Source organism: Salvelinus namaycush, chromosome 7, assembly GCF_016432855.1.
Source record: "Salvelinus namaycush isolate Seneca chromosome 7, SaNama_1.0, whole genome shotgun sequence".
Classification (NCBI taxonomy): Eukaryota; Metazoa; Chordata; class Actinopteri; order Salmoniformes; family Salmonidae; genus Salvelinus; species Salvelinus namaycush.
Window position 1 is genome coordinate 1666273 of NC_052313.1, and position 72089 is coordinate 1738361.

The 72089-nt window shown below is 44.2% G+C and overlaps 1 protein-coding gene across 1 annotated transcript; it reads left to right on the forward strand.

Annotated features, from left to right (window-relative positions):
- The first annotated feature begins 24328 nt into the window (after window positions 1–24328).
- Window positions 24329–33730, forward strand: LOC120050283 (noelin-3-like). Its single transcript, XM_038996859.1, has 5 exons — window positions 24329–24466; window positions 26227–26382; window positions 28603–28822; window positions 30396–30502; window positions 33053–33730. Exons 2-5 carry the CDS (start codon window positions 26236–26238, stop codon window positions 33728–33730), a joined length of 1152 nt encoding a protein of 383 aa, XP_038852787.1. The 5' UTR covers window positions 24329–24466; window positions 26227–26235.
- The last annotated feature ends 38359 nt before the right edge of the window (window positions 33731–72089 follow it).

The window sequence follows — 72089 nt, forward strand, 5'->3', positions numbered from 1 at the left end:
TATTGGATGCATTTGCTGTTTGTTTTGGTTGTGTTTCAGATTATTGTGTGACCAATAGAAATGAATGGTAAATCAGGTATTGTGTCATTTTAGAGTTACTTTTCTTGTAAATAAGAATAGAACACATTTAGATGAATGTGGATACTACCATGATTACGGAGGGTCCCGAATTAATCGTGAACAATGATGAGTGACAAAGTTAGACGTACACAAAAAAATATCTTGGGGATATGATATTTGTGCATCTGTAACGTTCTCTCTCATCATTATTCACGATTCATTCAGGACTATCCGTAATAATGTTAGCCACAATACATGATTTACCATTCATTTCTATTGGTCACACGATAATCTGAAACACAACCAAAACAAACAGCAAATGCATCCAATAAGTCAATAAGTCACAAGCTTGATGTAATCATTGTGTTCTAGGAAGATGGGATCAGATGCTAAATTTGCGACTACTTTCATCTCTAAAAGTCTGTGGGGGGGGGGGGGGGGGGGGGTGCTACAAAGATAACATATGGAGTTGTTTAAAGATGGTCATACCATGGATCATTTAGCTGTTTACCCCCTTTAGGTATACATTTATTTTATTTTATTATTTGAACAAAATATTGAATTTGGCCTTTACTGCGATAGCTCATAGAAACACATTGAATAACACGGTCATAAATGGCAAAAAAAGAAAAAAAAGAATAAGGTTTTGAATTGTCTCACCTACATCTAGGAGGCATAAGAATGCTCAGAAAATAGTTAGTTTTATGAACACATATTTAACCCCTTATTGTTTGGTTGTTCCATTCCGTTTGTAGGGGTTAACCTTCAGAACACCGCTGTGTGTGTGAGAGTCTCCCCTTTGACCACTGAGTGATCATATGAGTTTTACAGGCCATATCGTTCGGACGATACAGATGTTTTTGTGAGAAGACCGGGTTTTCGGGATGTCTCGTGTTCTGACTAACATCGTTGTAGCTTTGCCACCTTCCACCACAGAGGCGAAAGGCCGACAAAGGAGGACGCAGTGGATTGAGACAGCGGATTTTGAAGGGGATTTTTTACTAAGTTACTTAAATTGATGCACGGGTGCGGCAATAGACTCTTAGGATTTAATACACACAAAAGTGAATTTGTCCCGATACTTTTGGTCCCCTAAAATAGAGGGACTATGTACAAAAAATTGCTGTCATTTCTAAACGGTTCACCCGATATGGATGAAAATACCCTCAAATTAAAGCTGACAGTCGGCACTTTAACCTCATAGTCATTGTATCATTTCAAATCCAAAGTGCTGGAGTACAGAGCCAAAACAACAACAACATGTCCCAATACTTTTCGAGCTCACTGTACACTGAGTATACAAAACATTAAGGACACTTGCTCTCTCCATGACACAGACTGACCAGGTGAATCCAGGTGAAAGCTATGATCCCTCATTGATGTCACGTGTTAAATCTATTTCAATCAGTGTAGATGAAGGGGAGCAGACAGGTTAAATAAAGAAGTATGTTTAAGCCTTGAGACAATTGAGACATGAATTGTTTATGGGTGCCATTCAGAGGGTAAATGGGCAAGACAAAATATGCCTTTGAACGGGGTATGGTAGTAGGTGCCAGGTGCGCCGGTTTGTGTCAAGAACTGCAACGCTACTGAGTTTTCACACTCAACAGTTTCCAGTGTGTATCAAGAATGGTCCACCACCCAAAGGACATCCAGCCAACGTGACACAACTGTGGGAAGCATTGGGTTCAACATGACCCAGGATCCCTGTGGAACGCTTTAGAGACCTATTAGAGTCCATGCCCCGACGAATTGAGGCTGTTCTGAGGGCAAAAAGGGGTGGGGGGGTGCAACTCAATATAGTCACGTACACACACACACACACACACACACACACACACACACACACACACACACACACACACACACACACACACACACACACACACACACACACACACACACACACACACACACACACACACACACACACACACACACACACACACACAGCTGTCAGTGTCTCAGACACATTGTGAGCTCTCCTTATGTCTGTGTTTTCAAATGTTAATTGATCTGTAAAATGTGAGAAAATACAGCTTACAGTATGTTGGGTTAAGGCTCAATGAGATGAAAATGGTACGTTAAAGCTCTAGATAAGATCAAACCATTGTGATTTGTCCCTTGAATGTATCTCTTGGTTTCGTCTATTATACCACATTGTGAGAAAAAAACATTCTTTGATGTTGAATACGAATGTGAAACTCAAGGGACGGAGACAATTGCCAACAGCTGGTGATATTTTCCACTATAAATTGATTTTCTTCAATTCCCTCGCAGCTATTTTTGCTAATATGAAATATTAATCATTCAGTTCAGAAGATTTGGCAAATACTTTCGTTCAACCTAAATATGAGGAGACTGTCGAACAGAGGTCAGAACGTGAGAGACAAAAGTCCTTGACATAGAGATCTCTCTCTCTCTCTCTCTCATGTATCTCTCTGTCTCTCTCTCGCTCTGTCTCTCTCTCGCTCTGTCTCTCTCTCTCCCTGCTCTCTCTATCTCTCTCCCACCCCTATCTCTCTGTGAGTCAGCATGACTGTTTTACAATTCCTTGTGAATAAAAAATCACAAGCCTAATGACGTGACAACAGAAACAAAACAACAACACTGTGACGACAAAAACAACAATTTTTTATAATACATGTTGGTTTTCACTGGGTCCTTGTCGTCAAAGCTCCGGGTATTGGATCGGAAATAAACAAAATTGTGCATTATTTTGTTACAGTGGGCCCAGCAAACCAAAATTGGTTCTGTAAACGTTCCCAGAACATTCGTTAGGTCGCAGCAAATGTTATCATAACACAAAAACTATCAAGTCATGCTGATGATTATAGAATGTTTGCATAAAACATTTGCTTGATGTTGCAAGGAGGTTCCAAGAAAACATTTAATCTGTTCTTTAAAGATTCCCAAAATGTTTCATTAGGTTGTGGGAACGGTCTGGTGAGAACATTATGGGGACATCACAAAAGACATGTTACCAAAAAACTAAAACTGTTCAGTTGTGCGGATGATTCTGCAATGTTTTTTTAGGGTTCAAAAAAGCATTCAGCTGACGTTACAATAACGTTCCCAGAACACAGTTTGTCTGTTCTTTAAGGTTCCCACAATGTTTCTTTAGGTTGTGGGAACATTGTGGGTATATGACAAGAGATAGGTTCCCAAAACACAAAAACTGTCCAGTTGTGATGACATTCACACAATGTTTAAGTTAGGTTGCACAGGTTCCAATAATGTTGTAAGAATGTTGACAGAACACCTGGTCTAAGTTCTTTAAAGGTTCCCAGAACATTTAATTAAGTTATGGGAGTTGTCTGGGATGTTGCAAGACTATTCTTGTTATAAAACATTTTCCAGGACATAGACATATCTGATGTTGTCAGAAAGTTCTTGTTAATCTAACTGCACTGTCCAATTTACAGTAGCTATTACAGTGAATGAATACCATGCTAATGTTTGAGGAGAGTGCACAATTTTGAACATGAAAAGTTAAACAAATTAGGCCCATTTGGGCAGTCTTGATACAACATTTGAACAGAAATACAATGGTTCATTGGCTCAGTCTAAAACTTTGCACATACACTGCTGCCATCTAGTGTCCAAAATCTAAAATGCACCTGGGTTGGAATAAAACATTATGGTCTTTGTCTTGCATTTCAAAGATGATGGTACAAAAAAATACAAAAGAGCGTTTTTTGTTGTTGTATTATCTTCTACCAGATCTATTGTGTTATATTCTCCTACATTCCTTTCACATTTCCACAAACTTCAAAGTGTTTCCTTTCAAATGGTACCAAGAATATGCATATCCTTGCTTCAGGGCCTGAGCTACAGGCAGTTAGATTTGGGTATGTTATTTTAGGCATTTAAAAAAAAAAGGGGGCAGATTCTTAAGAGGTTTTAAAGTGACTGGTGTTTCATTATTAAAGTGGCCAATTATTTCAAGTCTATGTGTATAGGCAGCAGCCTCTAATGTGCTAGTGATGGCTATTTAACAGTCTGATGGCCTTGAAATAGAAGCTGTTTTTCAGTCTCTCGGTCTCAGCTTTGATGCACCTGTACTGACCTCGCCATCTGGATGATAGCGTGGTGAAGAGGCGACTCCGGGATGCTGGCCTTATAGGCAGAGTTACAAAGAAAAATACATATCTCAGGCTGGCCAATAAAAATAAAAGATTAAGATGGGCAAAATAACACAGACTCTGGACAGAGGAACTCTGCCTAGAATGCCAGCATCCCGGAGTCGCCTCTTCACTGTTGACATTGAGACTGGTGTTTTGTGGGTACTATTTCATGATGCTGCTAGTTGAGGACTTGTGAGGCGTCTGTTTCTCAAGCTAGACACTCTAATGTACTTGTCCTCTTGTTCAGTTGTGGACCGGGTTCTCCCACTTCTCTTTTTATTCTGGTTAGAGCCAGTTTGCAGTGTTCTGTGAAGGGAGTAGTACACAGCTCTGTACAAGATCTTCAGTTTCTTAGCAATTTGTTACCCCAAACTTTTGAACGGTAGTGTAGGTATTCCTCTTGTCCAGATGGGATAGGGTAGTGTGCAGTGCGATGGCTATTGCATTGTCTGTGGCTCTATTGGGGCTGTAAGCAAATTTAAGTGGATGTAGGGTGTCGGGTAAGGTAGAGGTGATATGATCCTTAGCTAGTCTCTCAATGCACTTCATGATGACATGAGTGAGTGCTACTAAATGACTGTGATAGTCATTTAGTTCAGTTACCTTTGCTTTCTTGGGTACAGGAACAATGGTGGCTATCTTGAAGCACCATCTTGAAGCATCCTTGGTAGCAGGCCACAACATATTCTATACACTTCCTAATAAACTCAATCACTGTATCAGTGTATTCGTCAATGTTATTGTAGGAGTCTACCCGCAACATATCCCACTCCGCGTTATTAAAACAATCTTGAAGCGTGGATTCCGATTGATCAGACCAGAGTTGAATAGTCCTTATCACGGGTACTTCCTGTTTGAGTTTCTGCCCATAGGAAGGGAGGAGCAATATGGAGTCGTGGTCAGATTTGCCGAAGGGGGGGCGGGGGAGGGCCTTGTAGGCATCCCGGAAGTTGGAGTAGCAGTGGTCGAGTGTTTTAGCAGCGCGAGTACTACGGTCTATGTGTTGATAGAACTTTGGTAGCATTTTCTTCAAATTTGCTAAATTTGCTAATTTGTTAAAATTCCCAGATACAATAAATGCAGCCTCAAGATATGTGGTTTCCAGTTTGAATAAATTCCAGTGAAGATCTTTGAGGGCTGACGTGGTATCGGCTTAGGGGGAAATATACACGGCTGTGACTATAACCGAAGAGAATTCTCTTGGGAGGTAATACGGTCTGCATTTGATTGTGAGATATTCTAGGTCGGGTGAACAAAAGGACTTGAGTTCCTGTATGTTTTCACAATCACACCATGAGTAGTTAATCATGAAACATACACACCCACTTTTCTTCTTCACGGAGAGATATTTATCCATGTCTGCGCGATGTACTGAGAACCCAACTGGTTGTACGGACTCAGACAGTATTTCCCGAGAGAGCCATGTTTCCGTGAAACAGAGTATGTTACAATCCCTGATGTCTCTCTGGAAGGAAATCCTCGCCCTGAGCCCGTCGACTTTATTCTCCAGAGACTAGTAATATACTAGCTCTTCTTCGCCGGCGATGTTTTGAATCTGCCTCTGGAATCAGTTCAATTTTCCTGGGGGGTACGAACAAATGATCCCGATTCGGGAAATTCGTATTCCTGTTCGTAAGGCTGGTAATTCTGGTGAGTTATTGCCGCTTTGATATCCAAAAGTTCTTCCCGGCTGTATGTAATAACACCAAAAAAATTATGGACTAGTAATGTAAGAAATGACACATAAAAAGGGGCTGAACCATGGCTGCCCTCTCTATCGGCGCCATTTTCCACTCAACTGTTCTGAGTTTACACAAATATTAAGGTCGTAGTTCTTATTAAAGGACTTTGACACCACTGTGAAATGACACCAATGTGAAATGACACCACTGTGAAATGACACCACTGTGAAATGACACCAATGTGAAATGACACCACTGTGAAATGACACCACTGTGAAATGACACCAATGTGAAATGACACCAATGTGAAATGACACCACTGTGAAATGACACCACTGTGAAATGACACCACTGGTAAATGACACCACTGTGAAATGACACCACTGTGAAATGACAACACTGTGAAATGACACCACTGTGAAATGACACCACTGTGAAATGACACCACTGGTAAATGACACCACTGTGAAATGACACCACTGTGAAATGACAACACTGTGAAATGACACCACTGTGAAATGACACCAATGTGAAATGACACCACTGTGAAATGACACCACTGTGAAATGACACCAATGTGGAATGACACCACTGTGAAATGACACCACTGGGAAATGACACCACTGGGAAGTGACACCACTGGGAAATGACACCACTGTTAAATGACACCACTGGGAAATGACACCACTGGGAAATGACACCACTGTGAAATGACACCACTGGGAAATGACACCACTGGGAAATGACACCACTGTGAAATGACACCACTGGTAAATGACACACTGCTAAATGACACCACTGTGAAATGACACCACTGTGAACTGACACCACTGTGAAATGACACCACTGTGAAATGACACCACTGTGAAATGAGCCACATTGTCTCACCAGTCAATAGGTGATTTCCCACACTTTTCCTAGTTGTGTTCTGTGGGTGTCACTGAGTAGGCTGATACGCCACATCATGGACCCACGTTCCATAGGTAAGGCTGTACATTGCAATATGAATGTCCAGTGCGCACAATGGACTGCCGGGGGAGGTGATTTCCCAAAAGTCAAAGTCCTGCAATAAAAGCTACGATGCTAATATGTGTGTAAACTCTTTACAGTTGTGTTCTATGGGTGTCACTGAATAGGCTGATACCCCATTTGAATTGATCCACAATCCATAGGATAGACTGTACAGTGCATACAGTGCATGCCTCCAATGCAATTATGAAGTGTATTACATCCACATTGCGATTTCAACTAATTTGTCATTTTTTGTCAAATTAATGAATTATTGTCTTTTGTTGAATTTATATAAAAACATTGCAAACTTGTTCAGCATTATCTAGTCTAAACATGGCATGATTCCACTATTTGTAACCATTTGCATCAGTTTCAATGCAGGACTTTTATTTTGAAGGCGAACTGCAAATTCCACTAATGTGTCTAAACGTTATTGTGGCTAGTTTGACATAAGTGACTTTGGGCGTGCTGGCCGCTGCTGAAAACAACGAATATTCAGATTATCAGCTTTTCAGTGTGGTGACATGCGTCTAAAATTGGATCAGCTAGCTGCTACAAGGGAACATATGTGATCAAATATATTTGCTAGCTATTCATCTGATTAGTAAAGTTGATACAAATACCATTAACTAGCCAGCTATCTTCAAAGTGTTGGGGTAAAGCTAGCCAGCGTTCGTTCACTCCCACCATCAGAGTTCACCACTGTAGCTAGGTAATAATAATATGCATATTGTACGAGCAAGAATTGAGTACGAGGCCGTTTGAAATGGGCACCTTTTATCTGGCTACTCAATACTGCCCCTGCAGCCCAAACAGGTTAACAGCACTTGACCACAAGGCTGGACATGAATCAAGATAAGGCAAAACTAGATCCTGCAGGACTTGCTTTGTGGAGTGTGGTGTCAAAAAAGCAGAGCATCTCTTTATTACGGACAGTCCTCTCCCCATCTTTACAACCATTGAATCTATATGTTTTGACCATGACAGTTTACAATCTAAGGTAACGCCAAGTCATTTAGTCTCCTCAACTTGTTCAACAGCCACACCATTCATTACCAGATTCAGCTGAGGTCTAGAACTTAGGGAATGATTTGTACCAAATACAATGTTCTTAGTTTTAGAGATGTTCAGGAGATCTATCTATCCCGCGATCCTCTCACCCATCCCTCCTTCCTCTTCTTAGTTACAGTAATTGTGGCCCTGAGCGGTGATGCAGACAGCCCCATAACAGACAAATATCATTCCACAGCACCCAGGGAAATGTGTTTGTGTGTGTATGATGCAGACAGTCCCCATATTAGACAAATATCATTCCACAGCACCCAGGGAAATGTGTTTGTGTGTGTATGATGCAGACAGTCCCCATATTAGACAAATATCATTCCACAGCACACAGGGAAATGTGTTTGTGTGTGTGTGATGCAGACAGTCCCCATATTAGACACACATTACTGCACAGCATGCAGGGCCCATAATAACGGAGGAGAATGGATTAGAAGTTTGGTTTAACTAGACTTCCCCTGTGCAGTTCCAACAAGCAAACTCGTTATGCGCCTATGTAACATAGACGTAGGGAGTCAGGAAGCAGGTGCAGTTAGTGAGTTTAATAATAACAAAACATGGAACGATAACAAAACGAGAGAAGCATCTGACATGGTGTCATGACTCTCCTGTGAGGATCCAAAGAACAGGTTACAATGGATCAACGTCCACCAGAGCCCTCTCACCCGCAGAAGGGAGTAGGTATGATGTGTGGGTTTTATGACACCGCACGCCAATCGTAAATTGTATGCAGCAGGGAACTATTTTTGGTCTTCAGGAGTGGTGATTGGAATGTTGCTTTGTTACAGAGACATTTTGCGACCCAAAACTCTATCGTCCAGAAGTGAACACTGGGACAATATTTCTAAACATCTGGATGTGGGGAATGATGAGGGATGGCCTATGTAACATTAATGTAACATTAATGTCATAAAAAATTGTATAAACATGTTATAGCGAAAATATTATAACTTGAAGAGCTTTCCCACTGTTTATGTCAGATTTATATCCTTTTATATCCGTTGTGTAGGAATGTGATTTTAGTTTTCTAATGAGATCATAGTTTTGATGATACGTTGCCCATTAAGTAGCAAATGAGGTCAGAGAGCTTGTCAGCGTGATGAAACCGCCCTTTTCGACCAGAGTGCTTAAAAGGACTGGGTAAGAAATAACATACCATACCAGAAGGCGTGAGACTGTGGTCCACACGTTGAAATGATTACAAACTCTGAAACTCTCAACCTCAACACTAGATGAGAAGATAACCTCACCTACAAGACCAGCGAAGCGTGGAGCGTTAGCTACATGTGGGAAATGGTTGAAACGTTGAACCAACACGGGGTGAAGAAGATAAACTCAACAGACTATACCTGAAAATGAACAGGCTGCAGCTGTCCGTATAAAAGGGGTTCAGACTCTGACTATCCACACGAGCTAAGAACAAGTTCTGAACAAAGCTCATTGGAGACCGGACAACTAAGAAGAAGGACTTCCAGATGCTGCTGGAAGTGGTGTTGGAGGGCCAGTAGGAGGCACTCTTTCCTCTGGTCTAAGAGGAATTTCAATCTGGCCCTCAAACCATCATGGTCACCTAATAATCCCCAGTTTGCAATTGGCTCATTCATCCCCCTCCTCTCCCCTGTAACTATTTCCCAGGTTGTTGCTCTAAATGAGAATGTGTTCTCAGTCAACTTACCTGGTAAGATAACAACAACAAAACCGTAGTCTGGCTTTTTTATGGCGGATTTGGAGCAGTGGCTTCTTCCTTGCTGAGCGGCCTTTCAGGTTAAGTCGATATAGGACTCGTTTTACTGTGGATATAGACACTTTTGTACCTGTTTCCTCCAGCATCTTCACAAGGTCCTTTGCTGTTGTTCTGGGATTGATTTGCACTTTTCGCACCAAAGTACGTTCATCTCTAGGAGACAGAACGCGTCTCCTTCCTGAGCGGTATGACGGCTGCGTGGTCCCATGGTGTTTATACTTGCATACTATTGTTTGCACAGATGAAAGTCGTACCTTCAGGCATTTGGAAATTGCTCCCAAGGATGAACCAGACTTGTGGAGGTCTACAATTTTTTTCTGAGGTCTTGGCTGATTTCCTTTGATTTTCCCATGATGTCAAGCAAAGAGGCACTGAGTTTGGAGGTAGGCCTTGAAATACATCCACAGGTACACCTCCAATTGACTCAAATGATGTCAGTTAGACTATCAGAAGCTTCTAAACCCATGACCTAATTTTCTGGAATTCTCCAAGCTGTTTAAAGGCACAGTCAACTTAGTGTATGTAAACTTCTGACCCACTGGAATTGTGATACAGTGAGTTATAAGTGAAATAATCTGTCTGTAAACAATTGTTGGAAAAATGACTTGGAAAAAATATTGGAGTATTCAACACAGTTGAGATGTATATATATTTATATACACACACACACTACCAGTCAAAAGTTGTGGCATTCTCTCAACAAGCTTCATGAGGTAGTCACCTGGAATGCATTTCAATTAACAGGTGTGCCTTGTTAAAAGTTAATGCGTGGAATTTATTTCCTTCGCAATGCTTTTGAGCCAATCAGTTGTGTTGTGACATGGTAGGGGTGGTATACAGAAGATAGACCTATTTGGTAAAAGACCAAGTCCATATTATGGAAAGAACGTTAGTCCATCATTACTTTAAGACATGAAAGTCAGTTAAACCATCAAGCGCTACGATGAAACTGGCTCTCATGAGGACTGCCACAGGATAGGAAGACCCAGAGTTACCTCTGCTGCAGAGGATACGGTCATTAGAGTTACCAGCCCCAGAAATTGCAGCCCAAATAAATGCTTCACAGAGTTCAAGTAACAGACACATCTCAACATCAACTGTTCAGAGGAGACTGTGGGAATCAGGCCTTCATGGTCAAATTGCTGCAAAGAAACCACTAAAGAAACCACTACTAAAGGACACCAATAAGAAGAGACTTGCTTGGGCCAGGAAACACGAGCAATTGACATTAGACCGGTGGAAATCTGTCCTTTGGTCTGATGAGTCCAAATTTGAGATTTTGGATTCCAACCACCATGTCTTTGTGAGACGCAGAGTAGGTGAACGGATGATCTCCGCATATGTGGTTCCCACCATGAGTGGAGAAGGAGGTGTGATGATTTGGGGGTGCTTTGCTGGTGACACTGTTGGTAATTTTTTAGAATTCAAGGCACACTTAACCAACATGGCTACCACAGGTGTGTCCACACTTTTGACTGCTACTGACTCTCTCATATATATATATATATATATATCATCAAAACTATAACTATAACTACTATAATCAAAACTATAACTATATATATATATATAGAGAGAGAGAGAGAGAGAGAGAGAGAGAGAGAGAGAGAGAGAGAGAGAGAGAGAGAGAGAGAGAGAGAGAGAGAGAGAGAGAGAGAGAGAGAGAGAGAGAGAGAGAGAGAGAGAGAGAGAGAGAGAGAGAGAGAGAGAGAGAGAGAGAGAGAGAGAGAGAGAGAGAGAGAGAGGAGAGATGAGAGATGAGAGATGAGAGATGAGAGATGAGAGATGAGAGAGAGCATGTGCAACACTGCTCACAAAATGAGGTGGAAACTGAGCTGCACTTCCTAACCTCCTGCCCAATGTATGACCACATTAGAGACACATATTTCCCTCAGATCACACAGATCCACAAAGAATTTGAAAACAAATCCAATTTTGATAAACTCCCATATCTACTGGTCCGTGTAAAGGAAAGAATGAATGGGGCCATGTATCGTGAGATTTTGAGTTAAAACCTCCTTCCATCAGCAAGGGTATTGAAGATGAAACGTGGCTGGGTCTTTCAGCATGACAATGATCCCAAACACACCGCCCGGGCAACGAAGGAGTGGCTTCGTAAGAAGCATTTCAAGGTCCTGGAGTGGCCTAGCCAGTCTCCAGATCTCAACCCCATAGAAAATCTTTGGAGGGAGTTGAAAGTCTGTGTTGCCCAGCAACAGCCCCAAAACATCACTGCTCTAGAGGAGATCTGCATGGAGGAATGGGCCAAAATACCAGCAACAGTGTGTGAAAACCTTGTGAAGACTTACAGAAAACGTTTGACCTCTGTCATTGCCAACAAAGGGTATATAACAAAGTATTGAGAAACTTTTGTTATATTATTTTCCACCATAATTTGCAAATAAATTCATTAAAAATCCTACAATGTGATTTTCTGGATTTTTTTTTCTCATTTTGTCTGTCATAGTTGAATGACAGACCTCTCTCATCTTTTTAAGTGGGAGAACTTGCACAATTGGTGGCTGACTAAATACTTTTTTGCCCCACTGTAATATGGCATTTGTAATGTCTTTATTGTTTTGAAACTTTACTGTTAATTTTGATTTTTGATTGTTTATTTCACTTTTGTATATTATCTACCTGTCTTGCTTTGGCAATGTTAACACATGTTTCCCATGCCAATAAAGCCCCTTGAATTGAATTGGAGAGAGAGAGAGAAATTGATTTATTTCCAGGAGTGGTACATCCCTGCCTTCTCTGACCTTGTGAATAATTCCGCAGCACACTGTCACACATTCTTCTACAGTCATCCTCTTTTTACTCCACATCACTATCTTCACTCTCCTCTCTCTCCGTCTATCTCTCTCCATCTCTGTCTATCTCTCGCTCCATCTCTGTCTATCTATCTCTGTTGTTCCCAGTGCTACGTTAGGTGCTGTTGTTATCGTTGTCGTTGTTGTTACGTTTGGAGGTCACCGCTTGTTAAGTTGAACCGCTGCTGACTAAAATGTCTGTCTCTATCTAGTTACGAAGCTCTGTGCAGGCACGCACACACACTCAAAATCACCCACTCACACACACGGCAACTGCGACTTCATCTTGTCCACCATTAGAGCAGAAATGTTAACTCGTTTAAGGAGCATGATCATCAATTCCAGGACAGACATTCCACTTCAGTTGCTCCCAGTACCTCATAGCTTTTATAGAGACCGTTTGATCATTTGATGTAATGAATAGTTATGTCCATTTCTGTTGTCTTGTTTGGTCAGCATCCTTTATTCTGACATGACTAGTTTAGACCAGGCTGACATCTTTATGTATTGATCAGTTGTCATACAGTAGTGTGTTACAGTGTGTATGTGTGTGTGTGTGTGTGTGTCTGTATTTGTATTTATTAGGGATCCCCATTAGCTGATACCATGGTTACTCTTCCGAAGGCCCTTGCATTACTAGTAAATCAAAAGATAAAACAGTACATCATATAACATTACACCACTACATATCTACAATACCAAATGTATAATACCACCATACAACAATATTACAATGTACGTGTGTGTAGAGTGCTTGTGCTAGAGCTTGTGTCTGTACATTTGTGTGTGTGTCTCTTCACAGTCCACGCTTTTCCATAAGGTGTATTTTTTACCTGTTTTTTTATCTGACTTTACTGCTTGCATCAGTTACCTGAAGTGAAATAAAGTTCAAAGTAGTCATGACTCTATGTACTGTACTGTACTCTTCCAATAGTCTGTTCTAGACTTGGGGATTGTGAAGAGACCTCTGGTGGCGTGTCTTGTGGGGTAAGTCTGGGTGTCTGAGCTGTGTTCTCGTAGTTTAAACAGACAGCTCGGTGGATTCAGCTTGTCACCACTTCATACAAAAACAAGTAGTGATGAAGTCAATCTCTCCTATAATTTTGAGCCATAACACCTTATGGAAAAGCGTGGACTGTGAAGAGACACACACAAATGTACAGACACAAGCACTCTACACACACATACATTGTAATATTGTTGTATGGTGGTATTTTACATTTTGTATTGTAGATATGTAGTGGTGTAATAATGTTATGTGATGTACTGTTTTATCTTTTGATTTACTCAAAGCCAGTGGCATGTCGTTAGTAAAGATTGAAAAAAGTAAAGGGCCTAAACAGCTGCCCTGGGGAACTCCTGACACTTTCTGGATTATGTTTGAGAGGCTTCCATTAAAGGACACCCACTGTGTTCTGTTAGACAGGCAACTCTTTATCTACAATATAGCAGGGGTTGTAAAGCAGTAACGCATTAATTATTTCCAGCAGCAGACTATGATCGATAATGTCAAAAGCCACACTAAAGTCTAACAAAACAGCCCTCACAATATTTTTATCATAAATTTCTCTCAGCCAATCATTTGTGTAAGTGCCTTGCTTGTTGAATGTCCTTCCATATAAGTGTGTTGAAAGTTTGTTGTCAATTTGTTTACTCTAAAATAGCATTGTATCTGGTCAAACACAATTGGGTTGGTAACAGGCTGATTGGTTGGCTATTTGAGCCAGTAAAGGGGGCTTTACTATTCTTGGGTAGCGGAATGACTTTTGCTTCCCTCCAGGCCTGACGGCACACATTTTCTAGTAAGCTTAAATTGAAGACATGGCAAATAGGAGTGCCAATATCATCTGCTATTATCCTCAGTATTTTTCCATCCAGGTTGTCAGACCCCAGTGGCTTGTCATTGCTGATAGACAACAGTACATTTCCCACCTCTTCCACACTCACTTTACGGAATTCAAAAGTACAACTATTGCGTTTGTTGCTGGCATATCATGCCTAGGTTTGCTAATCTTGCCCATTTTAAAAAATCATTAAAGTAGTTGACAATGTCAGTCTGTTTTGTGATAAATTAGCCACCATTTCAATGAATGATGGAGCTGAGTTTGCCTTTTTTCCCAAAATTTAATTTAAGGTCCTCCAAAGCTTTTTACTATCATTCTTTATATCATTTGTTTTTGTTTCATAGTATAGTTTATTTTTATTTAGTTTAGTCACATGATTTCTCAATTTGCAGTACGTTTGCCAATCGGTTGTGCTGTCAGAATTATTTGCCATACCTTTTACCTCATCCCTCTCAACCATAAGAAATGTTTCAATCCCTCATCAATCCACAGGGATTTAACAGTTTTTACAGTAATTTTCTTAATGGCTGAATGCTTAACTTGAATAAGCAATTTCATAAAAGTGTCAAGTGCAGCATCTGGTTGCTCCTCACTACACACCACAGACCAGCAAATATTCTTTACATCATCAACATAAGAATCACTACAAACTTCTTGTATGACCTCTTATACACTATATTAGGCCCAGCCTTTGGAACTTTGGTTTTCCTAGACATGGCTACTATATTCACCAAATCCAATGGACTTCGATACTGCTTTAAAGCAAATTTCTGCAACATTAGTAAAGATATAATCAATGCATGTTGATGATTTCATTTCCTGTGCTGTTTGTAACTACCCTGGTAGGTTGACTGATAACCGGAACCAAGTTGCAGGCACTAGTTTACAGTTTGAAGCTTTTTCTTGAGTGGGCAGCTTGATGAAATCCAGTCAATATTTAAGTCACCCAGAAAATATACCTCTCTGTTGATATCACATATATTCTCAAGCATTTCACACATATTATCCAGATACTAACTGTTAGCACTTGGTGGTCTATAGCAGCTTCCCACAAGAATGGGCTTTAGGTGAGGCAGATGAACCTGTAGCCATATTACTTTAAAAGTATTTAACATGAGATCCTCTAAGCTTTACAGGAATGTGGTTCTGAATATAGACTGCAACACCGGTGGTGTTGACAAGGTGTTGACATTGGCATTTCTGTATTTTCGGTAAATGTTTTAACAATGTATTGCTACCACTGTATCATCAAAGGTATTATCTGAGTTTCAGAAAGAGTTAGAATATGAATGTCATATGTTGCAAGCAAGTTATTGACTTCATGAACCTTGTTTCTCAGGCTACTTATTTTAAGGGCTATTTTTATAACTTTTCTGTGTTGCTTGATTGATTTTAATGCTTTACTGGGAAGCTTATCAGAAGTAGACATGCTCATGTTATTTATATTGGAGCTTAAAGTGCACGGTGAGCTGCACACAGTGGACTTCCTCCTAGGGCACACGCCTCAGTGCTAACAGTACTGATTCATAGGCACATGATTACTGCATACAATAGCTTTAGGATCAACAGAGGTATTCAGGGCAGTTAGGGGGTTATTAATTAAGTTACTTACATTGTGTCAGCCAACTCCCCTGTAATAACGCACATTTGATGCAACATTATGACAACTCAGTATCACAAAAGGTATGGATTAACTGAGCTGGGCTTTGGTCATCGTAGTCTCAACGCAGCCTTGAAATGCGTGGCCGGAGTGGAGGAGCCAATATCTTCTGTTTCCAGAATGTGTCAAAGTTATCTATGAAAGTGTTTCCAACAGAGCTACAGTAATCTTTTAGCCAGCTGTGTAATGCCAGTAGGTCGCTGAAACTTTCACACGCGCTGCCCAACATACCGGACCTGAAATGATTGGCTGCTTTTTGGAATCTTTCAGTTCTTTAAAAACAATTTTCAGACGTTCCGAGGTAGCCCTCCTGATGTTGTGTGCATTTATTTTTGTGAGTGTGTGTGTGTGTGTGTATGAGTGTGTGTTTGTTTAATCATTCGTCTCTTCAACCCCACTATGAACTGTCTGTTAGTTTGTTTCTACTCTGCTGTGGGCGGTAAGGTGTTGACGGTAGCTCTGCTATAGGACGTGTCTTGCATATTATAGCCCAGTTCAAACTGTACATCAAAGTAACACTGTTAGGACACAGTTCATAAAAGGTCCACAGAGGATAAAAAAATAGGAATTGCAACATTTTGAGAACTTTAGGGCATTTTCTGTCTCACATAATCTCTCTCTGCAGTCAATACACAGTATACTATGGCTCCAGATCTCTGTAAGTTAGATAGAGGAGGATCTGATACAAGACTACATTGGTTTCCCACAGAGATACACTCCAATGGATGGTCATTAATCATTCTCACAAAATACCTTTCACGAGAGCCATGGAGCCACCCCTGCTGCAGCCCCATCCTCAGTGGACCAGCACCAGTTTAACTCCCTGCACAAGCATCTGGGGTTGTCTATTTCACACCCGCATCTCTCTCCTCCCTCTCTCCTCTCTCCTCTCTCCTCTCTCTCCCTCTCTCCTCTCTCCTCTCTCTCCCTCTCCTCTCTCCTCTCTCCTCTCTCCCTCTCTCCTCTCTCCTCTCTCTCCCTCTCTCCTCTCTCCTCTCTCTCCCTCTCTCCTCTCTCCTCTCTCTCATCTCTCCTCTCTCCTCTCTCCCTCTCTCCTCTCTCTCTCTCTTCTCTCTCTCCCCTGTCCTCTCTCTCCCTCTCCTCTCTCCTCTCTCCTCTCTCCCTCTCTCCTCTCTCCTCTCTCTCCCTCTCTCCTCTCTCCTCTCTCTCCCTCTCTCCTCTCTCCTCTCTCTCATCTCTCCTCTCTCCTCTCTCCCTCTCTCCTCTCTCTCTCTCTTCTCTCTCTCCCCTGTCCTCTCTCCCATCTCCTCTCTCTCCTCTCTCTCTCTCCTTTCTGTATCCCCTCTCTCTCCTCTCTCCTCCCCTCTCCTCTCCCCTCACTCTCCTCTCACAATCTCTCTCACCTCTCTCTCCTCTCTCCCCCTCTCTCTCTCCTCTCTCCCTCTGCTCTGCTCTCCTCTCTCTCTCCTCTATCTCTCCTCTCCTCTCTCTCACAATCTCTCTCACCTCTCTCACCATCTCTCCCCCTCTCTCTTTCTCCTCTCTCTCCTCTCTCCTCTCTCTCTCTCTCTTTATGTCTATTTCTCTATCTCTCTCTTTCTATCTCTCTCTGAAGTGACAGACCGATGATTAATGTTTTAATAGGATGGTTTTCTGAGAGCTGCACGTTTAAAGGAACGGAGAAAAATAAGACAGACATGTCAATGTGTTATTCCTTAAAAAAATGTGTCTATTGATGCACCAGCACTTTAGGCAGCGATTACAGCCTTGAGTCTTCTTGGGTACGACGCTACAAGCTTGGCACACCAGTATTTGGGGAGTTTATCACTTTTTTCCCTGCAGATCCTCTCAAGCTCTGTCAAGTTGGATGGGGGAGCGAGATGTTTGATCGGGTTCAAGTCCGGGCTTTGGCTGAGCAACTCAAGGATATTCTGAGACTTGTCTCAAAGCCACTCCTACGTTGTCTTGGCTGTGTGCTTAGGGTCGTTGTCCTGTTGGATGGTGAACCTTCGCCCCAGTCTAAGGTTCTGAGGGCTCTGGAGGAGGTTTTCATCAAGGATCTCTCTGTACTTTGCTCCGTTCATCTTTCCCTCAAACCTGACTAGTCTCCAAGTCCCTGCTGCTGAAAAACATCCCCACAACATGATGCTGCCACCACCGTACTTCACCGTAGGGATGGTGTCAGGTTTCCTTAAGACGTGACGCTTGGCATTCAGGCCAAAAAGTTAAATCTTGTTTCATCAGACCAGAGAATCTTTTTTCTCATGGTCTGAGAGTCCTTTAGGTGCCTTTTGGCAAACTCCAAGTGGGCTGTCATGTGCCTTTTAGTGAGGAGTGGCTTCCGTCTGGCCACTCTACCGTAAGTGTCTGATTGGTGGAGTGTTGCAGAGATGGTTGTCCTTCTGGAAGGTTCTCCCATCTCCACAGATGAACTCTGGAGCTCTGTCAGAGTGACCATCAGGTTCTTGGTCACCTCCCTGACCAAGGCCCTTCTCCCCTGATTGTTCAGTTTGGCCGGGCGGCCAGCTCTAGGAGGAGTCTTGGTGGTTCCAAACTTCTTCCATTTAAGAATGACGGAGGCCACTGTGTTCTTGGGGACCTTCAATGCAGCAGAAATGAATAAATAAATATATTCCCAGGATCTGGGCCTCGACAAAATCTACGGACAATTCCTTCGACCTCATGATTTAGTTTTTGCTCATACACTGTCAACTGTGGAACCTTGTATAGACAGGTGTGTGCCTTTCCAAATCATGTCCAATCAATTGAATTTACCACAGGTGGACTCCAATCAAGTTGTAGAAACATCTCAAGGATGATAAATGGAAACAGGATGCACCTGAGCTCAATGTCGAGTCTCATAGCAAAGGCTCTGAATACTTACGTAAATAAGGTATTTTTGTTATTTATTTTTAATACATTTACAAACATTTCTAAAAAGCTGTTTTTGCTTCGTCATTATGGGATATTGTGTGTAGATAGATGAGGAAAAACATTAATTTAATACATTTTTTAATAAGGCTGTAACGTAACAAAATGTGGAAATAGTCAAGGGGTCTGAGTACTTTCCTAATGCGCTGTAGTTTTGTGGCAGCAAAAATAAAGGGTTAAATATGTCTAGAAAAAAGTAAAATATTTCCTTACTTTTGAATATGTAGTGTATAAGGAAGCTATGTGGACACCTGCTTGTCGAACATCTCATTCCAAAATCATGGGCATTAATATGGAGTTGGTCCCCCCCTTTGCTGCTATAACAGCCTCCACTCTTCTGGGAAGGCTTTCCACTAGATGTTGGAACATTGCTGCAGGGACTTGCTTCCATTCAGCCACAAGAGCATTAGTGAGGTCGGGCACTGATGTTGGGCGAGTAGGCCTGGCTCACAGTTACCGTTCCAATTCATCACAAATGTAACGGCATTCCTCCTCCTCTTCATACGAAGAGGAGGAGTAGTGATTTGACCAAAGTGCAGCGGGTTGTGAATACATAATGATTTATTAAATCAAACGATGAAACACGAAAACAAACACTTGGAAGGATTTTTCAAAATAACAAAACGGAGTAGACAGACCTGGACATGGAACTTACATAAAATACACGCAGAACTCACGAACAGGAACAGACTACATAAACCGAGACAGTCCCGTGTGGCGCGACAAACACTGACACGGACGACAATCACCCACAAACAAACAGTGAGAACAACCTACCTTAATATGACTCTCAATCAGAGGAAACGTCAAACACCTGCCTCTAATTGAGAGCCATACCAGGCAACCCAAAACCAACATAGAAACAGAAAACATAGACTGCCCACCCAAAACTCACGCCCTGACCAATAAACACCTACCAAACAACAGAAAACAGGTCAGGAACGTGACAGAACCCCCCCCTCAAGGTGCGAACTCCGGGCGCACCCCTACAACTCAAGGGGAGGGTCTGGGTGGGCATCTGTCCGCGGTGGCGGCTCCGGCGGTGGACGAGGACACCACTCCACCACTGTCTTTGTCCCCCTCCTTAGCGTCCTTTGAGTGGCGACCCTCGCCCCCGACCATGGTCCAGGAACCTTCACTAAGGCCCCTCCTACATAGAGGAGACAGCTCAGGACAGAGAGGTAGCTCAGGACAGAGAGGTAGCTCAAGACAGAGAGGTAGCTCAGGACAGAGAGGTAGCTCAGGACAGAGAGGTAGCTCCGGACAGAGAGGTAGCTTAGGACAGAGGGACAACTCTGTACTAATGGCAGCTCCGGACTGAGTGGCAGCTCCGGACTGGGTGGCAGCTCCGGACTGGGTGGCAGCTCCGGACTGAGTGGCAGCTCCGGACTGAGTGGCAGCTCCGGACTGAGTGGCAGCTCCGGACTGGGTGGCAGCTCATGACTGAGTGGCAGCTCATGACTGAGTGGCAGCTCATGACTGTAGGGCAGCTCATGACTGTAGGGCAGCTCATGACTGGAGGGCAGCTCATGACTGGAGGGCAGCTCATGACTGGAGGGCAGCTCATGACTGAAGGGCAGCTCATGACTGTAGGGCAGCTCATGACTGTAGGGCAGCTCATGACTGTAGGGCAGCTCATGACTGGAGGGCAGCTCATGACTGGAGGGCAGCTCATGACTGGAGGGCAGCTCATGACTGGAGGGCAGCTCATGACTGAAGGGCAGCTCATGACTGTAGGGCAGCTCATGACTGTAGGGCAGCTCCTGACTGGCTGGCAGCTCCTGACTGGCTGGCGGCTCTGGCAGCTCCTGACTGGCTGGAGGCTCTGGCAGCTCCAGACTGTCTGGCGGGTCTGGCAGCTCCTGACTGGCTGGCGGATCTGGCAGCTCCTGACTGGCTGGCGGATCTGGCAGCTCCTGACTGGCTGGCGGCTCTGGCAGCTCCTGACTGACGGACGGCTCTAGCGGCTCCTGACTGACGGACGGCTCTAATGGCTCGGGACAGACGGGCGGCTCTAATGGCTCGGGACAGACGGGCGGCTCTAATGGCTCGTGGCAGACGGATGGCTCAGAAGGCGCTGGGCAGACGGATGGCTCAGAAGGCGCTGGGCAGACGGATGGCTCAGAAGGCGCTGGGCAGACGGATGGCTCAGAAGGCGCTGGGCAGACGGATGGCTCAGAAGGCGCTGGGCAGACGGATGGCTCAGAAGGCGCTGGGCAGACAGATGGCTCAGACGGCGCTGGGCAGACAGATGGCTCAGATGGCACTGGGCAGACGGATCTCTCTGACCCGCTGAGGCGCACAGTAGGCCTGGTGCGTGGTGCCGAAACTGGAGGCACTGAGCTTGAGACACGCACCACAGGAAGAGTGCGTGGAGGAGGAACAGGACTCTGGAGACGCACTGGAAGCCTGGTGCGTGGTGTAGGCACTGGTGGTACTGAGCTGGGGCGGGAAGGTGGCGCCGGATATACCGGACCGTGTAGGCGTACTGGCTCCCTTGAGCACTGAGCCTGCCCAACCTTACCTGGTTGCATGCTCCCCGTAGCCCGTCCAGTGCGGGGAGGTGGAATAACCCGCACTGGGCTGTGTTGGCGAACCGGGGACACCATGCGTAAGGCTGGTGCCATGTACACCGGCCCGAGGAGACGTACTGGTGGCCAGATATGTTGAGCCGGCTTCATGGCACTTGGCTCAATGCTCACTCTAGCCCGGCTAGTGCGGGGAGGTGGAATAACCCGCACCGGGCTATGAACACGTACAGGAGACACCATGCGCTCTACTGCGTAACACGGTGTCTGCCCGTACTCTCGCTCTCCACGGTAAGCCCGGGAAGTTGGCGCAGGTCTCCTACCTGACTTCGCCACACTACCCTTTAGCCCCCCCCCCCCAAGAAATGTTTGGGTTGTACTTGCGGGCTTCCAGCCTTGCTTCCGTGCTGCCTCCTCATATCGTCGCCTCTCCGCTTTAGATGCCTCCAGCTCCGCCTTGGGACGGCGACACTCCTCTGGCTCTGCCCAGGGTCCTTCTCCGTCCAGAATCTCTTCCCATGTCCAATCCTCCTTGACCCACTGCTGCTGTCGTTGCTGTCCGTTAACCCGCTGCTTGATCTGGGTTTGGTGGGTGATTCTGTAACGGCATTCCTCCTCCTCTTCATACGAAGAGGAGGAGTAGTGATTTGACCAAAGTGCAGCGGGTTGTGAATACATAATGATTTATTAAATCAAACGATGAAACACGAAAACAAACACTTGGAAGGATTTTTCAAAATAACAAAACGGAGTAGACAGACCTGGACATGGAACTTACATAAAATACACGCAGAACTCACGAACAGGAACAGACTACATAAACCGAGACAGTCCCGTGTGGCGCGACAAACACTGACACGGACGACAATCACCCACAAACAAACAGTGAGAACAACCTACCTTAATATGACACTCAATCAGAGGAAACGTCAAACACCTGCCTCTAATTGAGAGCCATACCAGGCAACCCAAAACCAACATAGAAACAGAAAACATAGACTGCCCACCCAAAACTCACGCCCTGACCAATAAACACCTACCAAACAACAGAAAACAGGTCAGGAACGTGACAACAAAGGTGTTTGATGGTTTTGAGGACAGAGCTCTGTGCAGGCCAGTTAAGTTCTTCCACACAAACCATGTCTGTATGGACCTCACTTTGTGCATGTGGGCATTGTCTAGAATGTCATTGTATGCTGTAGCGTTATGTTTTCCCTTCACTGGAACGATGGGGCCTAGCACGAACTATAAAAAACAGCCCCAGACCCCAAAAAACAGTCAACTTGAGCAAGCATAACTATTCACCCCCCCAAAGTCAATACTTTGTAGAGCCACCTTTTGCAGCAATTACAGCTGCAAGTCTCTTGGGGTATGTCTCTATAAGCTTGGCACATCTAGCCACTGGGATTTTTGCCCATTCTTCAAGGCAAAACTGCTCCAGCTCCTTCAAGTTGGATGGGTTCCGCTGGTGTACAGCAATATTTAAGTCATACCACAGATTCTCAATTGGATTGAGGTCTGGGCTTTGACTAGGCCATTCCAAGACATTTAAATGTTTCCCCTTAAACCACTCGAGTGTTGCTTTAGCAGTATGCTTAGGGTCATTGTTCTGCTGGAAGGTGAACCTTCGTCCCAGTCTCAAATCTCTGGAAGACTCAAACAGGTTTCCCTCAAGAATTTCCCTGTGTTTAGCGCCATCCATCATTCCTTCAATTCTGACCAGTTTCCCAGTCCCTGCCGATGAAAAACATCCCCACAGCATGATGCTGCCACCACCGTGCTTCAATGTGGGGATGGGGTTCTCGGGGTGATTAGAGGTGTTAGGTTTGAACCAGACATAGCGTTTTCCTTGATGGCCAAAAAGCTCAATTTTTGTCTCATCTGACCAGAGTACCTTCTTCAATATGTTTGGGGAGTCTCCCACATGCCTTCTGGCGAACACCAAACGTATTTGGTTATTTTTTTCTTTGAGCAATGGCTTTTTTCTGGCCACTCTTCCGTAAAGCCCAGCTCTGTGGAGTGTACGGCTTAAAGTGGTCCTATGGACAGACTCCAATCTCCGCTTTGGAGCTTTGCAGCTGCTTCAGGGTTATCTTTGGTCTCTTTGCTGCCTCTCTGATTAATGCCCTCCTTGCCTGTTCGTTGTGTTTTGGTGGGTGGTCCTCACTTGGCAGGTTTGTTGTGGTGCCATATACTTTACATTTTTTATTTATGGATTTAATGATGCTCTGTGGGATGTTCAATGTTTCAGATATTTGTTTATAACCCAACCCTGATCTGTACTTCTCCACAACTTTGTCTCTGACCTGTTTGGAGAGTTCCTTGGTCTTCATGGTGCCACTTGCTTGGTGGTGACCCTTGCTTAGTGGTGTTGCAGACTCTGGGGCCTTTCAGAACTGGTGTATATATACTGAAATCATGTGACAGATCATGTGACACTTAAATAAAGTACACCTAATTTTGTAATTTCTGAAGGTAACTGGTTGCACCAGATTTTATTTAGGGGCTTCATAGTAAAGGGGGTGAATACATATGCACGCACCACTTTTCACTTTACTTTTTAATTATTTTTTTTGGAACAAGTCATTTTTTAAATTTCACTTCACCAGTTCAGACTATTTTGTGTATATGTCCATTACATAAAATCCAAATGAAAATCAATTTAAATTACAGGTTGTAATGCAACAAAATAGGAAAAACGCCAAGGGGGATGAATACTTTTTCAAGGCACGGTATACAATAACATTTGACATATCTATCACTTTCTATCACTAGCTATATGATTATCTAGCTACCAGTTCACATTGAAAAATGTTGTCTGTCGTCCAACGTCATTTATCCAGATTACTGATTCCCTTCACTGATATTTTCTTGTTTGTGTGTTTGTTTGTGTGTGTAGACCATCGGGCCTAAGGAGGGTTGGCAGGTGTACAGCTCAGCCCAGGATACTGACGGGCGGTGTATCTGCACGGTGGTGGCACCTGAACAGAACCTCTGCTCCAGAGACGCCAAGGGAAGACAGCTCCGCCAGCTACTGGAGAAGGTCACACACAAAGCAATACAGACACATACAGTACATACTCTATCAGGGCCGGTTCCAGGCATAATCGACCGCTTAGGGCCCTGTGTCTGCTAGGCGGCCTCCAATACCCCAAATGAAAAACATATATACCGTATATTTATTTTTGTAACTCAGTCAGTGTCTCAATTTACTGTTCAGCATTAGGTGCAATTTCAAAATGTTGGTGTGCATCAGCAGTTTTTCCCTGACAGTAGCCCCCATGTCAGCTCAGGCAGATCACTCGAGATTGACTTCGGAATTGGACATCTGTCCAGCCACTAGTGGCAGCAGTGAGTGCTCTTACCATCAAGTACAGTAGGCTTGGGTTTTGCTACTGTCTTGTAGACTGGGGTGAAAAATGGGCGTAATTCCATGACTCCGGATTCGAAGGTAATCCCATGACGCCGGATCCAAAAGTAATCCCATGACTTCGAATCCGAAGGTAATCCCATGTCTCAGGATCCAAAGGTAATCCCATGACTCAGGATCCAAAGGTAATCTCATGACTCAAATAGAATAACATTTGATTTGTCAATTGCGCCAAATACAACAATTTACCGTGAAATCCTTACTTACAAGCCCTTAACCAACAATTCAGACAAACAATTTTATGTAAGAAAATATTTGGGAAACATTTTTTTTCAAATAAAAAATAAACTAAAGCAAGAAAAAAGTTACATAATCAATTAACAATAATGAGGCTATATACATGTACAGGGGGTTCTGGTACCGAGTCAATGTGCATAGATAATAAACAGCGAGTAGCAGCAATGCAAAAAAGGGGGTCAATGAAAAATGTCCAGGTAGCCATTTGATTAACTTTTTAGCAGTTTAATGGCTTTGGGGTAGAAGCTGTTCAGGAGCGTTTTGGACCTAGAAGTTGCGCTCCAAGCGGTACCGCCTGGTATAGAGAGTTCCTGGATGGCAGGAAGCTTGTGTAACAATCCTATTCTCCCATTGACAACAAAGCATGTCTATATGGAGGTCAAAGACTGAATTACATACATGGCAGGAAGCTTGTGCCCAGTGATGTACTGGGCCATACGTACTACCCTCAGATGCCGAGCAGTTCCCATACCAAGTGGTGATGCAACCAGTCAAGACACTCTCGATGGTGCAGCTTTAGAACGTTTTGAGTATCTGAGGACCCATGCCAAATCTTTTCAGTCTCCTGAGGGGGAATAGGCATTGACATGTTCAAATACAGTATTCGAACAGGGCTGAATTCCAACTTGCCTTGGGGTGTGTGTATGTAATTCAGTCTTTGACCTCCATATAGACATGCTTTGTTGTCAATGGGAGAATAGGATTGTTACACCTCAATCTGAGTTACACATAAAAATCTCAAGTTAGTTTGCTAAGGAGTCTGTGTAATTGTTATTTAATTTTAACCTTTATTTAGCTAGGCAAGTCAATTAAGAACAAATTCTTATTTACAATGATGGCCTAGGAACAGTGGATTAACTGCCTTGTTCAGGGGCAGAACGACAGATTTGTACCTTGTCAGCTCAGGGATTCGATCTAGCATCCTTTCGGTTACTGTCAACTCAGTTCTTGTTTGAGAAGGTTGAGTAGATTTAGTTTTGCTTGGTTCCAGATTGGTCTGTGCTGTCTCGACAACTCCTATGGTCATGGCCATCATGCCAAACACAAACAGATCTGGGTCGACTAGGCTAGATTGAATGTGCTTCTGTTTGCTGTAGTCCAGAACATATTGGAGGTAGTTGTATTCTCTGGTCCAGGTGCAGAACATGTCCCAGTCCATTGAGGTGTTGAACCTGCGGACCCAGAGGGACTTCCAGTACGTCATGAAGATGGAGAATCAGATGAAAGGGCTCCAGACCACGCTCAGACAGATAGAAGACGACAGGAAGACCATTATAACCAGGAACTTCCAGGTACAAAACATTACAGCACTAGAATACAATAAAGTACAGAACATTACAGCACTAGAATACAATAAAGTACAAAACATTACAGCACTAGAATACAATAAAGTATAGAACATTACAGTACTAGAATACAATAAAGTATAGAACATTACAGCACTAGAATACAATAAAGTACAGAACATTACAGCACTAGAATACAATAAAGTATAGAACATTACAGTACTAGAATACAATAAGTACAGAACATTACAGCACTAGAATACAATAAAGTACAGAACATTACAGCACTAGAATACAATAAAGTATAGAACATTACAGTACTAGAATACAATAAAGTACAGAACATTACAGCACTAGAATACAATAAAGTACAGAACATTACAGCACTAGGATACATTAAAGGATAGAACATTGTTTATAAATAGGCCCAGGTAATTTTCCTGACCACGTCACCTGAGCAGAGAGGCCTCCTCTTCTACCATTATGGCCTCTTCTCTCTTCTCTTCTATCATTATGGCCTCTTCTCTTCTCTCTTCTCCTTCTACCATTATGGCCTCTTCTCTTCTCCTTCTACCATTATGGCCTCTTCTCTTCACTCTTCTCTTCTACCATTATGGCCTCTTCTCTTCTCTCTTCTCCTTCTACCATTATGGCCTCTTCTCTTCACTCTTCTCCTTCTACCATTATGGCCTCTTCTCTTCTCTCTTCTCCTTCTACCATTATGGCCTCTTCTCTTCTCTCTTCTCCTTCTACCATTATGGCCTCTTCTTTCTTCTCTTCTACCATTATGGCCTCTTCTCTTCTCTTCAATCTTCTCCTTCTAACATTATGGCCACTTCTATCTTCTCCTTCTACCAGTATGGCCTCTTCTCTTCTACCATTATGGCCCCTTCTCTTCTCTTCACTCTTCTCCTTCTACCATTATGGCCTCTTCTCTTCTACCATTATGGACTTCTCTTCTCTCTTCTACCATTATGGCATTTTCTCTTTGCCATTATGGCCTCTTCTATTCTACCATTATGGACTTCTCTCTTCTGTTCTACCATTATGGACTTCTCTCTTCTGTTCTACCATTATGGACTTCTCTTCTCTCTTTTCTTCTTCCGTTATGCTCTCTTCTCTTTTCTTCTCTCTTCTACCATGATGGCCTCTTCTCATCTCTCTTCTTTTCTACCATTATGGTCTCTTCTCTTCAATCTTCTCCTTCTACCATTATGGCCTCTTCTCTTCTACCATTATGGCCTAGTCTCTTTTCTCTTCTACCATTATGGCCTCTTCTCTTCTACCATTATGGCCTCTTATACCATTATGGCCTCTTCTCTCTTCTCTTCTACCATTATGGCCTCTTCTCTTCCCTCTTCTCCTCCTTCAACCATTATGGCCTCTTCTCTTCTACCATTATGGACTTCTCTCTTCTCTTCTGCCACGATGGCCTCTTCTCCTCTCTTCTGTTCTACCATTATGGCCTCTTCTCTTCTCTTTCTCTTCTACCATTATGGCCTCTTCTCTTCTACCATTATGGCCTGTCTCTGTCTTTATGCCTGCCTCTGTCTCTGTCACTATCACTGTCACTGTGCCTGTCACGGTCACTGTCTTAATGCCTCTCTCTGTCTCTGTCACATTGCCTGTCTCTGTCTCTGTGCGTGTCTCTGTCTCGTGCCTATGTCTGTCTGTGGGCCTGTCTCTGTTTCTGTGTGCCTGTCTGTCTCTGTGCCTGTCTCTGTGCCTGTCTCTGTGTCTGTCTCTGTGCCTGTCTCTGTTTCTGTGTGCCTGTCTGTCTCTGTGCCTGTCTCTGTGTCTGTCTCTGTGCCTGTCTCTGTGTCTGTCTCTGTGTCTGTCTCTGTGTCTGTCTCTGTGTCTGTTTCTGTCTTTGTGTCTGTCTATGTCTCTGTGTCCATCTCTGTCTTTGTGTCCATCTCTGTCTCTGTGTCCATCTCTGTCTTTGTGTCTGTCTATGTCTCTGTGTCCGTCTCTGTCTTTGTGTCTGTCTATGTCTCTGTGTCCATCTCTGTCTTTGTGTCTGTCTATGTCTCTGTGTCCATCTCTGTCTTTGTGTCTGTCTCTGTGTTCCGTCTCTGTCTTTGTGTCTGTCTCTGTGTCTGTCTCTGTGTCTTTGTCTCTGTGTCTGTCTCTGTGTCTTTGTGTCTGTCTATGTCTCTGTGTCCATCTCTGTCTTTGTGTCTGTCTCTGTCTCTGTGTCCGTCTCTGTCTTTGTGTCTGCTTCAGGAGCTGAAGAACAAGATGGATGAGCTGCAGCCTCTGATCCCTGTGTTGGAGCAGTACAAGACAGACGCCCAGCTCATCTCCTCCTTTAAAGAGGAGATCAGGAACCTGTCCATGGTGCTCACCGCCATTCAGGAGGAGATGGGGGCATACGACTATGACGAGCTCTACCAGAGGGTCCTCAGACTGGACAGCAGGCTGCACAACTGCATGGGCAAACTCAGTGAGTAGAACCAGATCAATATCTGCTGCATGGGCAAACTCAGTGAGTAGAACCAGATCAATATCTGCTGCATGGGCAAACTCAGTGAGTAGAACCAGATCAGTATCGACTGTGTGGGCAAACTTAGTGAGTAGAACCAGATCAATATCTGCTGCATGGGCAAACTCAGTGAGTAGAACCAGATCAATATCTGCTGCATGGGCAAACTCAGTGAGTAGAACCAGATCAGTATCGACTGCGTGGGCAAACTCAGTGAGTAGAACCAGATCAATATCGACTGCATGGGCAAACTCAGTGAGTAGAACCAGATCAATATCGACTGCATGGGCAAACTCAGTGAGTAGAACCAGATCAGTATCGACTGCGTGGGCAAACTCAGTGAGTAGAACCAGATCAATATCGACTGCATGGGCAAACTCAGTGAGTAGAACCAGATCAGTATTGACTGCGTGAGCAAACTCAGTGAGTAGAACCAGATCAGTATTGACTGCATGGGCAAACTCAGTGAGTAGAACCAGATCAATATCGACTGCATGGGCAAACTCAGTGAGTAGAACCAGATCAATATCGACTGCATGGGCAAACTCAGTGAGTAGAACCAGATCAGTATCGACTGCGTGGGCAAACTCAGTGAGTAGAACCAGATCAGTATTGACTGCATGGGCAAACTCAGTGAGTGGAACCAGATCAATATCGACTGCATGGGCAAACTCAGTGAGTAGAACCAGATCAGTATCGACTGCGTGAGCAAACTCAGTGAGTAGAACCAGATCAGTATCGACTGTGTGGGTAAACTCAGTGAGTACAACCAGATCAGTATCGACTGTGTGGGTAAACTCAGTGAGTACAACCAGATCAGTATCGACTGTGTGGGTAAACTCAGTGAGTACAACCAGATCAGTATCGACTGCGTGGGCAAAACCCAGTGAGTGATCAGTTGTACCTGCATGTGCTCATATATAACTCTGCAATAACATGTGGGATACCACAAGCAGTATTAGCAAACCGCTTTCACATGCAGTCAGTACCTATGGCCAATTGATTGAGTCCGATATGACTGCCTGAGGCCTATATGACTGCCTGAGGCCTATATGACTGCCTGAGGCCTATATGACTGCCTGAGGCCTATATGACTGCCTGAGGCCTATATGACTGCCTGAGGCCTATATGACTGCCTGAGGCCTATATGACTGCCTGAGGCCTATATGACTGCCTGAGGCCTATATGACTGCCTGAGGCCGATATGACTGCCTGAGGCCTATATGACTGCCTGAGGCCTATATGACTGCCTGAGGCCTATATGACTGCCTGAGGCCTATATGACTGCCTGAGGCCTATATGACTGCCTGAGGCCGATATGACTGCCTGAGGCCGATATGACTGCCTGAGGCCTATATGACTGCCTGAGGCCTAGAGCTGAGTGTGTGCTTGTCTCCGCCAGCCTGGTTTTAATATGTACAGCGTTGTTCAGTAAACTCTCACAGTGGCGCAGGCATGAAATTGGCTTGAGAAATCTAGTAAGACGAGGAGGAAAACAACAGTACATCTTACCACTGCATTTCTTTATTAACAGCATGTGGGAAATTAATGAAAATCACTGGACCTGTAACAATAAAGACATCTGGCACCCGGTTTGGAGCATGGATGACTGACCCACAGGCCTCTCAGAGAAACAACAGGGTGAGTTATGGGAGTGGAGTGGAGGAGGTGGGAGGTGATAGCTTTGTCTGCGGGTGTGTCTCTGGGTGTTAAACAACAGGGTGAGTGATGGGAGTGGAGTGGAGGAGGTGGGAGGTGATAGCGTTGTCTGCGGGTGTGTCTCTGGGTGTTAAACAACATCTCTGTTTTGTTTCCGGACTACTAAGGAAGGATTTATAACAATAATCAAAGACTGTCATGACCTAATATCACGGGGTTGGTTTTCTTCTAGGGGCTTCTGAGATGGGAATATTCAATAGCTTTTCTGATGCAGAGGATCATTTATTTTGATTCATGAGGCCTTGAGAAGGAGTTCAGATATTTATAATGCCTTGGGATGTCATTCAGGTATAACATTTCTAATGCCTTGGGAAGTCGTTCAGGTATTATATTTATAATGCCTTGGGAAGTCATTCAGGTATTAGATTTATAATGCCTTGGGAAGTAGTTCAGGTATTATATTTATAATGCCTTGGGAAGTCATTCAGGTATTATATTTATAATGCCTTGGGAAGTCATTCAGGTATTAGATTTATAATGCCTTGGGAAGTAGTTCAGGTATTAGATTTATAATGCCTTGGGAAGTCATTCAGGTATTAGATTTATAATGCCTTGGGAAGTCATTCAGGTATTAGATTTATAATGCCTTGGGAAGTCATTCAGGTATTAGATTTATAATGCCTTGGGAAGTCATTCAGGTATTAGATTTATAATGCCTTGGGAAGTGGTTCAGGTATTAGATTTATAATGCCTTGGGAAGTCATTCAGGTATTAGATTTATAATGCCTTGGGAAGTCATTCAGGTATTAGATTTATAATGCCTTGGGAAGTCGTTCAGGTATTAGATTTATAATGCCTTGGGAAGTGGTTCAGGTATTATATTTATAATGCCTTGGGAAGTCGTTCAGGTATTAGATTTATAATGCCTTGGGAAGTGGTTCAGGTACAGTGCCTTGCAAAAGTATTCATCCCCCTTGCCGTTTTTCCTATTTTGTTGCATTTCAACCTGTAATTTAAATCGATTTTTATTTGGATTTCATGTAATGGACATACACAAAATAGTCCAAATTTTTAACAAAAATAAAGAATTGAAAAGTGGTGCGTGCATGTGTATTCATCCCCTTTGCTATGAAGCCCCTAAATAAGATCTGGTGCAACCAATTACATTCAGAAGTCACATAATTTGTTAACTAAAGTCCACCTCTGTGCAATGTAAGTTTCACATGATCTGTCACATGATCTCAGTATATATACACCTATTCTGAAAGGCCCCAGAGTCTGCAACACCACTAAGCAAGGGGCACCACCAAGCAGGTGGCACCATGAAGACCAAGGAGCTCTCTAAACAGGTTGTGGAGAAGTACAGATCAGGGTTGGGTTATAAAAAAATATCCAAAACTTTGAACAGCCCATACAGCACCATTAAATCCATTATTAAAAAATTGAAAGAATATGGCACCACAACAAACCTGCCAAGAGAGGGCCGCCCACCAAAACTCACGGACCAGGCAAGAAGGGCATTAATCAGAGAGGCAACAAAGAGACCAAAGATAACCCTGAAAGAGCTGCAAATGATCTGTCCATAGACCACTTTAAGCCGTTCACTCCACAGAGCTGGGCTTTATGGAAGTGGCCAGAAAAAAAGCCATTGCTTTAAGATAAAAATAAGCAAACACGTTTGGTTTTCTTCAAAAGACATTTGGGAGTCTCCCCAAACATACAGAAGAAGGTACTCTGGTCAGATGAGACTAAAATGGAGCTTTTTGGCCATCAAGGAAAACGCAATGGCTCGCACAAACCCAACACCTCTCATCACCACGAGAACACCATCCCCACAGTGAAGCATGGTGGTGGCAGTCTGCCAGAGATTTGAGACTGGGACGGAGGTTCACTTTCCAGCAGGACAATGACCCTAAGCATACTGCTAAAGCAACACTCGAGTGGATTAAGGGGAAATTTAAATGTATTGGAATGGCCTAGTCAAAGCCCAGACCTCAATCCAATTGAGAATCTGTGGTATGACTTAAAGATTGCTGTACACCAGCGGAACCCATCCAACTTGAAGGAGCTGGAGCAGTTTTGTCTTGAAGAATGGACAAAAATCCCAGTGGCTAGATGTGCCAAGCTTATAGAGACATACCCCAAGAGACTTGCAGCTGTTATTGCTGCAAAAGGTGGCTCTACAAAGTATTGACTTTGGGGGAGGTGAATTGTTAACACACTCTCAATGTTTGTTTCACAAAAAAAATTATTTTGCATCTTCAAAGTGGTAGGCATGTTTTGTAAATCAAATGATACAACCCCCCCCCCCCCCCCAAAAAAATATATATTTTAATTCCAGGTTGTAAGGCAACAAAATAGGAAAAATGCCAAGGGGGTGAACACTTTGTCAAGCCACTGTATATTCATAAGAGAGATGGAGAAAAAAATCACCTTTCCGTAAAGATATTTAAATGTATGTTGCATGTTAACTCAGTCACTGTTCAGTCTAATACATATCAGCTTCCTGCTATTCATCTTTCTTTGACATAGGTCTGGTACATGGACAGCTACACCAACAGTAAGATTGTACGTGAGTACAAGACCATGGACGACTTTGTAGCTAACGCGGTGTCTCGAACCTACAACCTCCCGTTTAAATGGGAGGGAACCGGTCACGTGGCGTACAATGGATCTCTGTATTACAACAAGTACCAGAGCAACATCATCGTCAAGTACAGTTTTGAGACGGGTCGGGTGTTGGCTCAGCGGGCTCTGGAGTACGCCGGCTTCCACAATACCTACCCCTACTCCTGGGGAGGATACTCTGACATCGATGTCATGGCCGACGAACTGGGCATGTGGGTAGTGTACGCAACCAATCAGAACGCGGGAAATATCGTCATCGCCCAGATGGACCCGGACACCCTGGAACTCCAGAAGACTTGGAACACGGAATATTCCAGACGGAACGCGGGGGAATCCTTTATGATCTGCGGAACACTCTACATCACCAACTCTCACCTGACGGGTGCTAAGGTTTACTACTCATACTCCACCAAGACCTCCAGCTATGAGTACACAGACATCCCCTTCCACAACCAGTACTTTCACATCTCCATGCTGGCCTATAACGCCAGGGAGAGGGCCCTCTATGGCTGGAACAATGGACACCAGGTGCTGTTCAATGTCACTCTGTTCCACGTCATCAAAACCCAAGACGACTCCTAGAGGACACGGGAGATGAAATGTCACAAGTCCTCATATGGACACCGTAGAAATGACAACAGCAACTTTCCAAGGCAAAGCGCCATCATTTGTGATATAAAAAGGGACCTTGTTGCTTACAACCTTGTTCATGTTTTTCCTCACCTCCTCCCTAAAGTGAACTGCTCTGTCATTACATTGCCATTACTTGAAGAAATTGCCTTTTTTTGTATTTTCTGGGCCAGAACACTTGAGGTGACTTGAACACGGACAGAATGTCATAGATTCTATTTATCCTTTCTTCTTTTTTCTTTTCCCATCGCTGCTGAAAATATGACTTTACTATATGGCCTTATTTCCTGCTGTCTTTACGTTCTCTATGATTCTCTTCTGGCCTTATTTCCTGCTGTCTTTACGTTCTCTATGATCCACAGGCTCTTGATAGATATGTGCATGAATGTCTGACATTTTGTCTGCTGTAATTTACAATGATACAGTGTACTTGCTATGTTTCTGTTCCAGATGTCCTTCAGTTCGCACAGTGTTTGTAGTGACGTCTATTTAAAGTATTTAAACCCGGTTTAAGGTCCTCTCCAGAGTATTTGCTGCCATGTTACAAAGGGAAATGGACAGTCTTATTATGGAAAACATTGTGGTAACAATTGTATGTCTCTATGCGAAAGCTAAGTAAATATTTTTTGTTTGTTATAAAATACTGTATCAAAAGTGTATCAGTTTTTTATTTGTGTTTCAAAGGCATTACTTCTTATAGCACAAAACTGAAACCGACCAATCCAGCACCAAAGTAATTCAATGCTTTTATCTTGGTATGAAAATGCTACATCTTGATATACACTAAGTGCACTTGTCACGTTTGTTGCCATGTTCGGATCAAGGTGCGGCGTGATTTGAGTTCCACATCTTTAATTTAGTGAAACTTCAACAACGACAAAAACACGAAAAACAAACAACGAAACGTGACCGACGTGGTGCGACACTCACATACACAAAACAATATCCCACAAAGCAGGTGGGGACAGGGACACCTTACGTATGATCCCCAATTAGAGACAATGATAATCAGCTGCCTCTAATTGGGAACCATACTCAATCCCAAACATAGAAACGAATCGACTAGAACATCCCCTAGTCACGCCCTGATCTACAACACCATAGAGAACCACGGGCTCTCTATGGTCAGGGCTCTCTATGGTCAGGGCTCTCTATGGTCAGGGCTTTCTATGGTCAGGGCTCTCTATGGTCAGGGCTCTCTATGGTCAGGGCTCTCTATGGTCAGGGCTCTCTATGGTCAGGGCTCTCTATGGTCAGGGCTCTCTATGGTCAGGGCTCTCTATGGTCAGGGCTTTCTATGGTCAGGGCTCTCTATGGTCAGAGCTCTCTATGGTCAGGGCTCTCTATGGTCAGGGCTCTCTATGGTCAGGGCTCTCTATGGTCAGGGCTCTCTATGGTCAGGGCTTTCTATGGTCAGGGCTCTCTATGGTCAGGGCTCTCTATGGTCAGGGCTCTCTATGGTCAGGGCTCTCTATGGTCAGGGCTCTCTATGGTCAGGGCTCTCTATGGTCAGGGCTCTCTATGGTCAGGGCTTTCTATGGTCAGGGCTCTCTATGGTCAGGGCTCTCTATGGTCAGGGCTCTCTATGGTCAGGGCTCTCTATGGTCAGGGCTTTCTATGGTCAGGGCTCTCTATGGTCAGGGCTCTCTATGGTCAGGGCTTTCTATGGTCAGGGCGTGACTGTACTAAACATTAACAACTGCTCTTTCCAAGACATAGACTGACCAGGTGAATGCAGGTGAAAGCTATGATCCCTTATTGATGTCCCTTGTTTAAATCCACTTCAATTAGTGTAGGTGTTTTATTTAAATAATGTACCTGTATTTAACTAGGCAAGTCAGTTAAGAACAAATTCTTATTTTCAATGACAGCCTAGGAACAGTGGGTTAACTAACTGCCTTGCTCAGGGGCAGAACGACAGATTTGTACCTTGTCAGCTCGGGGATTTGAACTTGCAACCTTTCGGTTACTAGTCCAACACTCTAACCACTTGGCTACTCTGCAGGGGAGGAGAAGGGGTGGGGAGGAGACAGGTTAAAGAAGGATTTTTAAGCCTTGAGACATGGATTGTGTATCTGTGCCATTCAGAGAGTGAATGGGCAAGACAGAAAATGTAAGTGCCTTTGAATGGAGTATGGTAGTAGGTGACAGGCCCACCGGTTTGTGTCAAGAATTGCAACGCTTCTGGGTTCTTCACACTCAGCTGTTTTCTGTGTGTATCAAGAATGGTCCACCACCAAAAGGACATGCAGCCAACTTGACACAACTGTGGGAAGCATTGGAGTCAACATGGGCCAGCTTTCCTGTGGAACGCTTTCGACAACTTGCAGAGGCCATGGCCCGACAAAGTAAGGGGGGGGGGGCTGCAACTCAATATACTCTCACACAAACGCACATGTGCACACACACACATACACACAAACACACACATTGTTAGGCTCAACATGTTCTGCCTGCATCGTGATGTCTGTTCTACCTGTAGTCTGCCTGCATCGTGATGTCTGTTCTACCTGTAGTCTGCCTGCATCGTGATGTCTGTTCTACCTGTAGACTGCCTGCATCGTGATGTCTGTTCTACCTGTAGTCTGCCTGCATCGTGATGTCTGTTCTACCTGTAGACTGCCTGCATCGTGATGTCTGTTTTACCTGTAGTCTGCCTGCATCGTGATGTCTGTTTTACCTGTAGTCTTCCAGCATCGTGATGTCTGTTCTACCTGTAGTCTGCCTGCATCGTGATGTCTGTTCTACCTGTAGTCTGCCTGCATCGTGATGTCTGTTCTACCTGTAGACTGCCTGCATCGTGATGTCTGTTCTACCTGTAGTCTGCCTGCATCTTGATGTCTGTTCTACCTGTAGTCTGCCTGCATCGTGATGTCTGTTCTACCTGTAGTCAGCCTGCATCTTGATATCTGTTCTACCTGTAGACTGCCTGCATCGTGATATCTGTTCTACCTGTAGTCTGCCTGCATCTTGATGTCTGTTCTACCTGTAGTCTGCCTGCATCTTGATGTCTGTTCTACCTGTAGTCTGCCTGCATCGTGATGTCTGTTTTACCTGTAGACTGCCTGCATCCTGATGTCCGTTCTACCTGTAGTCTGCCTGCATCGTGATGTCTGTTCTACCTGTAGACTGCCTGCATCTTGATGTCTGTTCTACCTGTAGTCTGCCTGCATCGTGATGTCTGTTCTACCTGTAGTCTGCCTGCATCGTGATGTCTGTTCTACCTGTAGTCTGCCTGCATCTTGATGTCTGTTCTACCTGTAGTCTGCCTGCATCGTGATGTCTGTTCTACCTGTAGTCTGCCTGCATCGTGATGTCTGTTCTACCTGTAGACTGCCAGCATCTTGATGTCTGTTCTACCTGTAGTCTGCCTGCATCTTGATGTCTGTTTTACCTGTAGTCTGCCTGCATCGTGATATCTGTTCTACCTGTAGTCTGCCTGCATCTTGATGTCTGTTCTACCTGTAGACTGCCTGCATCTTGATGTCTGTTTTACCTGTAGTCTGCCTGCATCTTGATGTCTGTTGTACCTGTAGTCTGCCTGCATCGTGATGTCTGTTCTACCTGTAGACTGCCTGCATCGTGATGTCTGTTCTACCTGTAGTCTGCCTGCATCGTGATGTCTGTTCTACCTGTAGTCTGCCTGCATCTTGATGTCTGTTCTACCTGTAGACTGCCTGCATCGTGATGTCTGTTCTACCTGTAGACTGCCTGCATCTTGATGTCTGTTCTACCTGTAGACTGCCTGCATCGTGATGTCTGTTCTACCTGTAGACTGCCTGCATCGTGATGTCTGTTCTACATGTAGACTGCCTGCATCGTGATGTCTGTTCTATCTGTAGTCTGCCTGCATCGTGATGTCTGTTCTACCTGCAGTCTGCCTGCATCTTGATGTCTGTTCTACCTGTAGACTGCCTGCATCGTGATGTCTGTTCTACCTGTAGTCTGCCTGCATCTTGATGTCTGTTTTACCTGTAGTCTGCCTGCATCGTGATGTCTGTTCTACCTGTAGACTGCCTGCATCGTGATGTCTGTTTTACCTGTACTCTGCCTGCATCTTGATGTCTGTTCAACCTGTAACATTTTTGAAAGAAGTCTGCCTGATAATACAGGGAAATAGGGAAATATCTTACAGTCAGAGTAAAATATAAAAATTGGACATCATCCTGCCAAGATAAAAACAGCTGGGCTGAAGGGAATCCTATTATGAAGGCCCCGTTTATGAATGATGATGATGATGATGATGATGATGGATTGCAAAGATTGGCATTTTCATATATCCGTTCTAAAGCATTTTTGTCTGATGGTTGAGTGCTATCCTTTGGCATTCCAATCAGGAACAGGCAGAGAAGAGCTGGGATGATTCAGATTGCTGACTGCATCACCCCCCAGTCCCCACCCTTTGCATCCATATACTCATAGTGTAGCTCAGTTTCTGTCACCAACACTGACGGTATATGGTAACTATCTATTTTATAAACACGCAAGCACATACACACACTCTCTCTCACACACAGACACATATCATTTCTGATAAAATCACCAATCTGTCTGGTTTGACAGTTTTACAGTAGCAGGCCATGAGACATACTAAATCATTGACCATCTCTCTCCCTCCCCTCCTCTTCTCTTAAAAAAACAACACCTCTCTCCCTCCCCTCTTCTCTTAAAAAATAACTACACCTCTCTCCCTCCCCTCTTCTCTTAAAATATAGGAACACCTCTCTCCCTCCCCTCCTCTTCTCTTAAAAAACAACACCTCTCTCCCTCCCCTCCTCTTCTCTTAAAAAACAACACCTCTCTCCCTCCCCTCTTCTCTTAAAAAACAACACCTCTCCCTCCCCCTCTTCTCTTAAAAAACAACACCTCTCTCCCTCCTCTTCTCTTAAAACAACACCTCTCTCCCTCCTCTTCTCTTAAAACAACTCCTCTCTCCCTCCTCTTCTCTTAAAAAAACTCCTCTCTCCCTCCTCTTCTCTTAAAAAAACTCCTCTCTCCCTCCTCTTCTCTTAAAAAAACTCCTCTCTCCCTCCTCTTCTCTTAAAAAAACAACCCCTCTCTCTCCCCCCTCTTTTCTTAAAAAAACTACACCTCTCTCCCTCCTCTTCTCTTAAAAAAACTACACCTCTCTCCCTCCTCTTCTCTTAAAAAAACAACACCTCTCTCCCCCCTCTTCTCTTAAAACAACTCCTCTCTCCCTCCTCTTCTCTTAAAAAAACAACCTCTCTCTCTCCCCCCTCTTTTCTTAAAAAAACTACACCTCTCTCCCTCCTCTTCTCTTAAAAAAACAACACCTCTCTCCCTCCTCTTCTCTTAAAACAACTCCTCTCTCCCTCCTCTTCTCTTAAAAAAACAACCTCTCTCCCTCCTCTTCTCTTAAAAAAACAACCTCTCTCCCTCCTCTTCTCTTAAAAAAACAACCTCTCTCCCTCCTCTTCTCTTAAAAAAACTACACCTTTCCTCTTCTCTTAAAAAAACTACACCTCTCTCCCTCCTCTTAAAAAAACAACACCTTTCCTCTTCTCTTAAAAAAACTACACCTCTCTCCCTCCCCTCCTCTTCTCTTAAAAAACAACACCTCTCTCCCTCCTCTTCTCTTCTCTTAAAAAACAACACCTCTCTCCCTCCTCTTCTCTTCTCTTAAAAAACAACACCTCTCTCCCTCCTCTTCTCTTCTCTTAAAAAACAACACCTCTCTCCCTCCCCTCCTCTTCTCTTAAAAAACAACACCTCTCTCCCTCCCCTCCTCTTCTCTTAAAAAACAACACCTCTCTCCCTCCCCTCCTCTTCTCTTAAAAAACAACACCTCTCTCCCTCCTCTTCTCTTCTCTTAAAAAACAACACCTCTCTCCCTCCTCTTCTCTTCTCTTAAAAAACAACACCTCTCTCCCTCCCCTCCTCTTCTCTTAACTTCTAATTGGTCCCAATCCCGGATCCGGGAGCACCCTCATCAGTAAAAAAGCTGACTAGCATAGCCTAGCATAGCGCCACAAGTAAATACTAGCATCTAAATATCATGAAATCACAAGTCCAAGACACCAGATGAAAGATACACATCTTGTGAATCCAGCCATCATTTCTGATTTTTAAAATGTTTTACAGGGAAGACACAATATGTATTTCTATTAGCTAACCACGATAGCAAAAGACACAACTTTTTTTTCTCCACCATTTTTTTACTGCATAGGTAGCTATCACAAATTTTACCAAATAAAGATATAAATAGTCACTAACCAAGAAACAACTTCATCAGATGACAGTCTGATAACATATTTATTGTATAGCATATGTTTTGTTCGAAAAATGTGCATATTTCAGGTATAAATCATAGTTTTACATTGCAGCCACCATCACAACTCTCACCAAAGCAACTAGAATAACTACAGAGAGCAACGTGAATTACCTAAATACTCATAATAAAACATTTATGAAAAATACACAGCGTACAGCAAATGAAAGACAAAGATCTTGTGAATCCAGCCAATATTTCAGATTTTTTAAGTGTTTCACAGCGAAAACACAATTTAGCATTATATTAGCTTACTACAATAGCCAACCACACAGCAGCATTGATTCATGCACGTTAGCGATAGCGAATAAACCAGCAAAAGATATTACATTTTTCACTAACCTTCTCAAAACTTCATCAGATGACAGTCCTATAACATCATATTACACAATACATATATTGTTTGTTCGAAAATGTGCATATTTAGCGGCACATCGTGGTTATACAATGAGAATAGCAGCCAAGCTGCAAACAAAATGTCGGGAGAAATCTTGGGAGAGGCACCTAATCTAATCAATAACTAATCATAAACTTGACTAAAAAATACAGGTTGGACAGCAAATGAAAGATACATTAGTTCTTAATGCAACCGCTGTGTTAGATTTTTAAAATTAACGTTACTACAACATACAGCGTGCGTTAAAGTGAGACCGCACCGAAATTAATGCCAGAATAGTAGTTTAACATTTTTCAACAGAACAACGAATTAACATCATAAATAGTTCTTACTATTTGATGAGCTTCCATCAGAATCTTGTGCAAGTTGTCCTTTGTCCAGAAGAATCGTTGCTCGGTTGTAGATTGTCGTCTTCAACTTTGGAATTAGCAGTAAACATTAGCCATGTGGCGAAGACGTGCCCAACTCACTATAACGCAGCACAAATGAAATACCGAAAATCGCAATATACTGATATAAACTGATATAACTCGGTTTAAAATAACTACATTATGATGTTTTTAACACCTATATCGAATAAAATCAGAGCCGGATATATCTAAAGCCTATAACGAGAGCTTTTCAGAATGCAATCCTGAGGTCTGTCTTGCGTCATGATGAACGTTGAAAAGAGTGCACACCCGGTTCCAAGAGCTTTTATACGGCCTCAGATCTACCTAGACACACCATTCCAATTCTCACTGCTTACTGACATCTAGGGGAAGGCGTATGCAGTGCATGTCGACCCATAGATTACATGGAAATGTATAAACTGACCCTGGAACAGAGCCCCCGATTTGAGATTTTTCAGTTCCTGACAGGAAGTTTGCTGCAAAATGAGTTCTGTTTTACTCACAGATATAATTCAAACGGTTTTAGAAACTAGAGAGTGTATCCTATCCAATAGTAATAATAATATGCATATTGTACGAGCAAGAATTGAGTACGAGGCAGTTTAATTTGGGAACTAATTTTTAAAAAGTCGAAATGGCGCCCCCCTATTGAGAAAAGGTTTTAAAAAACAACACCTCTCTCCCTCCCCTCCTCTTCTCTTAAAAAACAACCTCTCTCCCTCCCCTCCTCTTCTCTTAAAAAACAACACCTCTCCCTCCCCATCTCTTAGAAAAATAACAACAGTAAAGTGCCTAACACTATCATGAATCCAAATTGATTTCCCATCTAGAGGCCTCGGCTACAAATGTCCCCAGTGTGATCATCTCCCCTCCCCGCTGTGCCCCCTCTGCGCTGTCCCCTCTCCCCGCTGTCCACTCTCCACGCTGTCCTCCTTCCCACCAATCCCCTTCCCCACTGTCCCCCCTCCCCACTGTCCCCCCTCCCCACTGTCTCCCCTCCCCACTGTTACCCCTTCCCCACTGTCTCCCCTCCCCACTGTCCCCCCTCCCCGCTGTATATCAATACACAGTACAACAGTGCTATATCAATACACAGTACAACACTTCACTGGGTGCTATATCAATACACAGTGTAACACTTCACTGGGTGCTATATCAATACACAGTGTAACACTTCACTGGGTGCTATATCAATACACAGTACAACACTTCACTGGGTGCTATATCAATACACAGTGTAACACTTCACTGGGTGCTATATCAATACACAGTACAACACTTCACTGAGTGCTATATCAATACACAGTGTAACACTTCACTGGGTGCTATATCAATACACAGTGTAACACTTCACTGGGTGCTATATCAATACACAGTGTAACACTTCACTGGGTGCTATAGCAATACACAGTACAACACTTCACTGGGTGCTATATCAATACACAGTACAACACTTCACTGGGTGCTATATCAATACACAGTGTAACACTTCACTGGGTGCTATATCAATACACAGTACAACACTTCACTGGGTGCTATATCAATACACAGTGTAACACTTCACTGGGTGCTATATCAATACACAGTGTAACACTTCACTGGGTGCTATATCAATACACAGTGTAACACTTCACTGGGTGCTATATCAATACACAGTGTAACACTTCACTGGGTGAAATATCAATACACAGTACAACACTTCACTGGGTGCTATATCAATACACAGTACAACACTTCACTGGGTGCTATATCAATACACAGTACAACACTTCACTGGGTGCTATATCAATACACAGTACAACACTTCATTGGGTGCTATATCAATACACAGTGTAACACTTCACTGGGTGCTATATCAATACACAGTGTAACACTTCACTGGGTGCTATATCAATACACAGTGTAACACTTCACTGGGTGCTATATCAATACACAGTGTAACGCTTCACTGGGTGCTATATCAATACACAGTGTAACACTTCACTGGGTGCTATATCAATACACAGTACAACACTTCACTGGGTGCTATATCAATACACAGTACAACACTTCACTGGGTGCTATATCAATACACAGTGTAACACTTCACTGGGTGCTATATCAATACACAGTACAACACTTCACTGGGTGCTATATCAATACACAGTACAACACTTCACTGGGTGATATAACAATACACAGTGTAACACTTCACTGGGTGCTATATCAATACACAGTGTAACACTTCACTAGGTGCTATATCAATACACAGTGTAACACTTCACTGGGTGCTATATCAATACACAGTACAACACTTCACTGGGTGCTATATCAATACACAGTACAACACTTCACTGGGTGATATAACAATACACAGTACAACACTTCATTGGGTGCTATATCAATACACAGTGTAACACTTCACTGGGTGCTATATCAATACACAGTGTAACACTTCACTGGGTGCTATAGCAATACACAGTACACCACTTCACTGGGTGCTATATCAATACACAGTACAACACTTCACTGGGTGCTATATCAATACACAGTGTAACACTTCACTGGGTGCTATATCAATACACAGTACAACACTTCACTGGGTGCTATATCAATACACAGTGTAACACTTCACTGGGTGCTATATCAATACACAGTGTAACACTTCACTGGGTGCTATATCAATACACAGTGTAACACTTCACTGGGTGCTATATCAATACACAGTGTAACACTTCACTGGGTGAAATATCAATACACAGTACAACACTTCACTGGGTGCTATATCAATACACAGTACAACACTTCACTGGGTGCTATATCAATACACAGTACAACACTTCACTGGGTGCTATATCAATACACAGTACAACACTTCATTGGGTGCTATATCAATACACAGTGTAACACTTCACTGGGTGCTATATCAATACACAGTGTAACACTTCACTGGGTGCTATATCAATACACAGTGTAACACTTCACTGGGTGCTATATCAATACACAGTGTAACGCTTCACTGGGTGCTATATCAATACACAGTGTAACACTTCACTGGGTGCTATATCAATACACAGTACAACACTTCACTGGGTGCTATATCAATACACAGTACAACACTTCACTGGGTGCTATATCAATACACAGTGTAACACTTCACTGGGTGCTATATCAATACACAGTACAACACTTCACTGGGTGCTATATCAATACACAGTACAACACTTCACTGGGTGATATAACAATACACAGTGTAACACTTCACTGGGTGCTATATCAATACACAGTGTAACACTTCACTAGGTGCTATATCAATACACAGTGTAACACTTCACTGGGTGCTATATCAATACACAGTACAACACTTCACTGGGTGCTATATCAATACACAGTACAACACTTCACTGGGTGATATAACAATACACAGTGTAACACTTCACTGGGTGCTATATCAATACACAGTGTAACACTTCACTAGGTGCTATATCAATACACAACAAATCACCTGGATTGCTTCACCAGGTGAATTAATATATATACAGTGGGGCAAAAAAGTATTTAGTCAGCCACCAATTCTGCAAGTTCTCCCACTTAAAAAAATGAGAGAGGCCTGTAATTTTCATCATAGGTACACTTCAACTATGACAGACAAAATGAGGGGAAAAAATCCAGAAAATCACATTGTAGGATTTTTAATGAATTTATTTGCAAATTATGGTGGAAAATAAGTATTTGGTCACCTACAAACAAGCAAGATTTCTGGCTCTCACAGACCTGTAACTTCTTCTTTAAGAGGCTCCTCTGCCCTCCACTCGTTACCTGTATTAATGGCACCTGTTTGAACTTGTTATCAGTATAAAAGACACCTGTCCACAACCTTAAACAGTCACACTCCAAACTCCACTATGGCCAAGACCAAAGAGCTGTCAAAGGACACCAGAAACAAAATTGTAGACCTGCACCAGGCTGGGAAGACTGAATCTGCAATAGGTAAGCAGCTTGGTTTGAAGAAATCAACTGTGGGAGCAATTATTAGGAAATGGAAGACATACAAGACCACTGATAATCTCCCTCGATCTGGGGCTCCACGCAAGATCTCACCCCGTGGGGTCAAAATGATCACAAGAACGGTGAGCAAAAATCCCAGAACCACACGGGGGGACCAAGTGAATGACCTGCAGAGAGCTGGGACCAAAGTAACAAAGTCTACCATCAGTAACACACTACGCCGCCAGGGACTCAAATCCTGCAGTGCCAGACGTGTCCCCATGCTTAAGCCAGTACATGTCCAGGCCCGTCTGAAGTTTGCTAGAGAGCATTTGGATGATCCAGAAGAAGATTGGGAGAATGTCATATGGTCAGATGAAACCAAAATATAACATTTACATTTAAGTCATTTAGCAGACGCTCTTATCCAGAGCGACTTACAAGTACATACATTCATACTTTTTTTGTACTGGCCCCCCGTGGGAAACGAACCCACAACCCTGGCGTTGCAAGCGCCATGCTCTACCAACTGAGCTACACGGGACCATAACTTTTTGGTAAAAACTCAACTTGTCGTGTTTGGAGGACAAAGAATGCTGAGTTGCATCCAAAGAACACCATACCTACTGTGAAGCATGGGGGTGGAAACATCATTCTTTGGGGCTGTTTTTCTGCAAAGGGACCAGGACGACTGATCCGTGTAAAGGAAAGAATGAATGGGGCCATGTATCGTGAGATTTTGAGTGAAAACCTCCTTCCATCAGCAAGGGCATTGAAGATGAAATGTGGCTGGGTCTTTCAGCATGACAATGATCCCAAACACACCGCCCGGACAATGAAGGAGTGGCTTCGTAAGAAGCATTTCAAGGTCCTGGAGTGGCCTAGCCAGTCTCCAGATCTCAACCCCATAGAAAATCTTTGGAGGGAGTTGAAAGTCCGTGTTGCCCAGCAACAGCCCCAAAACATCACTGCTCTAGAGGAGATCTGCATGGAGGAATGGGCCAAAATACCAGCAACAGTGTGTGTGAAAACCTTGTGAAGACTTACAGAAAACGTTTGACCTCTGTCATTGCCAACAAAGGGTATATAACAAAGTATTGAGAAACGTTTGTAGGTGACCAAATACTTATTTTCCACCATAATTTGCAAATAAATTCATTAAAAATCCTACAATGTGATTTTCTGGATTTTTTTCCCTCATTTTGTCTGTCATAGTTGAAGTGTACCTATGATGAAAATTACAGGCCTCTCTCATCTTTTTAAGTGGGAGAACTTTCACAATTGGTGGCTGACTAAATACTTTTTTGCCCCACTGTATATGCATATTGTCACGATCGTCTATGGGTGAGAGAGAGGACCAAGAGAGAGGAGAGGACCAGAGGACCAAGAGAGGACCAAAATACATTCTCTTTATTTCGAGAAGGGAAAAACACGCAACGAACACTATAACAAAATGAAACAAAAAAACAACAAACGATCGTGAAGCTATAAACGTACAACATAGACAATTACCCACATTAACCTAGTGCCTATGGCTGTCTTAAATATGGCTCCCAATCAGAGACAATTAATGACATCTGTCTCTGATTGAAAACCATTCAGGCAAGCATAGACACAGCTAGACACCTACACTAAACACAAACCCATCTACTCTACTTAACCCCCTAAACCATACAACCACCCTAGACAATACAAAACCACATACCTTCCCCATGTCACACCCTGACCTAACTAAAATAATAAAGGAAACAAAGAATACTAAGGCCAGGGCGTGACAGTACCCCCCCCCCCCCAAAGGTGCGGACTCCGGCCGCAGAACCTGAAACAGAAGGGGAGGGTCCGGGGTGGCCTCCATCATGGCGGCGGCTCGGGCGCGGGACGAGGCCCCCACTCCACCATTGTCAATACCCGCTTTGGTGGCGCCTCTGGAGCGGCGACCCTTGTAGCAAGTCCCGGACTGAAGACCATCCCAGAGGGCGCCACCGGACGGATGGGTAGCTCCGGACTGAGGGGTAGCTCCGGACTGAGGGGTAGCTCCGGACTGAGGGGTAGCTCCGGACTGAGGGGTAGCTCCGGACTGAGGGGTAGCTCCGGACTGAGGGGTAGCTCATGACTGGAAGGCAGCTCCGGACTGAGGGACGGCAGCTCCGGACTGAGGGACGGCAGCTCCGGACTGAGGGACGGCAGCTCCGGACTGAGGGACGGCAGCTCCGGACTGAGGGACGGCAGCTCCGGACTGAGGGACTGCAGCTCCGGACTGAGGGACGGCAGCTCCGGACTGAGGGACGGCAGCTCCGGACTGAGGGACTGCAGCTCCGGACTGAGGGACGGCAGCTCCGGACTGAGGGACGGCAGCTCCGGACTGAGGGACGGCAGCTCCGGACTGAGGGACTGCAGCTCATGGCTGGCTGACGGATCTGGCTGCTCATGGCTGGCTGACGGATCTGGCTGCTCATGGCTGGCTGACGGATCTGGCTGCTCATGGCTGGCTGACGGATCTGGCTGCTCATGGCTGGCTGACAGATCTGGCTGCTCATGGCTGGCTGACGGATCTGGCTGCTCATGGCTGGCTGACGGATCTGGCAGATCCTGGCTGACTGGCGGCTCTGGCGGATCCTGGCTGACTGGCGGCTCTGGCGGATCCTGGCTGACTGGCGGCTCTGGCGGATCCTGGCTGACTGGCGGCTCTGGCGGATCCTGGCTGACTGGCGGCTCTGGCGGATCCTGGCTGACTGGCGGCTCTGGCGGATCCTGGCTGACTGGCGGCTCTGGCGGATCCTGGCTGACTGGCGGATCTGGCGGATCCTGGCTGACTGGCGGATCCTGGCTGACTGGCGGCTCTGGCGGATCCTGGCTGGTTGGCGGCTCTGGCGGATCCTGGCTGGTTGGCGGCTCTGGCGGATCCTGGCTGGTTGGCGGCTCTGGCGGATCCTGGCTGGTTGGCGGCTCTGGCGGATCCTGGCTGGTTGGCGGCTCTGGCGGATCCTGGCTGGTTGGCGGCTCTGGCGGATCCTGGCTGGTTGGCGGCTCTGGCGGATCCTGGCTGGTTGGCGGCTCTGGCGGATCCTGGCTGGTTGGCGGCTCTGGCAGATCCTGGCTGACTGGCGGCTCTAGCGGCTCCTGACTGACGAAAGGCTCTGACGGCTCGGGACAGACGGGCGGCTCTAATGGCTCGGGACAGACGGATGGCTCAGATGGCGCTGGGCAGACGGATGGCTCAGATGGCGCTGGGCAGACGGATGGCTCAGATGGCGCTGGGCAGACGGATGGCTCAGATGGTGCTGGGCAGACGGATGGCTCAGATGGCGCTGGGCAGACGGGTGGCTCAGATGGCGCTGGGCAGACGGATGGCTCAGATGGCGCTGGGCAGACGGATGGCTCAGATGGCGCTGGGCAGATGGATGGCTCAGATGGGGCTGGGCAGACGGGCAGTTCAGGCGCCGCTGGGCAGACGGCAGACTCTGGCCGGCTGAGGCGCACTGTAGGCCTGGTGCGTGGTGCCGGAACTGGTGGTACCGGGCTGGGGACACGCACCTGAAGGCTAGTGCGGGGAGAAGGAACAGGGCATACTGGACCCTGGAGACGCACATTTGGCCTAGTGCGTGGTGCCGGCACTGGTGGTACCGGGCTGGGGACACGCATCTCAGGGCTAGTGCGGGGAGCAGCAACAGGACGCACAGGACTCTGGAGAAGCACAGGAGGCTTGGTGCGTGGTGCTGGAACTGGTGGTACCGGGCTGGAGACACGCTCCATAGGGCGAGTGCGTGGAGGAGGAACAGGGTTCTGGAGACACACTGGAAGCCTGGTGCGTGGTGTAGGCACTGGTGGTACTGGGCTGGGGCGGGGAGGTGGCGCCGGAAAAACCGGACCGTGCAGGCGTACTGGCTCCCTTGAGCACTGAGCCTGCCCAACCTTACCTGGTTGTATGCTCCCCCGTCGCCCGACCAGTGCGGGGAGGTGGAATAACCCGCACCGGGCTATGTAGGCGAACCGGGGACACCATGCGTAAGGCTGGTGCCATGTAAGCCGGCCCGAGGAGACGCACTGGAGACCAGACGCGTTGAGCCGGCTTCATGGCACCTGGCTCAATGCTCAATCTAGCCCGGCCGATACCTGGAGCTGGAATGTACCGAACCGGGCTATGCACGCGTACAGGAGACACCATGCGCTCTACTGCGTAACACGGTGTCTGCCCGTACTCTCGCTCTCCACGGTAAGTACAGGGAGTAGGCGCAGGTCTCCTACCTGACTTCGCCACACTCCCTTTAAGCCCCCCCCCCCCAAGAATTTTTTGGGGCTGACTCACAGGCTTCCTACCGCGTCTTCGTGCTGCCTCCATTCGCCGGTATCCCTCCTCGCACTGCGCCAGAGAATCCCAGGCGGGCTCCGGCACTCGCCCTGGGTCGATCGCCCACCTGTCGATCTCCTCCCACGTAGTGTAGCCCAGATCCTGCTCCTTTTGCCATAAATCCTGTGTGTATTGCTCCTGTTGCTGCTTTACACGCCGCTTGGTCCGATTCTGGTGGGTAATTCTGTCACGATCGTCTATGGGTGAGAGAGAGGACCAAGGCGCAGCGTGTGCAAAATACATTCACTTTATTTCGAGAAGGGAAAAACACGCAACGAACACTATAACAAAATGAAACAAAAAAACAACAAACGATCGTGAAGCTATAAACGTAAGTGCACACACAAGCTACAAACATACAACATAGACAATTACCCACATTAACCTAGTGCCTATGGCTGTCTTAAATATGGCTCCCAATCAGAGACAATTAATGACATCTGTCTCTGATTGAGAACCATTCAGGCAAGCATAGACACAGCTAGACACCTACACTAAACACAAACCCATCTACTCTACTTAACCCCCTAAACCATACAACCACCCTAGACAATATAAAACCACATACCTTCCCCATGTCACACCCTGACCTAACTAAAATAATAAAGGAAACAAAGAATACTAAGGCCAGGGCGTGACACATAAACACAGACACACACACATACAGGTATTGCAGTGACAAACGAGGCCAAGCATTGATGAATACAGGCTTGGACTCATCAGTATGGAAATGGCATGGCAACTGTATCTTTTATTTATTTTCTTCTACATGGACAAACAGTAGTAGTCTAAAGTGGGTCCTTCATTATGACTATGCATGTACTCCCTCTCAGGGCCTTAAGTTCTCCTCTCAGCCAGATTGGACCAACTTCCCACCAGGACGATGCCGGGTGTGTAGAGAATTTTGTGTAGAATATCGATTCGTATTTATCGGTTAATTCCCCCCCCCCCCCCCCCCGCCCCGTGCTTCGCATGCTCGCTTGCTGTTCCATTCCAGCTAAATTCAGTTCTCAGATTTACACCCGGGGTATTGACTGTGTGGTATCTGTCAATAGTCACACGGGCTTCGTCAGTCACCTTCAGAAGTCCTGATTCCACATTAGTGAGAGGGCCTCCAGATACTTAATACATTATCTACCACAATCTCCCCACTAAAGTTTGATGATAGAGCGCTTAAAGGGACTTTTTCTGAAGCCCCGGGAATATTTTCCACTTGATTTTATTCTTCTCTGTATGGTGTGCCTCACATTCAGTAGCTTCAGGGCCTCTGCCTCACAAAGGGCTTCAAAAGTAGGAGTGTTATTGCTATTGGGGGAATATTGTGATTTTATGAGACTAATTGTATTAAGTCAGCAAAGGACAGAGGATATTGTGTGCCAGTGGTGGAGGGGTTGGAAGTGGTGATGGAGGCAATGGTGGACGGTGGTGATGGAGGTGGAGGTAGTGGTGGTGGGCTAGTGGTGGTGATAGACGAGGTGGAGGTGGTGATGGAGGTGATGGAAGTGGAGGAGGTGGTGGGGGTGGTGGAGGTGATGGGGGGGTGGAGGAGGTGGTGGGGGTGGATGTGGTGGGGGTGTAAGTGATGGGGGGGGTGGAGGTGGAGGGGGTGGAGGTGGTGATGGAGGTGGAGGGGGTGGTGGTGGTGGTGATGGTGGTGATGGAGGGGGTGGTGATTGAGGTGGAGGTGGTGATGGAGGTGGAGGTGGAGGGGGTGGTGGTGGTGGTGATGGAGGGGGTGGTGATGGAGGTGGAGGGGGTGGAGGTGGTGGTGATGGTGGTGATGGAGGGGGTGGTGATGGAGGTGGAGGGGGTAGATGTGGTGATCTCAAGAGAATCAATACAGTAAGAAGAATCTAGAGATTTCTTTGATTAAGGATATTCACATTTTTTATCCTCTCTTCATCCCCAAAGCCCTACTGTAATACACATTTTATTACTGTCACCCAGCACTGACACTCTGAGAGAGACACCCTCAAGTTTCCCTCCTTTTCAAACTGCAACAACTGTAACGACTTTCCTCTTCTTCTGACGAGGAGTAGGAGATATCGGACCAATGTGCAGCGTGGTAAGTGTCCATTTTAATATATAAAAACTGAACACTACAAAAATACAAAATAACAAAGTGAAATGAACAAACGAAAATCGAAACAGTCCCGTATGGTGCAAACACAGACACAGGAAACAACCACCCACAAAACACAAAGGAAAACAGGCTACCTAAATATGGCTCCCAATCAGAGACAACGACTGACACCTGCCTCTGATTGAGAACCATACTAGGCCAAACACATAGAAATAGAACAACAGAACAAAACATAGAAAAAACAACATAGAATGCCCACCCCAACTCACGCTCTGACCAAACTAAAATAAAGACATAAAAAAGGAACTAAGGTCAGAACGTGACAACAACACCATTAACAGTCTGGGTAATATAGTCTGGGTAATATAGTCTGGGTGATGTAGTCTGGGTGATGTAGTCTGGGTGATGTAGTCTGGGTGATGTAGTCTGGGTGATGTAGTCTGGGTGATGTAGTCTGGGTGATTTGAGAAATCAAATGTTAATACCTCTGTTTTATCCAAAATGCCTTCCATTTCCCGTCCGTAATAACCTATAAGTTTCAGAGTTACAGAACACGTCTGTTCATTTCAGAGGAGTCAGCCAGAATAAGGGCACTCTATGTGTGTGTCTGTGACATGCACCTGTCTGGGGTGTGGACATGACTGGTCATTTTTTGAACCATTGCTATTGGCTCTAAAGTTTCCCTAGTGTGAAACCAAGCTAAAATTAGTGGCAGGCAAATAGATAGCGGTGGCTAAATGCCAGAGGGGACGAGTCATTAAGAGGAGTTACTATGTGTGTGTGAGGTAAGGATGTAACCTGTATAAAGGGTGTGCGTCAAGGCTGGAAAGTGAGTTGTTTTCATGAACCAGCTCGGCTTATATTACTATTGTAATAAAGTCTATTTGAACTCACAGGCTCCGGTATTTGAGACATATTATTGACTGAATATTTCCACGACAGGAACAGCCAGGAAAATCCCCCCTTTGCAGAGGGAGATATTACCTGATTAGACGGAGGGTCTTTGTACTGTGTAATTACCATGTCATTTGGTAAAGTTGTCTCTCTGCTCTGACTTGACAGGCTGCTGGCATAATTGAGATGGGAGCTGTTGGGACGGAGAGGGAACAGATGGGAGTGATGACATCTCACTACATATAGACATGACATGACATATCGCACTGCATGTAGACATGACATGACATATCGCACTACATATAGACATGACACGACATATCTCACTGCATATAGACATGACATGACATATCTCACTGCATATAGACATGACATGACATATCTCACTGCATATAGACATGACATATCTCACTGCATGTAGACATGACATATCTCCCTGCATGTAGACATGACATGACATGTCTCCTTGCATGTACACATGACATGACATATCTCACTGCATGTAGACATGACATGACATATCTCACTGCATATAGACATGACATGACATATCTCACTGCATATAGACATGACATATCTCACTGCATGTAGACATGACATATCTCCCTGCATGTAGACATGACATGACATGTCTCCTTGCATGTACACATGACATGACATATCTCACTGCATGTAGACATGACATGACATATCTCACTGCATATAGACATGACATATCTCCCTGCATGTAGACATGACACATCTCACTGCATGTAGACATGACATGACATATCTCACTGCATATAGACATGACATATCTCACTGCATGTAGACATGACATGACATATCTCACTGCATATAGACATGACATATCTCACTGCATATGGACATGACATATCTCACTGCATATAGACATGACATATCTTACTGCATATAGACATGACATATCTTACTGCATATAGACATGACATGACATATCTCACTGCATATAGACATGACATATCTCACTGCATGTAGACATGACATGACATATCTCACTGCATATAGACATGGCATGACATATCTCACTGCATATAGACATGACATGACATATCTCACTGCATATAGACATGACATGCACCAGGTTGAATCCTTAAAACATTAACAACAGTGTGTGTGTGTGTGTGTGTGTGTGTGTGTGTGTGTGTGTGTGTGTGTGTGTGTGTGTGTGTGTGTGTGTGTGTGTGTGTGTGTGTGTGTGTGTGTGTGTGTGTGTTATCGTTTTTTACGTGTTGACTTCACCATTAGTAGGGGAGAGAAACAAAGAGTTATCTGAACTACCGTTTCTGCCCAGGGCACAACCCAACACCATTATAAAAGTAATTGGTGATTGACCTAAAGCTGACTTTCTTCTCATTAATTTGAACAAAAAACAACAGAAACAGCCAGGCAGAAACGCCAGTACCGTTTCATGATTATTCTCCTCTGACCCCATGTTCTGTAGCTATAGTGTTCAGGCAATTGCAGCAATTCAATCACACCAGCTAACCAAAGCCCCGATAACTCTAAACTATATCAACAGCAAGGCTGCATTTAATGTTGAACAGCAGGTTTGAAAACGTGCCCTCTCATTACCATATCAATCATAAGTCATTGTTATTTTTCTTTCTGTCTAAGATCGCCTTGTGTTATTTGTATTCTTGGCGAGGCCTCCCTTTCAACCTGGTCTTCGCTATGGGGGTCTGGACTACAGCCTGCTGTATTATCAAGCAAGGTTCTTTACTGACATTTAAAGGAAAATAAGTATTTGGAATTGGAGAAAGCTCCATCTCAGTTCCTGTAACCTATCTGATATGATGGACGAACCGAACGACCACTTTGAGGAAGAAAAAAACCTCTAACAGAAAATGTCACAATCCAAGCAATAAGGACAAATGGCCTATACGTATTCGTATTAGTACTAAAGTACAGCAATATATCTCTTAGTGCCAATTACATCTTAGAGGCAATTGTCTCTCTGCCTTTTAGCAAAGCAGTGCTTTGCCCTTGAGTGTGTGGTAGAGAGAGTGGTAGAGATATCGTGTCTCTGTGGTAGAGAGAGTGGTGGAGATACTGTGTCTCTGTGGTAGAGAGAGTGGTAGAGATACTGTGTCTCTGTGGTAAAGAGAGTGGTAGAGATACTGTGTCTCTGTGGTAGAGAGAGTGGTAGAGATACTGTGTCTCTGTGGTAGAGAGAGTGGTAGAGATACTGTGTCTCTGTGGTAAAGAGAGTGGTAGAGATACTGTGTCTCTGTGGTAAAGAGAGTGGTAGAGATACTGTGTCTCTGTGGTAGAGAGAGTGGTAGAGATACTGTGTCTCTGTGGTAGAGAGAGTGGTAGAGATACTGTGTCTCTGTGGTAAAGAGAGTGGTAGAGATACTGTGTCTCTGTGGTAAAGAGAGTGGTAGAGATATCGTGTCTCTGTGGTAGAGAGAGTGGTGGAGATACTGTGTCTCTGTGGTAGAGAGAGTGGTAGAGATACTGTGTCTCTGTGGTAAAGAGAGTGGTAGAGATACTGTGTCTCTGTGGTAGAGAGAGTGGTAGAGATACTGTGTCTCTGTGGTAGAGAGAGTGGTAGAGATACTGTGTCTCTGTGGTAAAGAGAGTGGTAGAGATACTGTGTCTCTGTGGTAGAGAGAGTGGTAGAGATACTGTGTCTCTGTGGTAGAGAGAGTGGTAGAGATACTGTGTCTCTGTGGTAGAGAGAGTGTGTCTCTGTGGTAGAGAGAGTGCGTTATGTGAAGGTGAATGTACAGTCGAAGTCGGAAGTTTACATACACCATAGCAAAATACATGTAAACTCAGTTTTTCACAATTCCTGACATTTAATCCTAGTAAAAATTCCTAGTCTTAGGTGAGTTAGGATCACCACTTTATTTTCAGAATGTGAAATGTCAGAATAATAGTAGAGAGAATGATTTATTTCAGCTTTTATTTCTTTCATCACATTCCCAGTGGGTCAGAAGTTTACATACCCTCAATTAGTATTTGGTAGCATTGCCTTTAAATTGTTTAACTTGGGTCAAACGTTTCGGGTAGCCTTCCACAAGCTTCCCACAATAAGTTGGGTGAATTTTGTCCCATTCCTCCTGACAGAGCTGGTGTAATTGAGTCAGGTTGGTAGGCCTCCTTGCTCACACACACTTTTTCAGTTCTGCCCACACATTTTCTTTAGGATTGAGGTCAGGGCTTTGTGATGGCCACTCAAATACCTTGACTTTGTTGTCTTTAATACATTTTGCCACAACTTTGGAATTATGCTTGGAGCGATTGTTCATTTGGAAGACCCATTTGCGACTAAGCTTTAACTTCCTGACTGATGTCTTGAGATGTTGCTTCAATATATCCACATAAGTTTCCTGCCTCATGATGCCATCTATTTTGTGAAGTGGACCAGTCCATCCTGCAGCAAAGCACCCCCACAACATGTTGCTGCCACCCCCGTGCTTCATGGTTGGGATGGTGTTCTTCGGCTTGCAAGCTCCCCCCTTTTTCCTCCAAACATAACGATGGTCATTATGGCCAAACAGTTCTATTTTTGTTCCATCAGACCAGAGGCCATTTCTCCACAAAGTACGATCTTTGTCCCCATGTGCAGTTGCAAACCGTAGTCTGGCTTTTTTATGGCGGTTTTGGAGCAGTGGCTTCTTTCTTGCTGAGCGGCCTTTCAGGTTATGTCGATATAGAACTCGATTTACTGTGGCTATTTTTGTGGACACTTTTGTACCTGTTTCCTCCAGCATCTTCTTCAGTTTCTTTGCTGTTGTTCTGGGATTGATTTGCACTTTTCGCACCAAAGTACATTCATCTCTAGGAGACAGAACGCGTCTCCTTCCTGAGTGGTATGACGGCTGCGTGGTCCCATGGTGTTTATACTTGCGTACTATTGTTTGTACAGATTGACGTGGTACCTTCAGGCGTTTTGAAATTGCTCCCAAGGATGAACCAGACTTGTGGAGGTCTACAATTTATTTTAGGAGATCTTGGCTGATTTTCTTCTTTTTTTTCCATGATGTCAAGCAAAGAGGCACTGAGTTTGAAGGTAGGCCTTGAAATACATCCACAGGTACACCTCCAATTGACTCAAATGATGTACATTTGCCTATCAGAAGCTTCTAAAGCCATGACATCATTTTCTGGAATTTTCCAAGCTGTTTAAAGGCACAGTCAACTTAGTGTATGTAAACTTCTGTCCCACTGGAATTGTGATGCAGTGAATTATAAGTTAAATAATCTGTCTGTAAACAATTGTTGGAAAAATTACTTGTGTCATGCACAAAGTAGATGTCCTAACCGACTTGCCAAAACCATAGTTTGTTAACAAGAAATTTGTGGAGTGGTTGAAAAACGAGTTTTAATGACTCCAACATAAGTGTATGTAAACTTCCGGACTTCAACTGTATGCCCTGTCAGAAGAACAACCAGGAAAGGAGATTTACATCCACAGAGACCCGGTGGGGAGAATGAATAAACACAGCACACACTGACTGGTCATACTGCAATCTCTATACAGGCCCTCTATACACCAATCACCCTGTGGGCCTTGGTTAAAAGCAGTGCACTATTTAGGGAATGGGGTGCGATTTGGGACAAAGCAGGGTCTGTGTAGCTAAAGCAGAATGGCTTGTCTTTAATGAGAAAAAGTGTGAGGAAGGTCAGAGTGATGATTTCTTGGTTGCCATGATATTTAGGGGTCAAAGCCATCAAGAAAGGAAGAGGAGTCCAAGTCAACGAGAGAGGGGGGGTCAGACACAACGAGAGAGGGAGAGGGGTCAAAGTCAACGAGAGAAGCAGAGGGGTCAGAGTCAACGAGAGAAGCAGAGGGGTCAGTGTCAACGAGAGATGTAGAGGTCAGTGTCATTGAGAGATGTAGAGGTCAGTGTCAATGAAACAGGGAGATGGTTAAGAGACAACAAGAGAAGGAAAGGGGTTAGTGTCAACGAAACAGGGAGAGGGTTAAGAGTCAAGAAGAGAGGGAGAGGGGTCAGATTCAACGAGAGAAGCAGAGGGGTCAGAGTCAACGAGAGAAGCAGAGGGGTCAGAGTCAACGAGAGAAGCAGAGGGGTCAGAGTCAACGAGAGATGCAGAGGGGTCAGAGTCAACGAGAGATGCAGAGGGGTCAGAGTCAACGAGAGAAGCAGAGGGGTCAGAGTCAACGAGAGATGCAGAGGGGTCAGAGTCAACGAGAGAAGCAGAGGGGTCAGAGTCAACGAGAGAAGCAGAGGGGTCAGAGTCAACGAGAGATGCAGAGGGGTCAGAGTCAACGAGAGATGCAGAGGGGTCAGTGTCAACGAGAGAAGCAGAGGGGTCAGAGTCAACGAGAGAAGCAGAGGGGTCAGAGTCAACGAGAGAAGCAGAGGGGTCAGAGTCAACGAGAGAAGCAGAGGGGTCAGAGTCAACGAGAGATGCAGAGGGGTCAGAGTCAACGAGAGATGCAGAGGGGTCAGTGTCAACGAGAGAAGCAGAGGGGTCAGAGTCAACGAGAGAAGCAGAGGGGTCAGATTCAACGAGAGAAGCAGAGGGGTCAGAGTCAACGAGAGAAGCAGAGGGGTCAGAGTCAACGAGAGATGCAGAGGGGTCAGAGTCAACGAGAGAAGCAGAGGGGTCAGAGTCAACGAGAGATGCAGAGGGGTCAGTGTCAACGAGAGAAGCAGAGGGGTCAGAGTCAACGAGAGAAGCAGAGGGGTCAGAGTCAACGAGAGAAGCAGAGGGGTCAGAGTCAACGAGAGAAGCAGAGGGGTCAGAGTCAACGAGAGAAGCAGAGGGGTCAGAGTCAACGAGAGAAGCAGAGGGGTCAGAGTCAACGAGAGAAGCAGAGGGGTCAGAGTCAACGAGAGAAGCAGAGGGGTCAGAGTCAACGAGAGAAGCAGAGGGGTCAGTGTCAACGAGAGAAGCAGAGGGGTCAGAATCAACGAGAGATGCAGAGGTCAGTGTCAACGAGAGATGTAGAGGTCAGTGTCAACGAGAGATGTAGAGGTCAGTGTCAATGAAACAGGGAGATGGTTAAGAGACAACAAGAGAAGGAAAGGGGTTAGTGTCAACGAAACAGGGAGAGGGTTAAGAGTCAAGAAGAGAGGGAGAGGGGTCAGATTCAACGAGAGAGGGAGAGGGGTCAGATTCAACAACAGAGGGAGAGGGGTCAGAGTCAACAACAGAGGGAGAGGGGTCAGATTCAACGACAGAGGGAGAGGGGTCAGACTCAACGAGAGAAGCAGAGGGGTCAGACTCAACGAGAGAGGGAGAGGGGTCAGACTCAACGAGAGAAGCAGAGGGGTCAGAGTCAATAAGAGGGAGAAGGGTCAGAGTCAAGGGGAGAGGGAGCAGGGTAAGAATCAACGAGAGAGGGATAGGGGTAAAGATTGAGTCACATCATTATTGTCCTTGTTTGTTTACGCTCCTTATCTTCCATCGACAGACTCGGCGGTAGACTTGTGTGTGTTTAGTCTTCTTCACATGAACACTATGTATTAATCTATAATCTCATTACATTGTGCTTCTACAGCAAATAAATAACCCAACAACACGGCTTGAATCAGTACAATTACCATTTTAAATCCATATCCCACCTCAGGTCATCTCTACAGGATATGATCCCACTGTCACATCAAGCACTGTAGGACTCCACTATAGGACTCCACTATAGGACTCCACTATAGGACTCCACTATAGGACTCCACTATAGGACTCCACTCTAGGACTCCACTATAGGACTTCACTATAGGACTCCACTGTAGGACTTCACCATAGGACTCCACTATAGGACTTCACAATAGGACTCCACTATAGGACTTCACTATAGGACTCCACTATAGGACTCCACTATAGGACTCCACTCTAGGACTCCACTATAGGACTCCACTATAGGACTTCACTATAGGACTTCACTATAGGACTTCACTATAGGACTTCACTATAAGACTTCACTATAGGACTCCACTATAGGACTCCACTGTATGACTCCACTATAGGACTCCACTATAGGACTCCACTATAGGACTCCACTATAGGACTCCACTATAGGACTGCATCACTCTAGGACTCCACTATAGGACTCCACTATAGGACTTCACTATAGGACTTCACTATAGGACTCCACTATAGGACTCCACTATAGGACTCCACTATAGGACTCCACTATAGGACTGCATCACTCTAGGACTCCACTATAGGACTTCACTATAGGACTTCACTATAGGACTCCACTATAGGACTCCACTATAGGACTCCACTATAGGACTCCACTCTAGGACTCCACTATAGGACTCCACTATAGGACTCCACTATAGGACTTCACTATAGGACTTCACTGTAGGACTTCACTATAGGACTTTACTATAGGACTTCACTATAGGACTCCACTATAGGACTCCACTATAGGACTGCATCACTCTAGGACTCCACTATAGGACTTCACTATAGGACTCCACTATAGGACTCCACTATAGGACTCCACTATAGGACTCCACTATAGGACTTCACTATAGGACTTCACTATAGGACTTCACTATAGGACTTCACTATAGGACTCCACTATAGGACTTCACTATAGGACTTCACTATAGGACTTCACTATAGGACTCCACTATAGGACTCCACTATAGGACTCCACTATAGGACTCCACTATAGGACTGCATCACTCTAGGACTCCACTATAGGACTCCACTCTAGGACTCCACTATAGGACTCCACTATAGGACTTCACTATAGGACTTCACTATAGGACTTCACTATAGGACTTCACTATAGGACTTCACTATAAGACTTCACTATAGGACTCCACTATAGGACTCCACTGTATGACTCCACTATAGGACTCCACTATAGGACTCCACTATAGGACTGCATCACTCTAGGACTCCACTATAGGACTTCACTATAGGACTCCACTATAGGACTCCACTATAGGACTCCACTATAGGACTCCACTATAGGACTTCACTATAGGACTCCACTATAGGACTTCACTATAGGACTCCACTATAGGACTCCACTCTAGGACTCCACTATAGGACTCCACTATAGGACTTCACTATAGGACTCCACTATAGGACTCCACTATAGGACTGCATCACTCTAGGACTCCACTATAGGACTTCACTATAGGACTCCACTATAGGACTCCACTATAGGACTCCACTATAGGACTCCACTATAGGACTTCACTATAGGACTCCACTATAGGACTCCACTCTAGGACTCCACTATAGGACTCCACTATAGGACTCCACTATAGGACTTCACTATAGGACTTCACTATAGGACTCCACTCTAGGACTCCACTATAGGACTCCACTATAGGACTTCACTATAGGACTTCACTATAGGACTTCACTGTAGGACTCCACTGTAGGACTTCATCATAGGACTCCACTATAGGACTCCACTATAGGACTCCACTATAGGACTCCACTATAGGACTCCACTATAGGACTCCACTATAGGACTCCACTATAGGACTTCACTATAGGACTTCACTATAGGACTTCACTATAGGACTTCACTATAGGACTTCACTATAAGACTTCACTGTATGACTCCACTATAGGACTCCACTATAGGACTCCACTATAGGACTCCACTATAGGACTGCATCACTCTAGGACTCCACTATAGGACTTCACTATAGGACTCCACTATAGGACTCCACTATAGGACTCCACTATAGGACTTCACTATAGGACTCCACTATAGGACTCCACTATAGGACTCCACTATAGGACTCCACTATAGGACTTCACTATAGGACTCCACTATAGGACTCCACTATAGGACTCCACTATAGGACTGCATCACTCTAGGACTCCACTATAGGACTTCACTATAGGACTCCACTATAGGACTCCACTATAGGACTCCACTATAGGACTCCACTATAGGACTTCACTATAGGACTCCACTATAGGACTCCACTCTAGGACTCCACTATAGGACTCCACTATAGGACTTCACTATAGGACTCCACTATAGGACTTCACTATAGGACTTCACTATAGGACTCCACTATAGGACTCCACTATAGGACTCCACTATAGGACTCCACTATAGGACTTCACTATAGGACTCCACTATAGGACTCCACTATAGGACTTCACTATAGGACTGCATCACTCTAGGACTCCACTATAGGACTCCACTCTAGGACTCCACTATAGGACTCCACTATAGGACTCCACTATAGGACTCCACTATAGGACTCCACTATAGGACTCCACTCTAGGACTTCACTGTAGGACTCCACTATAGGACTTCACTATAGGACTTCACTATAGGACTTCACTGTAGGACTTCACTATAGGACTTCACTATAGGACTCCACTATAGGACTTCACTATAGAACTTCACTATGGGACTTCACTATGATGCCTATTATATAATAAGTAAATGGAGTCACTATATAGAATTAGAAAGTGCTGTTCATTTGAACATCTTGGCCATGTTCTGTTATAATCTCCACCCGGCACAGCCAGAAGAGGACCGGCCACCCCTCAGAGCCTGGTTCCTCTCTAGGTTTCTTCCTAGGTTCTGGCCTTTCTAGGGAGTTTTTCCTAGCCACCCTGCTTCTACACCTGCATTGCTTGCTGTTTGGGGTTTTAGGCTGGGTTTCTGTACAGCACTTTGTGACATCAGCTGACGTAAGAAGGGTTTTATAAATACATTTGATTGATTGACTCATCTCATGGCAATTACTTTAATCTGGAAGCATAGTAAACTAAACACATTTATTCAGAGTTACAAGACCATTAGTGATGAGTGGGTAAAAAACAACAGCATGTCAACAACAACAACAACAAGGTTCAGCTGTTTTGATTACCAGGCAACGTGACATTTAATTAATAATAAGAGCTCTGTTCCGTCTGTACAGCTGAGGCCTTTCTGATTCCCACGATAGTCATTTAAAGGTGGTTTCTGATTGAGCCGACCTAAGCAGCATTTACTGTGACTGCAGTCTGAATGCAGTATGAATGCAGTATGAATGCAGTCTGAATGCAGTATGAATGCAGTATGAATGCAGTATGAATGCAGTCTGAATGCAGTATGAATGCAGTATGAATGCAGTCTGAATGCAGTCTGAATGCAGTATGAATGCAGTCTGAATGCAGTCTGAATGCAGTCTGAATGCAGTCTGAATGCAGTATGAATATAGTCTGAATGTAGTCTGAATGCAGTCTGAATGCAGTATGAATGTAGTCTGAATGCAGTCTGAATGCAGTCTGAATGCAGTCTGAATGCAGTCTGAATGCAGTATGAATGCAGTATGAATGCAGTATGAATGCAGTATGAATGCAGTATGAATGCAGTATGAATGCAGTCTGAATGCAGTATGAATGCAGTCTGAGTGCAGTATGAATGCAGTCTGAATGCAGTATGAATGCAGTCTGAATGCAGTATGAATGCAGTCTGAATGCAGTATGAATGCAGTCTGAATGCAGTCTGAATGCAGTATGAATGTAGTCTGAGTGCAACCTGAATGTAGTCTGAGTGCAACCTGAATGCAGTCTGAATGCAGTATGAATGCAGTATGAATGCAGTATGAATGCAGTATGAATGCAGTATGAATGCAGTATGAATGCAGTATGAATGCAGTATGAATGCAGTATGAATGCAGTATGAATGCAGTATGAATACAGTCTGAATGCAGTATGAATGTAGTATGAATGCAGTATGAATGCAGTCTGAATGCAGTATGAATGTAGTCTGAGTGCAACCTGAATGCAGTCTGAATGCAGTATGAATGCAGTCTGAATGCATGACCTTTATGAGTTCTGAAGACTTTATGCTTTATGTGCTTATTTAAATTACATACTGTAAAAGCTTTAAAATTCACAAAAAGTGACATTAGCTGATGAACATTATCTCATAGAACAAAACCTATAAGATTTTCTAAGCCTGTGTTTACCACAGACTATATTTCGGCTTTTATCCAAAAACTCTACAAAAACTCTATTCCCTATAGGCTTTGGCCAACGAGCCATGAAGGAGTTAGCGCCAATAAAATGAAACATTCACTATTTCTCTCTATCGAGCCCTAAGCCACTCTGGTGTCCCCATCAGCAAGAGACATTTCTAGATAATCCTTTATATGTTGCCTTGGGAGCTACTTGATCATGTTGTCGTTCTGTTTCAAAAGACCCAGCCTGTTGTCTCATAGCATATAAATCACCTAGTTCACGGCAGTGTTGGGTTCGAGACCACCTATAGTGAAACCGATTCAAGACCAAGACTGGAACAAATCGAATCGATTCAAGACATCGACAAGGAGGGGGACGAGGGGTTCGAGACAGAGTCAAGACTTCTTAGCCCAGAAAATCTCATGTGTTATTACATACAGCCGCGAAGATCTATGGGATATTACAGCGATGTAAACTTACCAACATTACGACCAGGAATACGTCTTTCCTGAAGCAGATCCTTTGTTCGGACCTCCACCCTGGACATGGGATCTTATCCCAGAGGCCGACCCAAAACAACGTGGTCGCCGCAGGAGAGGCAGGCGGAGCGGCCTACTGGTCAGTCTCAGATGGCGAGCACACCATCCACCGCTCCCGAGCATATTACTCGCCAATGTCCAATCTCTAGGTAACAAGGTGGACGAAATTAGGGCACGAGTTGCCTTCCAGAGAGACATCCGAGATTGTAACATTCTCTGTTTCGCGGAAACATGGCTCACTTGGGATATGTTGTCAGAGTCGGTACAGCCACCCGGTTTCTTCATGCATAGCGCCGACAGACACAAACATCTCTGGTAAGAAGAAGGATTGGGATGTATGCCTTATGATTAATGACTCATGGTGTAATCACAACAACATACAGGAACTCAAGTCCTTTTGTTCACTTAACCTAGGATTCCTTACAATCAAATGCCGACCTCATTATCTTCCAAGAGAATTCTCTTTGATTATAGTCACAGCCGTGTATATTCCCCCCAAGCAGATACCTCATCGGCCCTGAAAGTGTCCCGCCCTGATCTGTTTCACCTGTCCTTGTGATTGCCTCCTCCCCCTCCAAGTGTCGCTTATTTTCTCTGGTGTATTTATCCCTGTGTTTCCTGTCTCTCTGTGCCAGTTCGTCTTGTATGTTCAAGTCAATCAGTGTTTTCTCCCCCTGCTCCTGCTTTTCTATTCTCTTTTACTAGTCCTCCCAGTTTTGACCTTTGCCTGTTTTTCTGGACTCCATTCCAGCCTGCCTGTGCATTCTGCCTGCCCTGACCTCGACCCTGCCTGCAATTCTGTACCTCTGGAACTCTGAACTGGTTTCGACCTTTTGCCTGTCCATAACCATTCTCTTGCCTGCCCCTTTTAGATAGTTAATAAACATCTTGGACTCTAGCCATCTGCATCCTGTGTCTGCATCTGGGTCTCACCTTGTGCCTTTATAGAAAGAACTTCACTCTATGTAAACTGGAAACCAGACATCCTGAGGCTGCATTTATTGTAGCTGGGGATTTTAACAAAGCTAACCTGAGAACAAGACTTCCTACATTCTATCAGCATATTGAATGCGCAACACGAACTGGTAGCATTCTGGATCATTGCTACTCCAACTTCTGCGATGCTTACAAAGCCCTCCCCCGCCCTGCCTTCGGCAAATCTGACCATGACTCCATTTTGTTGCTCCCAGCCTATAGACAGAAACTAAAACGGGAAATGCCCGTACTCAGGTCTATACACCGCAGGTCTGACCAATCGGATTCTCTGCTTCAAGATTGCTTCGATCACGTGGACTGGGATATGTTCCGGATAGCCTCAGACAATAACATTGATGTGTACGCTGACTCAGTGAGCGAGTTTATTAGGAAGTGCATCGGAGATGTCGTATCCACTGTGATTATTAAAACCTTTCCTAACCAGAAACTGTGGATTTATGGCAGCGTTCGCGCAAAACTGAAAGCGTGAACCACCAATTTAAATCATGGCAAGGCAACTGGAAACATGACCGAATACAAACAGTGCAGCTATTCCCTCCGCAAGGCAATCAAACCAGCAAAGCGTCAGTATAGAGACAAAGTAGAGTTGCAATTCAACAGCTCAAACAAAAGATGTATGTGACAGGGTCTACAGTAAATCACGGATTACAAAAAGAAAACCAGCCCCGTTGCAGACACCGACATCTTGCTCCCAGACAAATTAAACAGCTTCTTTGCTCGCTTTGAGGACAATACAGTGCCACTGACACGGCCCGCTACCAAAGCCTATGGGCTCTCCTTCTCCGTGGCCAACGTGAGTAAAACATTTAAACGTGTTAACCCTCGCAAGGCTGCCGGCACAGACTACATCCCTAGCCGCATCCTCAGAGCATGCACAGACCAGCTGGCTGGTGTGTTTACGGACTTATTCAATCAATCCCTATCCCAGTCTGCTGTCCCCACATGCTTCAAGATGGCCACCATTGTTCCTGTTGCCAAGAAAGCTAAGGTAACGGAACTAAATGACTATCGCCCCATTGCACTCACTTCTGTCATCATGAAGTGCTTTGAGAGAATAGTCAAGGTGCATATCACCTCCACCCTACCTGATACACTAGACCCACTCCAATTTGATTACCACCCCAATAGGTCCACTGATGATGCAATCGCCATCACACTGCCCTATCCCATCTGGACAAGAGGAATACCTATGTAAGAATGTGATTCATTGACAGCTCAGCATTTAACACCATAGTACCCTCCAAACTCATTATTAAGCTTGAGAACCTGGGTCTCGAAATCGCCCCGTGCAACTGGGTCCTGGACTTTCTGACGGGCCACCCCCAGGTGGTGAGGGTAGGAAACAACATCTCCAGTACGCTGATCCTCAACACTGGGGCCCCAAAAGGGTGCATTCTCAGCCCTCTCCTGTACTCCCTGTTCACCAATGACTGCGTGGCCGTGCACGTTTCCAACAGAATCATAAAGTTTGCGGACGACACTACAGTGGTAGGCTTGATTAGCAACAACGACGAGACGGCCTACAGGGAGGAGGTGAGGGCCCTCGGAGTGTGGTATCAGGAAAATAACCTCTCACTCAATGTCAACATAACAAAGGAGATTATCTTTTACTTCAGGAAACAGCAGAGGGAGCAGCCCCCCATCCATCCAGGATATTTAGTCTGGCGAAGCGGTTTTGTGCGCTGACTGGTCTCGTCTGCTAAACTCAGGAAGGAATTACAAGTCCTCATTGTCCGAGACCGAGTCAAGACCAAGTAAAAATGTATCCTACACTAAGACAAGACTGAGACACTCAATATGTGGTCTTGAGACCGGACTCGAGACCTGCAGTGCCTTAAGAAAGTAGTCATACCCCTTGACTTATTCCACATTTTGTTTCAGCCTTCATAACCTGTTGAGGATAGAGGGCGCTATTTACACTTTGGGGGAAAATCGTGCCCAATTTAAACGGCCTCGTACTCTATTCTTGCTCGTACAATATGCATATTATTATTACTATTGGATAAAAAACACGCTCTAGTTTCTAAAACCGTTTGAATTATATCTGTGAGTAAAACAGAACTCATTTTGCAGCAAACTTCCTGACAGGAAGTGGAAAATCTGAAATCGGTGCTCTGCTCTAGGGCCTGCCTATAAATGTGCTTGATATTTATTAGTATACATGCACTTCATACGCCTTCCACTAGATGTCAACAGGCAGTGAGAGAAGAAATGGAGTGTATAACATGATCTGAGGTCGAATAAAAGCTCTTGGCATGACGTGACCCCAATTTCCTGTTTTCTGGAACGCGCGAGAAGTGACCTGGTATTGCCTTCTGTAAAGCTGTCGTTATAGACGACTAATATCTCCGGCTTTGATTTTATTTGATACATGTGACAATATCATCGTAAAGTATGTTTTTTCAATATAGTTTTATTAGATTATTGACATTTCGGGACGTTAGGCGTGTTGCTTTGTCTGCGTATGTTCATGAAGGAGAGCTTCGCGCCACTTTGCTAGCTTTCCGTGCTAATTGACTGGAGAAGAGGACATTCTAAATCCAAACAACGATTGTTCTGGACAAAGGACCCCTTGTACAACATTCTGATGGAAGATCATCAAAAGTAGGACCCATTTTATGATGCTATTTCATATATCTGTCGAACATGTGAACTAGTAGTTTGCGCCCAGATTTTGGGCACGCTCTCGCCATAACGTAAACTGCATGTCGTAATGAAGTTATTTTTAGAATTCTAACACGGCGATTGCATTAAGAACTAGTGTATCTATCATTTCCTATACAACATGTATTTTTTAGTAATGTTTATGAATAGTTATTTGGTCAGAATATGTGAGTGTCAGAAAAATATCCAGACGTTGTGGGAAAAAGATGCTACGTTAGCACAATGTATAACCACTGATTTCAGCTCTAAATATGCACATTTTCGAACAAAACATAAGTGTATGTATAACCTGATGTTATAGGACTGTCATCTGATGAAGCTTATCAAGGTTAGTCAAAAATTATATATCTTTTGCTGGTTTGTTACGATCGCTAACTTTTGCTGCTGGTAAATGGCTTGTGTTTCTGGCTATTGTGGTAAGCTAATATAATGCTATATTGTGTTTTCGCTGTAAAACACTTAAGAAATCGTAAATATTGGCTGGAATCACAAGATGCCTGTCTTTCATTTGCTGTACACCATTTATTTTTCAGAAATGTTTTATGATGAGTATTTAGGTATTTCACGTTGGTGTCTGTAATTACTCTGGCTGCTTCGGTGCTATTTCTGACGGTAGCTGTGATGGTAGCTGCAATTTAAAACTGATTTATACCTCAAATATGCACATTTTTCGAACAAAACATAGATTTATTGTATAACATGTTATAAGACTGTCATCTGATGAAGTTGTTTCTTGGTTAGTTTGGTTGGTTCTTGGTTAGTTAGGTTGGCTTTGTGCATGCTACCTGTGCTGTGAAAAATGTCTGTCCTTTTTTGTATTTGGTGGTGAGCTAACATAAATATATGTGGTGTTTTCGCTGTAAAACATTTTAAAAATCGGACATGTTGACTGGATTCACAAGATGTGTATCTTTCATTTGCTGTATTGGACTTGTTAATGTGTGAAAGTTAAATATTTCTCAAAAATATTTTTTGAATTTCGCGCTCTGCCTTTTCAGTGGAATGTGGGAGGAGTTCCGCTAGCGGAACGCTGGGGCTAGACAGGGATTGCATAGATATTTTTCTCTCACCCATCTACACACAATACCCCATAATAACATCACAATACCCCATAATTACATCACAATACCCCATAATAACATCACAATACCCCATAATAACATCACCATACCCCATAATAACATCACAATACCCCATAATAACATCACAATACCCCATAATAACATCACCATACCCCATAATGACATCACAATACCCCATAATGACATCACAATACCCCATAATGACATCACAATACCCATAATAACATCACAATATCCCATAATAACATCACAATACCCCATAATAACATCACAATACCCCATAATGACATCACAATACCCCATAATGACATCACAATACCCCATAATAACATCGCAATACCCCATAATGACATCACAATACCCCATAATAACATCACAATACCCCACAATGACATCACAATACCCCATAATAACAAAGTGAAAACATGGTTAGACATTTTTGCACATTTTATGAAAATGAAATACAGAAATATGTAATATACATGTATTTTACAAGTACATTTAATAAGTATTCACACCCCTGAGTCAACACATGTTAGAATCACCTTTGGCCTCAATTACAGCTGTGAGTAATTCTGGGTAAGTCTCTAATAACTTTATACACCTGGATTGTACAATATTTGCACATTATTCTTTTAAAATTGTTAAAGCTCTGTCAAGTTGGTTGTTGATCATCGCTAGACAACCATTTTCATGTCTTGCCATAGATGTTCAAGCAGATTTCAGTCAAAACGTCCCACTCAGGAACATTCACCTTCTTCTTGGTAAGCAACTCGTGTAGATTTGGACTTGTGTTTAAAGTTTTTGTCCTGCTGAAAGGTAAAATTCATCTCCCAGTGTCTGGTGGAAAGCAGACTGAACCAGGTTTTCCTCTAGGATTATGCCTGTGCAAAATCCAGTCCTTGTCCATTTTTTGCAGCATTACTTTAGTGCCTTATTGCAAACAGGATGCATGTTGTGGAATAGTTGTACTCTGTAAAGGCTTCCTTCTTATCACTCTGTCAATTAGGTTAGTATTATGGAGTAACTACAATGTTGTTGATCCATCCTCATGTATCTCCTATCACAGCCATCAAACTCTAACTGTTGGTCTCATGGTGAAATCCCTGAGTCGGTTTCCTTCCTCTCTGGCAAATATCTTTGTAGTGACTTGGAAAACCTCCCTGGTCTCTGTGGTTGACTCTGTGTTTAAAATTCACTGCTTGACTGAGGGACCTTACAGATAACTGTATATATTTATGAAGGCTTGCCATAACAAAGGGGTTGAATACTGATTGATTTAAGACATTTCAGCTTTTCATTTTTAATTAATTTGTAAACATTTCACAAAACATAATTCCACTTTGACATTATGGGGTATTGTGTGTAGGCCAGTGACAAACAAATCTCAATTTAACCAATTTACAAATTCAGGCTGTAACACAATAAAATGTGGGGGGGAAAAATCCAGGTGTGAATACTTGGAAGGCTCTGTACAACACTGTCCACCGGTCCATCCATGAAACATGGAATGTGTCCTGTTTAATAAGGCAGCAGTCTTTTCCTCTCTGTATTCTCTCTTTGTGTTTGGGTTTTTCATTCTCCTCTGGGATTGGTCAGAGGGGGGAAAAAATCGGAGGGACCTCATTGGACTGGCTGTAGCGCCATGGTAACAGGCTTACGCACGTGCACACGCGAGTACACATTCATATATACACACACACTACATGCATACACACACAGAAACACTTTAAAGACTTTATATGAATCCACCAATCAAATTTACGCATGTTACAGACACACACACACACACACACACACAGAGGTTTCTGTGAACACAGCCGGCTAGTCCTATTTGTAGAAAGGCATTAAAAAGGATGCATTGGTTACTGCACCGATCAGAGACAACTCACGTCATTACAGACTAAACAGGTCTATATCACTACAGACTAAACAGGTCTATGTCACTACAGACTGAACAGGTCTATATCACTACAGACTGAACAGGTCTATGTCATTACAGACTGAACAGGTCTATATCACTACAGACTGAACAGGTATATTTCATTACAGACTGAACAGGTCTATATCACTACAGACTAAACAGGTCTATATCACTACAGACTAAACAGGTCTATGTCACTACAGACTGAACAGGTCTATATCATTACAGACTGAACAGGTCTATGTCATTACAGACTGAACAGGTCTATATCATTACAGACTGAACAGGTCTATATAATTACAGACTGAATAGGTCTATATCACTACAGAATGAACAGGTCTATATCACTACAGACTAAACAGGTCTATATCATTACAGACTGAACAGGTATATTTCATTACAGACTGAACAGGTCTATGTCATTACAGACTGAACAGGTCTATATCACTACAGAATGAACAGGTCTATTTCACTACAGACTGAACAGGTCTATATAATTACAGACTGAATAGGTCTATATCACTACAGACTGAACAGGTCTATATCACTACAGAATGAACAGGTCTATTTCACTACAGACTGAACAGGTCTATATAATTACAGACTGAATAGGTCTATATCACTACAGACTGAACAGGTCTATATCATTACAGACTGAACAGGTCTATATCACTACAGACTGAACAGGTATATTTCATTACAGACTGAACAGGTCTATGTCATTACAGACTGAACAGGTCTATATCACTACAGACTAAACAGGTCTATATCATTACAGACTGAACAGGTCTATGTCATTACAGACTGAACAGGTCTATATCACTACAGACTGAACAGGTCTATATCATTACAGACTGAATAGGTCTATTTCATTACAGACTGAACAAGTCTATATCATTACAGACTGAACAGGTCTATATCATTACAGACTGAATAGGTCTATATCATTACAGACTGAACAGGTCTATATCATTACAGACTGAACAGGTCTATATCACTACAGACTGAACAGGTCTATATCACTACAGACTGAACAGGTCTATATCACTACAGACTAAACAGGTCTATATCACTACAGACTGAACAGGTCTATATCACTACAGACTGAACAGGTCTATATCATTACAGACTGAACAGGTCTATTTCATTAGACTGAACAGGTCTATATCACTACAGACTGAACAGGTCTATATCACTACAGACTGAACAGGTTAATATCATTACAGACTGAACAGGTCTATATCACTACAGACTGAACAGGTCTATTTCATTAGACTGAACAGGTCTATATCATTACAGACTGAACAGGTCTATATCATCACAGACTGAACAGGTCTATATCACTACAGACTGAACAGGTTCATATCTACGAGCAAATGATCGAACATGTCCTTGATTTGCCACAAAGAGAAAAAATACCATTCATTTGCAAGTCCCTAGGCAACCAATCAGTCATTGTTCCACCTAGCCTACTAAGTTGTGATTTGCCACAAAGGAGCATTTATGGAAACGGAAAGCTGATCTCCTGGTGACTCTTACCCAGCGATAACGATCACTTCTGGGACACACAGAGGGTGTTTTGCCCATGGCGAGGTGGAGGTAGGTCTGCCTTATGCATACCAGAGTTATCCTCCCACTCTCTCTCCATAAATATTCCTCTGCCTAGGGTAGGGGATAGGGTTAGATATACCTCTGTATATAGGGGATAGGGTTAGATATACCTCTGTATATAGGGGATAGGGTTAGATATACCTCTGTATATAGGGGATAGGGTTAGATATACCTCTGTATATAGGGGATAGGGTTAGATATACCTCTGTATATAGGGGATAGAGTTAGATATACCTCTG

What these genes read in the sequence shown, in the direction of transcription:
- LOC120050283 (XM_038996859.1), top strand. Translation starts at nt 26,236, where the DNA reads ATGTCCCAGTCCATTGAGGTGTTGAACCTGCGGACCCAGAGGGACTTC. An exon ending in TTATAACCAGGAACTTCCAG is followed by an intron (nt 26,383 to 28,602) that starts GTACAAAACATT and finishes TGTCTGCTTCAG; the next exon opens with GAGCTGAAGAACAAGATGGA. An exon ending in CCTCTCAGAGAAACAACAGG is followed by an intron (nt 30,503 to 33,052) that starts GTGAGTTATGGG and finishes TCTTTGACATAG; the next exon opens with GTCTGGTACATGGACAGCTA.